This window comes from Pipistrellus hanaki (assembly GCF_964339955.1).
Source record: "Pipistrellus hanaki genome assembly, chromosome: 16".
In the NCBI taxonomy this organism is placed as follows: Eukaryota; Metazoa; Chordata; class Mammalia; order Chiroptera; family Vespertilionidae; genus Pipistrellus; species Pipistrellus hanaki.
In genome coordinates, this window is record NC_140518.1 from 32,540,266 (window position 1) to 32,600,209 (window position 59,944).

The 59,944-nt window shown below is 56.4% G+C and overlaps 1 protein-coding gene across 2 annotated transcripts; it reads left to right on the forward strand.

Moving 5' to 3' along the window:
• The first annotated feature begins 18,145 nt into the window (after nucleotides 1–18,145).
• On the forward strand, nucleotides 18,146–48,300 carry DOC2B (double C2 domain beta). 2 transcript variants are annotated; one of them, XM_084863015.1, is made up of 9 exons: nucleotides 18,491–18,892; nucleotides 27,022–27,101; nucleotides 29,526–29,600; nucleotides 32,058–32,167; nucleotides 32,302–32,428; nucleotides 34,613–34,770; nucleotides 43,657–43,738; nucleotides 44,421–44,517; nucleotides 45,038–48,300. In XM_084863015.1, the coding sequence occupies exons 1-9, from the start codon at nucleotides 18,553–18,555 to the stop codon at nucleotides 45,172–45,174; spliced, it is 1,206 nt and encodes a 401-aa protein (XP_084719141.1). In that variant the 5' UTR covers nucleotides 18,491–18,552; the 3' UTR covers nucleotides 45,175–48,300. The 2 variants fall into 2 exon arrangements, with proteins under 2 accessions (XP_084719140.1, XP_084719141.1); XM_084863014.1 differs by lacking the exon at nucleotides 45,038–48,300 and having other exon boundaries at nucleotides 18,146–18,892; nucleotides 44,421–45,025.
• Nucleotides 48,301–59,944: the final 11,644 nt, after the last annotated feature.

The window sequence follows — 59,944 nt, forward strand, 5'->3', positions numbered from 1 at the left end:
GGTGGATGGGTGGGTTGGTGGATGGATAGATAGATGGATGGATGGGTGGATGGATGGATGGGTGGATGGATGGATGGATGAATGGGTGACTGGGTGGATGGATGGGTGGGTGGATGGATGAATGGGTGGATGGTGGATGGGTGGATGAATGGGTGGGTGGATGGGTGGGTGGATGGGTGGGTGGGTGGGTGGGTGGGTGGATAGATAGATAGATGGATGGATGGGTAGGTGGATGGATGGATGGGTGGGTGGATGGATGGGTGGGTGAATGGGTGGATGGGTGGATGGGTGGATGGATGGGTGGGTGAATGGGTGGATGGGTGGATGGGTGGATGGGTGGATGGATGGGTGGGTGAATGGGTGAATGGGTGGGTGGATGGATGAATGGATGGATAGGTGGGTGGGTGAATGGGTGGATGGGTGAATGGGTGGGTGGGTGAATGGGTGAATAGGTGGATGGGTGGATGGGTGAATGGGTGGGTGGGTGAATTCGTGAATGGGTGGATGGGTGGGTGGATGGATGAATGGGTGGATGGGTGGGTAGGTGAATGGGTGGATGGGTGGATGGGTGGATGGATGAGTGGAAACAGTCCAGTTCTAGGGTCCATCTGCTCTCCACCCCTAGGGAGAGGCCAGCATATCTGGAGCCCACACTTCGCACAAATGCAGGGTCCCCTGCCCGGGGCTCACCCCGTTCAAGCCACCGATAGGCCCCCAGAGGGGAGTGGATTTGAAGTAGCCATGGCTCCTGAGGGTCCGGCTGAGGGCCTCAGTCAGCAGCCCTGACTGAGCACCAGGCCGGGCCGCACTGAGGGGCTGTGGAAGGTGAGGGCCCTTGTGGGGACCCTGGCTCCGAGCACCCCCCAGCCTGCCTCAGCAGCCCCCCCACACACACCAGAGCTTACACAGCATCTCCTGCCCCCACCTTAAAAACCGCTGCAGCATTCCTCGTATTCTCAGAGCAGCCGAGAGGCCTGCAGATGGGGATTAACTGGTTTATTTCACATGTTAATTAGCCAGCCCTAAATATGTATGCAGATCAGAATTTAAATTAATTCATGCAGAAGTATTTTTAAATACATCACGGACATGCGCTGTGGCACCTCTCTCCTCCCTGTCCTCAGCTCTGCTGCCCCCAGGGTGTGAGTGTGGACCGGTCGCCGGGCCAGCAGGAGCCTCAGTTTCCCTGTTCCATAAAGGGTGGGCCCGGAGGAGCCCGGACCTGCGGGCCCTGAAGGTCTGTGCCCTGTAGCATCTCTCCCTTAGGATGGAGCGAGACCAGGCCTTTGGAAGGCGGAGCCTGGGGGGTGGGGAGCCATCACTCAACCCCCCAGCTCCAGCCTCGGGGTCTGAGTGCTGAGCCCGGCTCGGGGGCTGGAAACCAGGAGAGAGATTACCAGAACCCAGGCCTCCCAGGCGGGGCCTGCCCAGCCCGGAGCACATCCCAAAGGCTCGAAGGCCTCCCACACCTGAACAGACGTTCACCACAGCCCCCTGCCTCCGGGGCTGTGAGGACTGAGGGGAAGTGAGCGGGGAGCCTAGTCCGGCATCCAGCCCTGGCCCACGGGACCCCGGTGCCGGCCGTTTAGGGTGACCAGCTCCTCCCAGGGGGCCTGGGAGCTTCCTGATGCTGGCACTGAAAGTCCTGCTTCCTGGGCAGCCCCTCAGCCGTGGGGAGCCTGGGATGGGGACCCCCCTGGCCACGCCCCTCAGATCCGGGGGAAACTCCAGCTGCTGCCCGGAGAGGTGGCCCCACAACCCCTCCGGGGAAGGGACCTGTCTTTGTCCAGAAAACACCGTTTCAGGCTGGTTCTGGGTGATGCTGAGCACACAGTGCAGCTGGGGCCAGGCCACAGGAGACATGCGGAATGCACAGGAGTGTGGAGGAAGGAAGAGGGGCCCGAGAATGCAGCCGGAGAGATGGGGGAGGCCAGGGGGCCCCAGGGAAGCGCCACAGCCCCCCGGATTGGTGGGGACGGGCGGGAGGGGGGGGCTGAAGGAGCGATCTCACATCCCACGTGATGCTATTCGCGCTGCGGTGATGTCGCCGCTCCTCGCCCTCCTCGCCATCCACAGCGCGGCCCGCACAACCCCAGGCCTGCGGAGGTGGGTTTGGGGAAGAAGGGGCGGAGTTACACATCTGGATCTCTGTGGTTTGGGATCTTGTGTCTAGAAATGTGGACGTGCCACCCAAGGCAGAGCTCACGCAGCCAGAGCCCGACTCCGGAGCAGAGGGGACTCGAACGCTCCCGGCTTTTGCAGAAAATCAGCCAAGGTTTTGGCGTCCAAGGACACTGCAGTGGACTTCGAGGGCTCCTCCCCGGATCTGAGGGGCATGGCCAGGGGGACCCCATCCCAGGCTCCCCACGGCTGAGGGGTTGCCCAGGAAGCAGGACTTTCAGTGCCAGCATCAGGAAGCTCCCAGGCCCCCTGGGAGGAGCTGGTCACCCTAAACAGCTGGCACCGGGGTCCCATGGGCCAGGGCTGGATGCCGGACTAAGCTCCCTGCACATTTCCCCTTCCCTCACAGCACCGGAGGCAGACATTCTTCTCCCCATTTGGCAGATGAGAAAACTGAGGCCGGGAGAGGTTCGGCAGCCTGCACGAGATAACACCACTAGCAAGCGGCAGAGCGGGGATTTGAACCCGAGGTCCCTTCCTTAAGCTGCTCCCTCCCCTGGTCTCCTGAGGAGGCTCCGCTGGTAGCAAATGGAAATCCAAGTGCCCAGGCCGCCGCCCTCTGAGCCCGGCAGGGCCAGGAGTCCTCTGCTGTCGTGGAATCTCGCTTATTCCTGCCAGTGGCTCCGCCTTCCTGGGGACCCCTGGCTGCAGGGCCCCGCAGGCCTCTGCCACCCCCGCCGTCAGCCCAGCAGAGCCCCGGGAACCCACCACACAACCGCCTCTGGATCAGAAGGAAAGGAAAAGGTCAACCCTTCTTGTCCTTGTTTTTTTGTTTGTTTGTTTTTTTGTGTGTGTTTGTTTTTTTGCAAGGTTTTTTTTAAAAAAAAATTTTTTTTCTTGATTTCAGAGAGGAAGGGAGAGGGGAGAGAGAGAGAGACATCAATGATGATAGAGAATCAGGAGAGAGAGAAGATAGAAATATCAAGGATGAGAGAGAATCATTGATTGTCTACCTCCTACAGGTCTGGGACTTGGCCTGCAGCCCAGGCAGGTGCCCTTGACCGGAATCGAACCCCAGGACCCTTCAGTCTGCAGGCCACTGAGCCAAACCTGCCGGCGTCCTGCCCTTGCTGGTAACCTCAGCCCCTCCCCACCGAGGAGCGCCAGGCCCTGCCCCATCTGCGGCGAGCACCTCCCTCCTCCGCTCCTGGGCACAAGCAGCGCTCCCGCCCGCCCAGCCCAGGGGTTTCCACGCTGGGAATTCAAGCAGCTCGACACGGAATAGACTCAAACGGCGTCAGCTAATGGAAATAACAAGATGATAAATTATTCCAGGGAAAGAGCAATTCTTATGCCTTGCTAGACTCGGAAAGCACTGTGATCGCAGTAGAAATTGGAGGTGTCAGAGCCGGTACCTGGGGAAAGAGAAAGGAACGCACTCTGCTGGCGCCGCTGTCAGTGCAGCCCCGAGGGGTGGGGCGCGGCGAGCCAGCGTGTGAGGTCAGCCCCAGGCCAGCGCACAGCAGGCCCCACGCGGGGTGTCCTCCCCGGAGGGCCAGGCGGCTGGACCGGCCACCAGCTGGCCACAGGGGCTGGGAATGGAGGGCAGGAAGCCCGGGCCTGGGTCAAACAACGCTGGCTCTCTCCCAGCTCTGGCACCAGCTGGCCGCGTGGCCGCCCGATCTCTCCGAGATTCCTGGAGATGGCAGCCACGAGGAGGACCTGCCATAACGGGCGGCACATGCTCCAGAGCGTGCCTCGTGGTGATCGAGGCGGTAAATCCTCTCTGGCTGTGCCCACGCCCCGTGATCAGAGGGCACAGGGTAGCTACCGCGCTCTGGGTGCAAGCTGCAACAGGGGAGGGTGGTACCTGCCACTGAACACATCACCCTCGGACCCTCTGGTCTGTCCCCAAGGGCAGCCCCCGGAGGTCAGCTCCTGCCTGTGCCCAGCATCTGAGCCCCGCCTCCCACCCAGCGTGGGCCTCGCTCTCCGAAGCTTCCAGATAAGTGAAGGGTATCCTTCCCCACCTTCCCCTTGCCTGCCTGGGTTTAGTTTTGGTTTTATGATAGCTTTCATGATAGGTTTTTTGTGTTGTTTTGTTTTGTTTTTTAATATATTTTATTGATTTTTTTTTACAGAGAAGAAGAGAGAGGGATAGAGAGTTAGAAACATCTATGAGAGAGAATCATCGATCAGCTGTCTCTTGCACACCCCCTACTGGGGATGTGTCTGCAACCAAGGTACATGCCCTTGACCGGAATCGAACCGGGGACCCTTCAGTCCGCAGGCCAATGTTCTATCCACTGAGCCAAACAGGTTTCGGCTCATGATAGGTTTTATGATAACCTTTATTGATTTCAGAGAGGAAGGGAGAGGGAGAGAGAGAAACATCAATGATGAGAATCATTGATCGGCTGCCTCCTGCACGCCCCCTGCTGGAAATTGAGCCTGCAACCCGGGCAGGTGCCCTGACTAGGAATCGAACCGTGACCTCCTGGTTCATAGGGCAACCGACACTCAACCACTGGGCCACGCCGGCCGGCAGTGCCCGTCTTTTCCAGATCACCCGTGAGCGCCTTGTAAACGCGGCTGGAGCCTCAGGATGCCTCGGGAGTGAGGAGCCACCTCTCTGGCTCACACTAGCCAGCTCCAGGTGCTGGGCCGCCGCCTCCCCCAGTCTCCTGCTACAGACCGGCCGACACCCTCCCGCCTCCGGGGAGGCGCACTGGCCGGGGAAGGAGACTCGCTTTTTGAATTTGCGGGACGAGCACCGCTTGGTGCTGAAGACGTCTGCTGTTCAGTGGCCTCTGAGTCCTCCGCTCCCAGACCTGCTGGATTCCGGGCTAAAGGAGAAGGTGCTCCCCTCTGTGCAGCCGGTAACGCCGGCGGAGCGAGCTGCCGCAGAGAGTCCGCACAGCCCGGGAGGGGCTCTCGGCGGCGCTGTTTGGGAACACACATGTGAGAGGGGAGAGGACAGGTGCACAGGATCCCAGGCTGAGCTGGGCCGAGCGGTGGGCACCCCAAAAGGCCCAAACGTTAGGAGATCCATAAACCAGAAAAAAACTCCCCCAAATATATATATTCATTTATTTACTTACTTATATTTAGTTTGATTTCAGAGAGGAAGGGGGAGGGAGAGAGAGAGAGAGAAACATCAGTGATGAGAGAGAATCATTGATCGGCTGCCTCCTGCACACCCCACACTGGGGACTGAGCCTGCTACCTGTGCATGTGCCCCGACCAGGAATTGAACCTTGACCTCCTGGTTCATAGGTCGACAGCCAGCCACTGAGCCGTGCCGGCCGGGCATGTTGCTATTGCTCTTGGTGAGGCTCCCGCAGCCCCTCCCAGGTCTGCAAGGGTTCAAACGGCTCCTGGCACAGGGACGCCCTTTGGGGACAGGAGGCATCCAGGCCGTGCGCAGGGACACGTGGATTCGGCTCCCGCACGCAGGGCCGGGCCGGCCCCGGCTTCTCGGAGAAGTCCCGGAGACTGCGCCCAGCTGTCTCGCTGGAGCTGAGACTGTACGTAGCACAGGCCTCCGCCGCTGGGCACAGGCAGGCTGTGGGCACTGAGGTCACACCCTCCAGCAGGGAGGCGCCTGCCATGACAGGGCATTTTCCAGGCCCGGACTGACGGCGGGAACCCCAGGGAACCCCACCAGGTGACCCCCACCTCCCTATACACCCCACACACAGTCTCTTCGCTCCGAGCACCAAAGGGCCTGTGAGCTCCAGCTCCGGAGGGCTGAGTGTGAATGAGTGTGTGTGAGTGTGTGTGTGTGTGTGGCTGTGCGGATGTTCACCATGCACATGCGTGTGGCCCTGTGCACCTGTGTGGGTGTGCACGTGTCCGAGCGTATACGATGAGCGTGAAAGGATTTCAAAGGCTGGTTCCTCCATCTCTCTCTCCCTTCGCACCCACCCTCTTCCTCCTGTCTCTCCCTTTTCCCCTTTCTCTGATGAAAAGAAAAGCAGCAGAGGGGACTAGAACAGGCCAGAGGGCCTGAGGTCAGATCGGGATTCAAACCCCAGCTCTGCTTCTCCCCGTCCCGGGGACACTGAGAAAGTCCCTCGGCCTCTCTGAGCCCGTTTCCCCTCTGGGGGATAAGGTGTTTGCCTGACACACCGCAGAGCAGAACCACGCGCAGACTCGGTCCAGGTGTGGGCGCTCGGGTCCGAGGGCTGGGTTCCCAGCCTGGTCTGCTGCCTCCAGCCCCGTGACCTTGGCAGGTGGCTCGCCCGCCCGGTGCTCCCCGCCCGCCCCCGCCATGGTCTCTGAGCACACTCAGCTCACCGCCGGGGGCTAACGGCGTGACTTTCAGAACACTCCGAGAGCAATGTTTGGCTCAGAGTGAGAGGTTTATACGGGGCAGTTATTAAAATGTGTATCAAAAAGCATTTAGAGAAAAGGAGAGAAAACGAAAAAGCATTTAGACGTCTTAGGAGGGATGGAAGCATTCCAGAATTGGATTGTGTTGATGGTGGCACAACTCTGCAAATTGACTAAAAATCATTAAATCATACACTTCCAATGGCTGGGTTTTATGGCGTATAAATTATACCTCAATAAAGCTGCTTTTATAAGGCAGTTAGAGTTAAGTGGGAAAGCAAGTGGCAGGGTACTTTGTGCAGTGTTGATGCCGTTTATTAAAAGTTTTATCCCCTATAAGACAGGTACAGTCAGAATGATATTCATCAGCCTATCACTACGCTTCCCCCTGGGACGGGGCTGGTGCTCAGGAAGGGAGACTTTTATCTGTGATGTGTGTGTTTTTCATTTATATTTTGTAAAATGCGTTTTTATTTATTTTATTTATTTTTTTAATACATTTTATTGATTTTGTACAGAGAGGAAGGGAGAGAGATAGAGAGTTAGAAACATCGATGAGAGAGAAACATCGATCAGCTGCCTCTTGTACACCCCCCTACTGGGGATGTGCCCGCAACCAAGGTACATGCCCTTGACCGGAATCGAACCCGGGACCTTTCAGTCCCCAAGCCGACGCTCTATCCAATGAGCCAAACCGGTTTCTGCGCCGTTTTTATTTATTTTAGAAAGGGGGGAGAGGGATAGAGAGAGAGAAACATCAGTGAGAGAGAAACATCACCGATGGGCTGCCTCCTCCATGCCTCCTGCTGGGGGTCGAGCCCACAACCCCGCAGGAACCCGACCTCCCGATTCCTAGGTCGATGCTCCGCCACCGCGTCACGCCAGCTGGGCTGTGTTTGTGTGATTAAAAGACCAGGAAACGTAGGCCATCGGTCGTAAAAGCTGGAATGTGCAGGGGCAGGGGCAGGGGAAGTGTGTGACAGACAGCGGCCCCGGGCGGCTCTGTGGGGCGGCAGCCTCCTGCTGCAGGGCTCCTGTGAGGACGAGGTGGCGAGGGTGCTGGTGACTGCTCTGTGGCTCTCCATGGCACCGCGCCTCTGTGTGTGATGCAGATTCCTACGTTATAACTCACATTTTTAAAGCTGAAACGCCTCTCCAAAAAAGATGGAGATGTTCCTTCTGGTGCGTATGGCTTTGGGTTTGTTATGTTCGCCTCTATCCTCTTGTAATATTGCAATTCGAAATAATTAAAACAAAATCCCTTGCAAGATGGGGTGAGGATTATATAAGGCAATTGCCACCTCTGGGATCACACGCCTGAAGGACAGGGAGGCGGTGGGCAGGAGCTCTGCCCGGTCGTGTGTCCCCCCCCCCCCCCCCCCCCCCCCCCCCCCCGCCAGCCAGGGTGTCCCCGGAGGCGCCGGGGCTGCCCCACCCCCACGCGGCCTGCCTCCCAGGCTCCCAGACGCTCCAGGCAGACACTTGGCCCCGGGGCCGCAGACAGCGCCCTGATTTACCAGGCTCTCCACGTCTCCGGCTGACGGATGACCCTCCGCCCTCCCCACCTCCTCCCTCTAAGTGCTGCCGTCTCCAAGGCTGCCCGCCGGCCTGGGGGTGGGGGGGCCTGAGGAGGCGGAGGAGTGGCTGGCGGGGCCTCTGCTGGCTTCCCTCCCCCCTCCTCCAGCTGCCCCACCTGTGATCCCGGCTCTCCCCACAGCCCGCTGCAGCTGCGGGGCTGCCAGGGGCTCAGACTCCTCCCTTCACCCCTGCTGAGGCCGCCAGGCATGGGCCAGGCCCAGTGCTACCGTTTCCTTCTGAGTGAAATATAAGGCATCCCCCGAAAATAAGGCCCCTCCATCCGTGGGCCTGGGAGGGGAGAGGATGACGGAGAGGAAGCAGGATCCTCTTCAGGGCTCAGTCTCCCCTGCTGCTGCCCTGGGGGCGGGGTCATGCTGCAGTCACCCAGGGCCACCAGAACCCAGGCAGGGCCCCGGGAGTGACCCCAGGGCCTGCTGGCTTCACCGGGGTGGACGCCCAGCCCTGAGCCAGAGGCTGTGCTCGTAGACTCCTGGACGGCAGGAGAGGGGAGACCTACCTTCCCGCCCTCCCACCCCCATGGGGGAGCACAGCCCGCGCCCTGCCCCACCTCGCCACCATGTGACCTTGGACAGTCAGGGCCCCGGTTTCCATGGTAACAGAGCGGTGCTGTGCTGTGCTGTGGAAGGCCTGCCTCCCCAGCTTCAGAACCTGGGACCATGGCGGACTCCCGGCCCCACGCTCCCCAGGGGTGGGTCCTGGGAACCTCATGGCGGACCCCACGGCTCCCGGGCCACAGAGAGGAAGCCGTCCCCTCCAGATCCTGCTGGGGAGACATTCGGGAGGAGTGTGATGAGCCCTGACCTGCAGGAGAGGTGCCCCGGTCACGAAGGGGGTGTTCCCGGGCGAGGCTCATCCCCGGCACCGGATGTGCTGACCCTGCGATCTCCCCACGTGGGAAACTCGCTGCGTCTCTGTGGTCCTGGGGCCTGTGTCCGCGCGCCCCCGGGGGAGGAGGTGTGACCGCCCTGGGGTGTGCAGGCAGGTCCGAGGGGCCGTTGTGGGAAGAGCACCTGCTCAGGCCCCGAGGGCAGCATAGGATGTGCCCCGTGGTCCGGGCCAGTGAGGACAGCAGCAGAGGCACCAGCAGGTGTAGGGTGTCTGAGCACCGGGCTGCCCTGGGGGGGCGGGGGGGCCTGCATGACCCTGAAGGCAGGGGAGCCCGTGGGTCTGCAGCACCCAGAGGGTGTGTGAAGCTCAGCCTGGGCGTCCATCAGACCCCACCCCCACCCCCCCAGGTCTCAGGGCTGCGGCTGAGGCCTTGGCTCTGGCCAGGCGCTGAGGACCTGGAGCTGGGGGCTCAGGGAGCCAGCAGTGGGGCAGAGGGGCAGGTGCAGCCCCTCAGACACCGGCAGAAGCTGTGCTCCATCATCTTCCGCTTAAGCACGTGTGGCAAACCCGTCCTGTCTGCCGGTGCATTGGGGGAGCAGTGGCCGTCACGCGGGTGACAGGGTGAGTACGTCAGACTGGTGATGGCCACGGGCACGGATTCTGGAGCCAGACTGCCTCTTCCTAGTTATGAAGCCTTGGGCAATGGACTCCACCTCATTCACTTCATAAACAATATGTTGTTGTAGCCCTGGCCGGTGGCTCAGCGGTTAGAGCGTCAGCCGGTGGACTGAAGGGTTGTGGGTTTGATTCTCAATCAACGGTTCAATTCCAGGTCAAGGGCATGCAGGTCGCAGGTTCCCCAGCCCCAGTGGGGGTGGGGGGGCATGCAGGAGGCAACCCACGTGTCTCACATCAATGTTTCTCTCTCTCTTTCTCGCCCCCCCTCCTCCCTCCCTTCCACGCTCTCTGGAAATCAGTGGGAAAAGAACCCTTGGGTGAGGATTAAATATGCGTGTGTTGTTGTTGTTGTAATAAGTATATGTTTGCTTCTATGTGCCGTAGAGAAATGTGACCAGCACCTCGATCCGCAGCATAGATGTTATTGTTAGAACAAAGCTAACCTGAATATAAAAGCGTTTTTTAAAATATATATTTTATTGATTTTTTACAGAGAAGAGGAGAGAGGGATAGAGAGCTAGAAACGTTGATGAGAGAGAAACATCAACCAGCTGCCTCTTGCATACCCCCTACCGGGGATGTGCCCGCAACCAATGTACATGCCCCTGACCGGAATCGAACCCGGGACCTTTCAGTCCGCAGACCGACGATCTGCCATTGAGCCAAACAGGTTTCGGCTATTAAAGCATTTATAGCGAGGCGATTTTGAAAGAGAAACACGAAGTAAATAGCAATGCAGGTCTCAGCCGAGAAGGTGGATCGTGAGTGACGGAAGGTCTGTGCTCAGTGAGGGAAGGCCACGTGAGGGGCTTGCTCGCCGTGCTGAGGGCTCTCGCTGGGGCCAGAGGGTTCAGGCTGATCCTCAGAGCGGGCGCCCAGGGGCCGGGCAGGACAGGCGCCCGCCTGGCGGTGAGGCGGTCAGTCACGGCGGGAGACTGTGCGTGGCGTTCGGTCCATGGTGCCCCTCTCCGGTGTCTGACCACACACACACACACACACACACACACACACACACCGCCTGAGCTGCAGGTGTGCGTTAGGAAGGATAATTGGCATACATTAGCTCAGGTGTGTAACAGAATGATTTGCCATTAGGATACATTGTGAGACGATCACTGTAATAAGCCTAGTTAACAGCTGTCACCGGTAATGAGAACTTCTAAGGTCTATTTGAATGACTATTTTTAACGGTGCAATTAAAAATTTATTTTCATTGTGGGCTTATCTTTTTCTACTTTTAATTTTTAAAGTTTTATTGATATTTTTAGAGAGAGAGGAAGGGAGACGGAGAGGGAGAGGGAGAGGGAAATGGAGAGGGAGAGGGAGAGGGAGAGAAAGAATTCAATGTGAGAGCATACATCGATCAGCTGTCTCCTGTTTGTCCCCCACCCGAGGACTGAACCCACAACCCGGGCAGAAATCGAAACAGTGACCTCTTGGTGCATGGATCAATGCTCAACCAACAGCCACACCAGCCAGGGCACAGTCACTATATGGAATTCCTCTCTCTTAAAATCAATAAAAACACATTCTTAAAGTTTACTTTATTGTTGACGGCATTATAGATATCCCCTATCCGCCCCCCCCCCCCCACTTCTCCTCTCCATCCAGCCCTCACCCACGGCCTTCACCCACCATTGTCTGTGTCCATGAGTGAAAACATTTTTTTTAAATATAGTGATTGCCTCTGGGGAGAGCAGTGGACGGAAGAGGAATGTTGGGGGATTTCAAATGCATTTGTGACATTGTGTTTTAGTTGTTGTAAAATATAACACAACATTTGCACAGCTGTAATCCTTTTTAAGTACACAATTCAATGGCATCATTTACATTCATAATATTGTGCAACTATCACCACTATTTCTTCCCAAAACTTTTTCTCCGTCACCCCTCACAGAAGCACTGTACTTGTTAAGCCATAACTCCCCGTTCTCCTCCCCTGACCCAGCCCCGTCAACCCCTGCTTTTTGTCTCTATGAATTTGTCTCTCCTGGGTGTTCCATGTCAGTAAAATAACACAATGTTTTGTGCTTTTGTGTCTGTCTCATTTCACTTAACATGTCTCCAAGGTTCACCAGACAGTAGCGTATATCAGAACGCCACTCCTTTGCAGGGCCGAGTGATAATCCCGGAATTGCCATGCCACGTCTGTTTCTCCCGGGGAGAGCGTGGTGTTTCCCTGTGGGCCGCTGTGAGCAGTGCTGCAGGGAGCGTGGGTGTACGTGTGCCGGAGTCCCTGCGTCCCGTACTTAGGAATGGAGTTGCTGGATAACATGGTAATTCCAGGCTTAGCTCTCAGGGGAACATGTAATTTACGTTTTTAATTGGTTGGTGGGTATGGGCAGACCACAACATACCCTAGGCCTGCCTTTCTTTCTTTCTTTCTTTCTTTCTTTCTTTCTTTCTTTCTTTCTTTTTTTAATGACTGAAATATTTCACAAATTTAAAAAGTAAAATGAGTTAAAATCAGAAGCCACCATTTGCATTGTTAATACCTTCTGAATTGCATCAGCAATTCAAAGCTATTTCAGGGAACGTCTGTGGCTGTTGGTCCTGGCTTTCAAAATTGCCAGTCAGAGCTCCGGCCCGTTCCAACCGGTTCCCAACACGGAGGTGTGCACCCCGAGTGAACAAGACCCTGGGCCCCAGCGGCCTCCGGGGCTCTTCCCGGGGGAGGGCGGGGCACTGCCTCATCCAAGGTCACCAGCTGCACCTGTCCTCCACCAGCTGATTTCCGGAGCTTCGGACCGGCATTTCCCTCCCCGGCCTCCGATTTCCAGGAAGAGGTAAACCCTCCTGGCAGGGGAGCCTCTCTCTGTGACTCCTTTTCCATCCGGCAGCTCCGCCACGGCCTGGGGGGGGAGCGGGCAGTCCTGCACTCAGCCTCTGAGTGTGATCCCAGGTCTGCCTCTGAGGCCTCGGGCCGGCCCTCCCGGTCACTGGCCTCAGTCTCCTCACTTGGGAAGCCAGAGGGTAAAGGAGGGAGGGGTCCCAGGCCTGTGGTCTGCAGACCATCGGACGGGTATGGGGGTGGGGAGAAAGTGAGCATCTCTCTTTTTCTTATTTTCTTTTAATAAAGGCAATTTTCTTCAATTTTTTTAAAATATATTTTATTGATTTTTTACAGAGAGCAAGGGATTGGGAGAGGGATAGAAAGGTAGAAACATTGATGAGAGAGAAACATCTATTCAGCTGCCTCCTGCACACTCCCTACTATGGATGTGCCCGCAACCAAGGTACATGCCCTTGACGGGAATCGAACCTGGGGCCATTCAGTCTGTAGGCCGACGCTCTATCCACTGAGCCAAACCGGTTTGGGCAATTTTCTTCAATTTTTTAAAAACTCTTTTTAAAATTGATTTCAGAAAGGGAGAGAGAGAGAGAGAGAGAGAGAGAGAGAGAGAGAGAGAGAGAGAGAGAGAGAGAGAGGAGAGAGAAACACCAATGATGACAATGATGAGAGAGAATAATTGATCGGCTGCTTCCTGCACACCCCACACTGGGGATCGAGCTCACAACCTGGGCATATGCCCCCTCCCCCACCCCCACCGGGAATCAAACCGTGCCCTCCGGGTTCATGGGTCTGTGCTCAGCCCCTGAGCCACACCGCTGGGAAGAGGATTGTCTCCTGGAGCCGCTGAGCTCACCAGAGCGCCCTCTGCAGAAGAGCCGTCTGGGTACGTGTGAACTCCCCCCACTGGCAGGACGACCGCTAGCAAATGTGCTGTGACGAGTGTAATGTCTTTATGCGAATGAGCGTAATAAATTATCAGAAAGAGCTGCATTTTTAATATCGCCTCATACATCACGTTCCCTCTCAGCTGCCACAGGCTGGATTGCAGACGCTCCCGCAGCCTCGCCGGCGTGGGCATGCCCCTCGCGTCCGGCCGGGGCAGAGGCGGCTCTCAGCGGAGCGGGTGGCTCCCGGGTCCCCTCCCATTGCCCTGAAGGGGCGGGAGGAAACCGGGGCCTCCTGCATCGCCGGGCCCTGCAGATGCAGCCCGGGGCCTCACACAGCAGGCGCTCAGTGAATATGTGTTTAAATTGGATCCATAAAGAAATGAGGGCTGAAACCGGTTTGGCCCAGTGGATAGAGCGTCGGCCTGCGCACTGAAAGGTCCCGGGTTCGATTCCGGTCAAGGGCATGTACCTTGGTTAAAGGCACATCCCCAGTGGGGGGGGGGGGGGTGCAGGAGGCAGCTGATCGATGTTTCTCTCTCATCGATGTTTCTAACTCTCTATTCCTCTCTCTTCCACTCTATAAAAATCAATAAAATATGTTTCTTTTTTAAAGAAAAGAAATGAGTGGACAGGCGCCCCCCTCCCTCAGCCCCGGGCCCCGCCTTTGGGCTAGAAGTTGCCATTACTCCAGAGAAGGGTCCATCCGCACAGCGTGCTGAGGCGGTGTGACGGGGAGGGTGGAGCGGGGTGCCCATTGGACAGGGCGGGGAGGGCCTCCCTCCCAGAGCAGGCGGACGCCCGCCGGACGGGCCAGCCGAGGACAGCGGCCGCGGGCAGGGTGAAGGTCATTTCCGCCCAGATCCCGCCCCTTCCTGGAAGGAAGGGCATTCCCTGGCGGTTCTCGGCCAGGAAGCAGGCCATAAAGCCAGGGCGGCGCGGATCCCACCCCCCTGGGGCTCTGCCAGGGCGCCCGGCCTCCTGGTGCGGGCACCCGGTGCTGCCGGGAGGGTGCGGGGCAGCAGAGCGGGTGAGCGTCGCCGTGCGACAGCACCGCGCCTTCTGGCCCCGCGGCTCTCCTCCAGGTGACTGTGCGTGGCAACAACCCCGGGCACCCGAGCCTGCCTTCCAGAGCCCGCTTCTTTTTTTAAAAAATATTTTATTGATTTTTCATAGAGAGGAAGAGAGAGGGATAGAGAGTTAGAAACATCGATGAGCCGAAACCGGTTTGGCTCAATGGATAGAGCGTCGGCTTGGGGACTGAAGGGACCTGGGTTCGATTCCGGTCAAGGGCATGTACCTTGGTTGCAGGCACATCCCCAGTAGGGGGTGTGCAAGAGGCAGCTGGTCGATGACTCTCTCTCATCGATGTTTCTAGTTCTCTATCTCTCCCTTCCTCTCTGTACAAAATCAATAAAATATGTTTAAAAAAAAAAAAAAAAGAAAAGAAAAGAAACCTCGATGAGAGAGAAACACCAATCGGCTGCCTCCTGCACACCCCCTATTGGGAATGTGCCTGCAACCAAGGTACATGCCCTTGACCGGAATCGAACCCAGGACCCTTCAGTCCGCAGGCGGACTCTCTATCCACTGAGCAAACCGGTTTTGGCCAGAACCCACTTCTACCTCATCGGAAAGAGCCTTGGTGTGTTGCTGGGAGCTTAGCAGCCGGTGAGAGAAGCAATTGGAGAGGGGAGAGGGGGGAGAGCGAGGGCACAGGGTTCCTGAGGGCTCTGACCAAGGGCAGACTCTACTCCCTTCACTTTGCCAAGGGCCGTTCCGAAATGCTGAGCCGCCCGCCCCGCAGGGCGCCAGAGGTGACATGACGGATGGGGTCTGGACACGTCCAGCTGCTTAAGGGGCCCACGCACGCCAGCTGGCACCCCGGCCTTGGCAAGTACCTCCGCTTCTCAATGCACATTCCCCCTTCGCCCTCACCTGGTCCTGGCAGCAGGCAGGGAGAGGGCAGCCCACCGCGCCTCCCTGGTGGGGAAACCGAGGCAGGCACAGGCCGGGAAGGCGGAGGCAGGAGAGCTACAGCTCCCTGACCGCCGGGCACTGCGCGACACACATGCCCTCCGTCCCCATCTCCAGGTCTGATGAGGTTCGTGGCCTCCTCGGTCCCACAGATGAGGCTGAGGCCTAGGGTAAGGGACTTGCCCAAGCCAGGCACAGCACTGGCCTTCGAATCGAGCCTGCCTGGCTCCGCAGCCCTCTCTTTCTAGAAACTGCACGCCTGCCCAGCTAAGGCCAATGCCACCCTCCAGGGCCCTCCCCCGTCTCCGCAGGGCTCAGAGCCAACAAGCTCAGGCCTCAGGGTGGCTCTCGACTCCGCCACCTGCCAGCCCGAGGGCTCCTAGGGTCCCTGGCTCCATGCTTTGGAGTCTCAGTCCTCTGCCCAACGTCTAGATCACATGTGTCAAACACAAGGCCCGCGGGCCAAATCCAGCCCGCCAGGCCTTGCAATGTGGCCCGCACCGTGCTGTCATCACTGCACTCCGCTGTCAGTTTATGACATTGTCAGTTTATGACTGTTCAGTAAACCATTCGGCCCGCGATTTAGGCTGGATTTTAGATTTTGGCCCCTTCTCTGATTGAGTTCAACACCCCTAGTCTAGATCCTCCCAAATGCCAGCGCCTTCAGAGCCAAGAGCCTGGTCTTCCCAAAAGCCAGACCCACAGGAGGCCAGGACGTAGCGGTCCGCCCTCTCCTGTCCCCCCACCCCCCATGCACACAGGTAGAGCTTTGATGTCACAAAGAGCACAGGGACTGGGGCCAGAATATCTGCGCTCCCATTCCCAGCCGCTTCAAGCTCCGAGGCCTCGGTTTCTCCATCTGCGAGAAGATGGCAACACTCTCTGACTCCCCCAGTGAAGGAATTACGGAATGACGGCTCCGCGTCTGGATCTTAATACCCTGAGCCCTTACATAACGGCTCAGGCTGCGGCCACCTCTGGCTCCGGAGGAGGCGTTCCGTGCCCATTACAGGGCTGATCCCCACAGCGTTCCTGGAAACGAGACGCCCATTGTGTTTGGCTTCCAGGCTGGCCGTCCTCCCCGTGGCCTTGGACTCCTGCAAGCCTGGACTTTGTTCTCCATCAGGATCTCAGATTGTCCTCAGGGAGCCCTCTGGCCGGCTCATTCCCGGCTCATTCCCTGAGCCCTCTCGGCCCTCCCTCTCTTCCCCTTTTCCTCCCCCTCATTTGGACGGTCCCCACCCAGGAAGCTAGAGGGGAAGGCTGAGGGAGCAGGGTTTTACCCGGTTCTCCAGCTGGCTCTGCTCCCCGGAGCTCTGCAGGGGGGAGGGAGAGACAGTGAGCAGGAGCGGGGCCTCAGACAGTCAGAGCAGCGGGGTTCTATGCCAGCTCTGCCACCAGCCAGTGACCTTCCTCACTGCGAAGAGGGAGCTGTGAGCCCCGCCTAGGCCATGGGCAGTATGAGGAATCTATGGGTGACAGCTTCAAACAGTTTTCTTTTTTAAAAATATATTTTTATTGATTTCAGAGAGGAAGGGAGAGGGAGAGAGAGAAACATCGATGATGAGAGAGAATCATTGATTGGCTGCCTCCTGCATGCCCCCACTGAGGATCGAGCCCACAACCAGGGCATGTGCCCTGACCAGGAATCGAACCCGGGACCTATTGACGCTCAACCGCTGAGCCACACCCGGCTGGGCCTCTTCAAACACTCTCAACACAGTATGTAGTAGTTTTCAGTGACGGAGAATGACCATCGCTATTCAATGCAGAATTTGCCCTGATACGACGTGTGGTTCTCCGTCCTTTCTCACCAGAGTCTCACCTCCCAAGGGCAGGGAGAAGAGAAAGCAGCCCTTATCTGTCACACTCGGTGGTAGATGGGCTATGAGATTTGAATTAGTCCCATTTCACAGATGAGGAGACTGAGGTTCAGAGGGATCGAATGATCTGCCAGAACCACGCAGCTGGAGGTGATGAAGACAAGGCCTCCTCTCCTTTCTGCTCCCCACCCTCCACGGGGGTGATGGCGGAGGGGGAGGGGGGACCACAGGCTTGCGGCCCCTCATTCAGACTCTAGGAAAGGACCCAGCCAGGAAGACAGTGTTTCTGATTGGTCGCCAGAACCCAGCGAGTGAACTCGGCCCACACCAGGGCCCTCCCGGGACACACCTGTCTGAGCAGCAGCCATTCCCCCACCGAGCTGTTCCCGGAAAGCAGGACAGCAGCCAGGGCTGGGCTGTCTGGGGTTTGTTTAGTTGTCTGACCACGTGAGGCCCAGAGATGAGCAGGCCACACCCTGCCTGGCCAGCTCGCCTCATCCATCACTCCTTGGGAAGGGCTCTGACCACAGCTGGAGACCAAGGTTCTCCCGGCCTGTTCCCATGGTCCCTTTAACGAGTCCCTGGTTAAGCGGGGAGCTAAGGAGTTTATGGATGTTCATATGCGACCCGAGAGGACGTGTGAACAGACTGTGCCAGCAGTGACCTTGGCGAGCGGAGCAGGCACATGCCGGGCTAGTGTGTGAGCAGCGTGTGCCCACATTCCTGGGAGTGCGGCTGTGTATCCCACTAGATGTGTGTGTGTGTGTTGTGGGGGGGGGGGGGAGATATCTGTGCAGAATCCTTCACCACGTCTATGGGGTGTTTGTGTGCCCTGGTGGGTGTGCTTGGAGGCATGGAGGACTGTGCCCAGCCCCCTGCCCACCTCTGTGCCATGTGTGCGTGTGTTATGCTAGATAGAGGTGTTCTCAACCCACTCTGTGTGGACACCTATGTTGGTGTGTGTGTGTGTGTGTGTGTCCTGCAGAGATATGAGCTCGGGGCTCGTGGACACTCCCGCCAAGTGTGCACACCCGCTGTGCGTTTGGAACGCCCTTGCACACTGCGTGTGTCCTGTGAGGAGGAACGGACCCCGCCGGCGCTGGCACGGGCGGGAGCGGGCGGTGTGCGTCCTGCGCGCCCCGCTCCCCGCTCGTCCTGGACCGCGGCGCGCGGGGCGGCTCCCGGCGGCCCTGCCTCCCTCCCGGGGGCGCGCGCGGGGTCCGGCCGGCGGCGCGCGGGGTGAGCGCCGGGGAGCGCGGCTCGGCTCGCTCGGCTCCGGCTGCTCCGGCTCCGGCTCCGGCTCCGCGCCGCCCGCGCCGCTCGGCTGCCGCCCGGTGACGCGCTGGGCCCGCCCCCGCCGCCGCCCCCGCGCTCACTCGCCGCCGCCGCCGAGCAGCCGCCGCGCCAGCGCCGTCCCGGGGCGCCGCCGCCCTCCGCGCTCCGCCGGTGCCGGGCCCCGGCCGGGCTGCGCCACACCGGGCCGGGCCGGGCCGGGCGGGGCCGCGCCGCCTGCATGACCCTCCGGCGGCGCGGCGAGAAGGCGACCATCAGCATCCAGGAGCACATGGCCATCGACGTGTGCCCCGGCCCCATCCGGCCCATCAAGCAGATCTCCGACTACTTCCCCCGCTTCCCGCGCGGCCTGCCCGCCGCCGCGCCCCGCGCCGCCGCGCCCCCGGCCGCCCCCGCCGCCGGCCGCCGCAGCCCCGCCGACGGCGCCCGCGACGACGAGGAGGACGTGGACCAGCTCTTCGGAGCCTACGGCGCCGGCCCCGGCCCCGGCCCCGCGCGGCCGCCCGCCAAGCCGCCCGAGGAGGAGCCGGACGCCGACGGCTACGACTCCGACGACTGCAGTGAGTGCCGCTGCGCCCTCCGCCGCCCCCGGCCCCGGCCCGCCGCCCGGTCCCCGCGCCCCTCCCGCCGCCCGCGCCGCTCGAGTGGGGGGGCTTGGGGGCGCCCCCTGGGGTGTCCCGTCCCCGAGGCCCGGCTCCCGCAGCCCGCCCGCACCCCGTGTGGCTGGAGCGCGGCGCGGCGGCGGCTTTGTTCCCGGGAAGGCGGAGCGCGCCCGGGAGACACCAGTTGCTGCCGCTGCCGGAGCTCCGTGCGGGGCGCGGCCGCGGGCGGCTCGGGGCCGGGGCGCGGGAGGAGGAGGAGGGGGCCGGGGCCGGGCCGGGCCGGGCGGCCTCCCGGTGGGCCCGGGGCTCCGGGCGCGGCAGTGTTGCGGGCTTGGCCGGCGCGCGGGGCGGGGGCCGCGGCGGCGGGGCCGTTGTCTTTGGGGAAACCTTGGCGGCTCCTGCGGGTGCGCGGACCCCGCCGCTGCGCTCGGGCCGCCGGCCTTCGCCACCTGTTACGCCCGCTCCCCGCTCCCCGCTCCCCGCCCCCCGCCCCGCCGGCCGGGAGGGGCCCCCCAGCCCGCGCCGCCTCCTCCCGGGACCGAGCCCCGAGCCCAGCGAGCAGGCGGGCACCCGGGTCCCGGGGCCGAGGCCGGCGGGCGCTCCGGGCGCCTTTCCCGCCTCTGAGGGTGCCCGCCCCGCCCGCCCGGACCGCGGGGGACACGGAGGGTGGGGAGGCCGCTGCCCGCGCTCAGTAGGTTCCAGCGCGATGGGAGCGGGAGCGCCGTTTGCGCGGCCCCCAGCCCCGCTGTGGCCCGGCCACGTCATCCTCCGCCCTGGAACCGGCGCCAGACCCCGCCTGGCCCGGGATGGGGACCTTTGGAGCGGGGGTCGCCCGCGGGCGTCGCCAAGGCCCCCCGCGCCCCATCCTCCCTCCCCACTTCCCGCGCAGCGCAGCGAGGGTGGCTGCGGGCCTCGGGCTGGGGGCCTGGGGGGCTGGCGTGGCCTGCAGCCTACACTGTGCCTCTGACGCCGATGGGGGGTGCTCAGCCCGGGGGGGGGGGGGGGGGGGGCGGTCACCCATCGCCCTACCCAGGAGGCCCAGAGGAGTGAGCCCAGAAGCCATCAGCTGAGGCGGTCAGAGCCGGGCCTGTGCGGGAAAACTGCCCTCTGTGCACTTTCTCTGGGCCTGGACCACAGCCCTGCAGCCGGAGGCTGGGTACTGAGGCCCTGCTTCCCCCCCACCCCCCCTACCGGCCTGGGAGGGGAGCAGTCCTCTCCCCCCTCTTCTCTGCCCGCCGGGGAAATGGAATTGGGGAGCTGATTGGCCTGGGGGCTGTGCCTGGCTCTTCCCCACCCCCAGTTCCTGGCGCCCTGGCACAGGCACCCGCACCCCCTCTCCTGCCGTGCCTCTGGGCGGCCCTAACTGGGCCCCAGGCCCCCCTCTGGATGTGCTGAGTCCGAAGTCGCCTCGGGAAGAAGGGATGGGGAACCCGTTCTGTTTGCAGCATTTTTCCTTCCCCCCCGGAGAGAGGCGGGGGGGGGGGGGCAGGCAGGGCTTCTGCCAGGCGTCAGGCAGCCCTCCAGGTGCCCGGGGTCCTCTGGGGGACATACAGCGGAGGTGAGAAACATGGCGTTTCTTTCGCCGTCCCCGAACCCGCGGGCAGGGGGGGGCCGGACAATTCCCAGGCCGGGCCAGCCGCCAGCTCTCCAGCCGTCAGCTCAGCGCTCCTCTGTCCTCACAGCAGACAGAGGGGCAGCGGGGCTGGGCCCGGGCCCACAGCGCCCATGTGTCCCCACAGGAGACAGACGCCCTCAGGGTCCGGGGCGCCCCTGGGCACCGCCCTGCCAGCCTGGACCGGGAGCCGGTCACGCCCGTCGCCAGGGCTCTCTGCCGGAAAGAGCTACGGAGGAGAGAGTGTGGCTGAGCTGGGGCCAGCGTGGGCTCCTCCATCCCCTTCAAGGGGCAGCCCACCCTCGGGGGCCGAGCACACACCACGGGCACGGGCACCCAGAAACCCTGGCTCCTGTCGCCGCCGGGGGACAAGGTCTGGGCTGAATTGCTCTCCACCCGGTACCCGGGCCCCGCCGCCGCCGCCGCTCGGCTCTGAGGGCCAGATCCCCGGGATAAGCCGGAATGATTCAGGCCAGATGGTTCCTTACAGCTTCAGCCAGGGTTATGCTATTCGCTGCCCTAATTATTGGATTAGCTCTCTCCTCACAAGAAGAAATGAGGGCGGTTGGTCTGCTGTCCGGGGCCCGGAGCGGAGCGCGGTGTGTCTGCTCGGCCTTGTCTTCCTCCCCTGGAAAGCTCATCCTCGTAAGGCACCTCGGGGCCCGAGCACCCCGTGGGCACGTCCCACGCTGACCGAGCAGAGGCGTGCTGCCGGGGAGGAGAGGCAGTGAGTGCCGGAGGGAGAGGTGCCCTCTCCCCGGGGCCCGCAGTGCGTCTCCCTGAGCTGGCCTCTGAGGCCTGCTGCCCTCCGCACGGGCCCCGGGGCCCACCCTCCCTGTGTGCCTCTCCCCCCCGCCCCACTCTCCTCCTGTGGGACCCCGGCCGTCCTTCGGAGCTGGAACAACGAGGAGGCTCTGGGTGGCAAGTAACAGGAAACTCCGATGTGTTCGGCACTGCGGACTGCTGAGGGTGGCCGCACCGGGCACCTGCGGAGGGTGGTGGCACTGGGCCCCTGCACACGGCAGCTCGGCAGCAACAGCAGGAGCGTGGTTCCGTCTGTCTGTCCGCGAGGCCACGCCCATGTCCTCACAGGCCGGCCTCCCTCATGGCCCACGGCGGCCGCTGCAGATCCAGCCGTCAGGTGCAGTAACAGGGCCCTCCCGCTTTAAAAATGGATGTGTTTTTATTGACTCCGGAGAGGAAGGGAGGTGGGAGAGGGAGAGAGAAGGAGAAACATCAGTGATGAGAGAGTACGTGGACCGGCTGCCTCCTGCACTGCACACCCAACACTGGACCCAGCACGAGCTCCGATTCGGAATTAACCCTCAACCTCCGGTCCATAGGTCGATGCTCACCCCTGAGGTCCGCCGGCCGGGCCGGATCCCAACGTGGATAAGGGTCCGTTTCCTCTCCCAGGGGCCAGTTGAAGAGTGAGAAATCTCTCCAGGGTCCTCGGAGACCCGTGTTTCTGCCTCCCCGGCCAGGATGGCATCCCGTGCCCGTGTTTACGTATGCCACGGCCGGCCGTGCGGACCCCGCCGGGCGGGGCAGGGCTGAGGCCAGGCAGGCCCGGAGCAAGGAAGGGGCGGGGGTCGCGGGTAGGCTGCCCCGAAGGCCCTCCGCCGCCGGCCGCTTCCCGGGCCCACAGCAGCCATTCCTTCCTCCGACCAGCCGCGGTCTGCCCGGCCCCTGTTCTTACGCGTCCACCTCCTCGGGGCCAGCTCCGTGCCAGGCACTGTGCTGGGCACAGAGGCCCCAGGATGACGGGGACACAGGCTCTGTCGCCAGGGAGTTGATGGAACTCAAACGGCACACACAGCCCCGCAGGGAGGGCAGGAGGGCAGGAGCCCAATGCCAGGCACAGGGAAGACTCCGCTCAGAGGCTGGAGGGAAGGCGGGAGGAGGCAGACGGGTGAAGTGGAGGGAGGAGGGGCGGTGCTCCTGGTGGAGGAACTGCCCAGCGCGGGGGCAGGTGTAGGTGAAGGGGCTGGAGTCAGGGAAAGATGAATGTCAAGGCCACAGCCGTCCCATCTCAGAGGAACTGAGGGCCTTGGATGCCACCTGAGGAGGGTGCGGTGAGTCCAGGAGGCGGCGGAGAGCGGGGGCACGTAACGCAGGGGCACGGCAGGTGGAAAGCAGCCCGCCCTCTGCTGCCGAGCGCCTGGAGGCGGGCGTACGGCTCATTCTGCTTTGGCCCCTTGCAGTGCTCAGCTCGGCGCCTCAGTTTCCCCAACTACAGAATGCTTTTGGTTCAGGCTCGATCGTGTGTGTGGCTCTTGCCATAGGTTTTTATTTTATTTTTTTTAGATATGAAAGTGAATATGTATTTAGTTAGATTGGAAAAAGAAATCACAACAAATTATAAATTTTTTGGAAGGTGACAAATACCACACACATAACAAAACCATGAAAAGTTGCATTCTATACCTCTTGAATACTCTTTTTCCTGTTTTTGGTTGCATACTCTCTGTATGATAACTTTTTTAAAAAAATATATTTTATTGATTTTTTTGCCCCCCCCCCATACAAACCCTCCCTCCCCAGAGTTTTGTGTCCATAGGTTGTACTTATATGCAGGTATACAAGTCCTTCGGTTGATCTCTTATCTCCCCCAGATCTCCCTCCCCTCCCCGCTGTAATGTGACAGTCTGCTTGTTGCTTTACTGTCTCTATTTGCCATAGGTTTTTAAAACTCTGAGAGGCTGATATTTTTCTTTAAAAAAAACAACAACAACAAAAAAAACACAGGGCCTATTTCCTATGCCCAAGGGTGTCCTGTGAGGAAAGCCCAAGTGCAAACCAAGGTCACATTGATGCCGTTGGTCTCCACCGGCCGAGCAGAGGGACCTTCGGCCTCAGAGGAGCGGACGGGGGCTCGGATTCGCCCCATTAGGCTCTGTCATCGCCAGCAAGCGGTGACAGCTCTCCTGGCCCATTAGTGACCCGCCCTCGTTATCTGTCCCCGGATGTAAACTCCGCCACGACCTGCGATCTGAGCGACTCACCCAGACCAGCACCTTCCCCTGCCCTGAGGGCCCTCCGCACCCGCACCCCCAGCCCGGGGGCATGTCTGACCCGGAGGCCCCGGTGCAGGGCACGGCCGAGCCCTTCCCGGCCCGAGAGCGGCTCTGCACTCCTCTGCTCTCCCCGGGCGTCCTCCTGAGAGGCCTGCTCAGCTGAGCGGCAGGCAAACGTTCCCGAGGCCCGGGGCTGCGGGCGGGAGCCGTCAGGGCTCCCGAGGCCCGGGGCTGCGGGCGGGAGCCGTCAGGGCTCCCGAGGCCCGGGGCTGCGGGGCGGGAGCCGTCAGGGCTCCCGAGGCCCGGGGCTGCGGGCGGGAGCCGTCAGGGCTCCCGAGGCCCGGGGCTGCGGGGCGGGAGCCGTCAGGGCTCCCGAGGCCCGGGGCTGCGGGGCGGGAGCCGTCAGGGCTCCCGAGGCCCGGGGCTGTGGGGCGGGAGCCGTCAGGGCGGCCGCGAAGGGGCTGGACTCTGCGTCCGGCTGTGCTGTGCCGCCCGGAGCGGGTCGCCTCCCCTCTCTGAGCCTCGCTTCTCCGAATGGGGATGGAGCCTTTGGGCCACACCCTCCCCGAGAGAGCTCCCGTCGCCGCGCGGCTCTCAGGGCGGTGGCTGAGCTTCTGTATACACCTCTGTTTCTTACAAAACTCACATCGGAGTTCAAAGGAGCTCGCAGCCTCGCCCGGGGCGACGCTAGCCTTGTCGTACCTCCCGGGAAAGCGGTAACAGGTGTCCGTCCGTCCGTCCGTCCCCCTGAGCGGCGCGGGCCTCCTCAGCCGGGGGTGTCCGGGGACCCGGCGGAAGGGGCTCCTCACCGGCTCGGCTTCTCTGGGGAGCCTCAGGGGGCCCGGGGGGCGTGTTACCGTGCGGGCATCACACCGAGAGCGGCTGCGGAGGGCGCTGGTCTGAGCGGACCGGCCATGAGGGTGGCACATCTGCTCTCTGCCGGTGCCCAGGCTCGGTCCCTGCGCTCGGGAGGCTGATGGGTTAGCACACTGCGGGAGGCCCGGACGGAACAGCTTCAGAGACGATCGTCACAGAAGCCTGGACGGTGGTGGGTGTCAGAGGCGTGGTGATGGTCCCTCCCGTGCCCCCTCGCGGGGAGCTGGGAGTGCAGCAGCCAGAGGCCAGACACTGGCAGCCTCAGAGCCGCAGTCCACTCAGGAGAAAGCCCCTTCGTTTGGACGCGGTTCTAACAAGCATCCTCACCTGGCTTCCTAGGCCAAGCCAGTGGTCGGCAAACTCATTCATTCGTCCACAGAGCCAAGCATCAACAGCACAACGATTGAAATTTCTGTGGGGAGCCACATTCTTTCAACTTAAACTTCTTCTAACGCCACTTCTTCAACACAGACTCGCCCAGGCCTGGTATTTTGTGGAAGAGCCACACTCAAGGGGCCAAAGAGCCGCGTGTGGCTCGCGAGCCGCAGTTTGCCGACCACGGAGCCAAGCCAGTAGCTATTGACTCGGAGGGAGCCGTGCTGGCAGGTGCGCGTCCTGGAACAGGAGTTTGAAGCCGGTGGCAATGCCGGGTGCAGAACAAGGAGGAGAACCTCGGAAAGAGTGGCCGCCGGGGTCACTGGTGGAGGGACCGTCTGCCCCCTCCCGTGTCTGTGCCGGTGACGGAGCAGCCACCGTCGCCATAGCGATGACTCAGGGCAGCGGGAGCGTGTGAGTGGCCGGTGGCGTCTTCCACGCCCCCAGCGCCGCCAGGGAGGGGAGTGATCCAGTTTGGAACGAGTTCATCCCAGAAGGAGTCTCAGCGGGGCAAGTACAGTTTTCTAGAAAAGTCACCGGAACGGCTCTGCTCGTCTATAATTATCTGCCGCGCTCGCTGTGTCCCGGCGTGTTCTAAAGCATGATGCCGGGAGGTGGGTCTTACGGAGGAAACTGAGGCAGAGAGCGGCCTGATACGCTGCCAGAGGCCACACAGCAGGGAAGTGCAGAGGCGGGATTTGAACCCGGGGCCACGTGCCCTCCAGGCGGGAACGGAGATGCTTAGCGGGTGCCTTGCTCTGGGTTAGGAACTACAGAGCAAGACACACCTGCCAGCGCCCAGTCAGCGTGGCTCAGTGGTTGAGCACCGACCTATGAACCAGGAGGTCGAGGTTCGATGGTTCGATTCCCGGTCAGGGCACATGCCCAGGTTGTGGGCTCCATCCTCAGGAGGGGGTGTGCAGGAGGCAGCCGATCAGTGATCCTCTCTCATCATTGATGTTTCTATCTCTCTCTTCCTCTCTGAAATCAATTTTTTTTTAAATAACTCTGCCGGGCCTGGGCCCCTGTGTGAGCCCAGGGATCGGCGGGCAGCATGGTCCCTGTGACACCCACTGCCCTCTGCCGTGTTCTGGTGAGCAGGTGCCGTGGCTCAGACTTCGGTGGCCGGACGTGGCCAGCAGGCCATCTTTGGATCTAGCCCCGTGTTGGGTGCCTGACCTCCCCCAGCCCCGCTCCAGCCTCCCAGCCCCATGGAAGCGCCCCCTCCTCCAGGAAGCATTCCCTGATTGCCGCAGTTCACATCAAGATCTGGCATCACCCCTCCCCCTGGGCCCCCGAATCTGCCATGGCAAATCCTTTCCATCCGTTCCTCCCATCAGGCCGTGCTTTCCTGGGGGAGGGAGCCATGCCTCAGTACCTCCATCCCGAGAGGGTGCATGTTGTAGACGCTCGGCAAGGAAGGAATGAATGAGTGAATGAATGAATGAGTGAATGAGATGCCAGTTGGCCAGCCCAGCAGGCTTCCAGCAGGATCTGGGCTTCTGGAGACACCCCATGAAGGTGTGCTCTGCGGTGCAGGGCTTGCCCCGAGGTCTGCCCCACCTCGGCTCTCCTCAGGCTGGGGGCCACGTGGACGCGGAGGCCGCAGCTGCCATGATCGCCCGGAGCGGGGCAGCTGCACCCGGTGACGCCGAGTTCTCTGCCGCCCTGGGCTCGCCCGCCCCCTGGGCTCGGAGGATACAGCTGGCGCCTCCGCAACTGCCAGCCCCCAGGGACCGGAGCCGGGGAGCTGCCCCGAGTGCGGGGAGGTGGTGAGGGGGTCAGACGGCCAGCCTGCCCGGCCGGCAGCCGCACAGCCTGGTCTCCCGCCCGCTCAGTCATCCCTCAGAGGGAAACCGAGGCTGGAGCCCAGACGGTCAGCTGCTCGAGGAGGGCAGGAACCCCTCCCCTGCGCGCCCAGGACGTGTGGGGGCCACGCTGGGCCAGCGGTGGGTTAGACCATGGGCGGAGGCTAGGGGCCTGGGCCGTGCAGCTGGCCTCCGGGGTCTGACTCCGGGGCCTCTGTTCATGACAGCGGGGTGGCTGGCCCAGCCTCTCGGAGCCGCGGCCCCTCACCTAGAAGGTGGGGGGCCGGTCCTCCCTGCCGGGCGGGCGGGCGTGGGGGACTGGGGAGCTGGCAGAGGGGGCAGCGTCCCCGGGTGCCGCCTCCCCGCGTGGCCGGTGCTGACCGGGCCCTCTGTCCGCAGCCGCCCTGGGCACGCTGGACTTCAGCCTCCTGTACGACCAGGAGAACAACGCGCTGCACTGCACCATCGGCAAGGCCAAGGTAGGCCGGCTCCGGGCGGGCGGGGGTGTCCTCCGCCCCCTGGGGGAGGGGGTCTGCCTAACCCTCTCAGCTGCCCTCAGAGCCCTGGAGGGAGGGAGGCGATGGGGAAGGAGCAGGGCCAGGAGGAGAGGAGGGTGCGAGGGGAGGCCTGGGCGGGCTTTCGGGGAGCAGAGGCCCCTCAGCTGGGAGGGGGCTGAGGGAGCGGGAAGGGGGCCGCTCTGGGCGCTGAGGCCACGCCAGGCGCCAGGCGGGTCAGTGTCGGCGTGGGCGCCTGACCCCGTTCTCGGTTGGGCCGTGGGTGGGCCTGCCCCGGCTTGGCTGGCTCAGCTGTGTTCTCAGCCCCACACATGGCGCCCGCCCTCGGGGAGGGAGGTAAGGCCGTGCACAGCCCGCTAGGGCCTCCGCCAGAGCCTCCGCCAGAGCCTCCGCCAGCCCCCGGTAGAGGCAGAGCCGTGGGAGGGCCTGGGCCCGGCTCAGAGCCAGATGCTGCCTGGGCCCAGGCCGCACCCCCAACCCCCACCTGCCGGCCTTTCTGCCCGCCTCCCGCTCTGCGTCCGCTCTGGCCCGGGCCCTCGTTGGGCCCTGCGGGCCTGCTCGCTCCATCCGGAGCCGTCCTCCGGGGGCTGCGGGCAGGGGAGCTGTGGGCAGGGATGCGGGGCCGGCCCAGCGCTCCCAACCTGCCCCTGGTACACAGTCTGGTGACCCCAGCTGTGTGCAGAGCGCGAAGTTCAAACAGACCCCTCCCTCTCCCTCCACCAGCTCTGTGCAGGTGCCCAGGCTAGAGGACAGACGTGTGTGCACACACGTGTGTGTGTGTGTGTGTGTGCGCGCGCATGTAGGAGTGTGTCACACAAGGCGTTTGAGGGCGGGTGGGAGGACCCTGAGCCGTGCAGCTCCCCGGTCCAGGTCTGCGGGCAGGGGTGTTGCAGGGCTGGGCGGAGCTGCGGCTCTGGGTGGTGGTTGGGGAGGAGGCTGAGGCAGGGCTGACAGGCAGAGCCCTCCGGGGACTCTGGGAGGAAAACAGAGGTCCTGGCCTGGACCCCATGTTGGCCGCCTTCCCCCCGAGTCAGCACGGCAGCCTCAGTTTGCTCATCTGTAAAATGGGCTGATCCTCCCCACCGGCGTGGTGGGCGAGCGGGACGTGATTAGGTCCCGAGGGCGGTGCCAGGGGGAGGCCCCACCCACACGCATGGACACGTGGGCCTCGGACCCACAGAGGAGCTGGGGAAACTGACCTCCAGCCTGGCCTAACGGGGGGCAGGCCGGAGCTGGGAGAGCCTGTGTTTGAAGGGCTGCTGGTTGCCACGGTGCACCAGGGCCTCGGAGCCAGCCTGCGGGGCAGAGCGCAGCTGCCCCGGCCCTCCACCCTCCTCCGGCTTCTCCCCGGGGTGGGGGAGCTAGCACGGCGGGAGAGGGGAGCAGCCCCCGATGTCCAGGCCCTTGGTCAGCATTAACCTCCTCAGCGCTCACTCCCACCTGGGCGGTGACTCACCCCTTTTACAGACGCCAAACTGAGGCCCAGGAGACCCCGAGACCCCGCCCCCCTTACCCAGGCCGCTCTACAGCCCGGGCCCCTCCCAGACGCAGGGCGGGCGGCGGCGCCCCAGGGTGGGAGCCGGGCGGAGAGCGCAGCCCCTGAGAGCGGCCGGGCATGAGCGGCCAGCCAGCGGCTCTGCTGGGGCTGCCGGCTCGGCCTGCACCTGCCACGCCCGCTCCCTCCTTCCCTGCACCCGCCCAGGAGGAGAAAACCCAATTTCAGACCCGGGAGCAGGCGTGAGGTGAGCTGAGCCCCTCCACTCAGGGCTCACGGCTCCCTGGGCACCGGCTGTCCAGTGTGGGTGAGCGCTGCCACCTGGTGGAGGGACCCTCCGTGGGCAGCCGGCGAGCTGCGTGGCCTCCACAGCATCCACAGCATGCACACAGGGAGCTGTGGCAGAGAGGGGGGGGAGGGAGGGAGGGAGAGAGAGAGAGGGAGGGAGGGAGGGAGGGAGGGAGAGGGAGGGAGGGAGGGAGAGAGAGAGAGAGAGAGAGAGAGAGAGAGAGAGAGAGGGAGAGAGAGAGAGGGGGAGAACACGGACACAGACAGAGGGGCCTGGTCTCCAGGAGCCCCGAGGGAAGGGTGTGGCTGAGGGGACAGGCAGCGAGGGTGCAGGGTCAGAGGGGAGTTTTGTTGGGGAGCGGGGCGGGGGAGGAAGGGTGCTGAGGTGCTGAGGGCCTCCTGCAGGGGAAGGTTAGGAGAAGGGCGCTGGGGGGAGGTGGCACCAGCACCCTCCCGCCCCATCCGGGGGGCGCCCCCGTGAGGACGGTCAGGGGTCAGGGACGGGCTCAGCCGGTGCCGCGGGAACGAGGGGAGCTGCTGACCAGGCGCCCGGAGCCCGGCTGCTCGCGTCCCCGCGCCCGTCACACCTTGTGTCCTCCGCTCAGGGCCTGAAGCCGATGGACCACAACGGGCTGGCCGACCCCTACGTCAAGCTGCACCTGCTGCCGGGGGCCAGTAAGGTAAGGGGGCCCTGCCGCCGGGGGCCAGTAAGGTAAGGGGGCCCTGCCGCCCGGGGCCAGTAAGGTAAGGGGGCCCTGCCGCCGGGGGCCAGTAAGGTAAGGGGGCCCTGCCGCCGGGGACCAGTAAGGTAAGGGGGCCCTGCCGCCGGGGGCCAGTAAGGTAAGGGGGCCCTGCCGCCCGGGGCCAGTAAGGTAAGGGGGTCCTGCCGCCGGGGGCCAGTAAGGTAAGGGGGCCCTGCCGCCGGGGGCCAGTAAGGTAAGGGGGTCCTGCCGCCCGGGGCCAGTAAGGTAAGGGGGTCCTGCCGCCGGGGGCCAGTAAGGTAAGGGGGTCCTGCTGCCGACAGCTCTGCCAGCCGCGGCTGGGGCACCAGGACCGCGCCCAGCTCCCACCCTGAGCCCTGCGGGCCGATGGGCCCGCCCTCACCTCCCAGGGACTCGGCTGGAGGCCCCGGCTCTGCTCCCACGGAGCGCAGTGGGAGCCGGGGACCGGGAGGGGAGCCGCACAGCCGGGGACACGTCCTGTCCGGCCTCTCGGGAGCCCTCAGGGCCTGAGGGGAGGAAGAGGCAGCGGGGAGCTGGCCCCGCTGAGCTGCCACAGGCTGCTGGGCCAGGCGGCTCCGTCCCCGCTGGGAGGGGCTGCCGGAGGGGAGGCGGGGTCCCCACCAGCCTGCGCCGCCTCTGCTGCGGGCGGCCGGCCTGGGCTGGGCGTGTGGCCGGGGAATGTGCCGAGTCCAGCTCAATGGCCGTAGCCTTAGGCTCCCGGGGCCCAGAGTGGCCGTGCCCGGGGGAGCTGTGGGGACCCCGCAGGGCTTTCCGAGCGGGCGGTGTTTACAAAGGGAAGTCTCCTGGTGAAGAAGTTTCCGGAACGCCAGCTGTCCCCGTGCGGCCCTTACAGCGGGAGCCTCACACGGGGACGGGGCTGAGCCCCAGCGCTCACGCACGTGTGGAGCTGGGACGTGACCCGGCCTGCCTGCCTGCCTCAGCCTGGGCCTGGCGTGGAGAGGGCCGGGGCGCAGGGTCTGAAGGGCCCGAGGTGCGGAGGGTGAGAACCAGGAGCAGGAGGACGTGTGACATGGCAGCTGGGCAGGTGCCGGCAGGCGTTCTCCGGGGAAGGGGCGTCCAGGCAGAGGGGCAGCCTGGGCAGAGGCCGGGGGGTAAGGGAGGAATCCCGCCAACCCCGCCACACACACACACACACACACACACACACACACACACGCGCACGCACATACATACATACGCACGTACACGCGCACATGTGCACACATATACATACATACACACGCACACACCGGGTGCAGGGCCTCCGTGGCAGCGCCCAGGATGCCGGGACGCGTCTGCCACCAGAGCAGCTTCTCACCGTCGCTCTGTGGCTCGGTCCCTCTGGGCTAACCCGGGTGCTACAGGGCTGTGGGGCCTCCGAAGGAGAAGCCATATCCCAGCCCTTCCCAGTTTAACAGGCCGCGCCACCAGCATCATCTCCCTCTGCCCTCTGACCTCTCCCCTGTTCTAAGGACCCTGTGATTTCATTGGACCCGCCCAGGTCACCTAGACCAGTGTTTCCCAACCTTCTCCCATGATGAGAATCACCTGGTGGAGTTGTTAAAACACAGATTCCTGAATCCCAACTAAGAAGTGCTAAACTAGAATTTTTGGGAACATATAGGTAAAATTGTATACTTAACTGGTGCTCTAACACAGATGTTATATACAGAGCACTAAGTTAGGTATGCAATTTTACCTATATGTTCTCAAAAATTCTAGTTTAGCACTTCTTAGTTGGGATTCAGGAATCTGTGTTTTAACAACTCCACCAGGTGATTCTCATCATGAGAGAAGGTTGGGAAACACTGACCTAGACAACCTCCCTTTTTTTTTGGTTTGTTTTTTTAAGGCAATTTTATTTAAGACATTTTTATTGATTTCAGAGAGGGAGAGGGAGAGGGAGATAGAAACATCGATGATGGGAATCATTGATCAGCGGCCACCTGCACACCCCTGACTGGGAAACGAACCGTGACCCCCGGTTCATAGGGTGATGCTCAACCACTGAGCCACACCAGCCGGGCTTCAGTGTCAGCTAAGACCTTTAATTCCCACCTCCGTGTAAGAGCCGACCCAGGCTCAGGGCCATCATCCTGCCCACCGCACTTCGTCCTGCTCACAGGATTTCTCTCTCCTTCCCTCCTCCCTTTCTCTCTCCCCTCTCTCTCTTTCTCTCCCTCTCCCCCTCTCCCTTTCTCCCTCTCTCTCCCTCTCTCCTCTTTCTTTCTCCCCCTCGCCCTCTCTCCCCCCCCTCTCTCCCTCTCCCCCTCTCCCCCTCTCCCCCTCTCCCTTTCCCCCTCTCTCCCTCTCCCCCTTTCCCTCTCTCCCTCTCCCCCTCTCCCCCTCTCTCTCTCTCCCTCTCCCCTTCCCCTCTCCCCCTCTCCCTCACTCTCTCCCTCTCCCCTTCTCCAGGCAAATAAGCTCAGAACAAAAACTCTCCGAAACACGCTGAACCCCACGTGGAACGAGACCCTCACTTACTACGGGATCACGGACGAAGACATGATCCGAAAGACCCTGCGGTGGGTGAGGCCCCGGCCGCAGGCCCCCCCCCGGCCCCGCCCCCACTCCGCCCCGCCCCCCACTCCGCCCCCGCCCCCGCCCGCACCCACAACCCCCCTCAGCGGAGTGTCTGAGCCGCCGTGCCTCCCCCCAGGATCTCCGTGTGCGACGAGGACAAGTTCCGCCACAACGAGTTCATCGGGGAGACGCGCGTGCCCCTCAAGAAGCTCAAGCCCAACCACACCAAGGCCTTCAGCATCTGCCTGGAGAAGCAGCTGCCGGTGAGCGCACGTGTGGGGCCCTGCTGCACGCCCGGCCTCCCTGCACGAGCTGGGGACAGACAGACCTCCCGGCCCGCGTGACCCTTGAGCAGGAGACAGACCATTGGGGTCATCTGTGCGACAGGGGTCCAGGCCAAGGGGAAAGCATGCGAGGGGCCGGCGGTCGGGATGTGGGCCTGGGAGGGCTGGCCAGGCACGCGGGGGTGTTCCAGGCGGAGGGAACAGCAGGTGCGAAGGCTGAAGGACAGTGCCAGCCGCCCGCTGAGGGGTCGAGGACCAGGGGGGTGTCCTGGGAGGTGAGAGCCGAGGCTGGGGTGGGCAGGGGCTCGGGCCCTCGCCGTGAGTGGGTGGGCCACGGGAGGGCGCTCCGCAGGGGCTGAGAGATCTGAGGGGCGCTCTGGGCTCAGAGCGGGGGGGCAGGGGGGGAGGAGGTGAGAGAGGGCCAGTGGGGAGCAGGAGGTGAGCGTGCCCCAGGCCAGGCGGGCGGGGGCCGGGACGGAGTGCGGGCAGCTCTGTGTTTTGGACGCGGGGCCGGAGCACCTGGCAGGATCAGGGGCCGTTAACTGGGATGCAGAGGACCTGGGGATTGCGAGGAGCAGCTGGGACGGGGGAACTCAGCTGGAACGCATCAGGCATGAGAGTCCCAGCGGAGACGGAAAGTAATTCTTTCCTAGAAATGGCGGTTGTTTGGAGATGATGACAAACCCATTTGACCCCTGGCCGCCTGCAGCAGCTGAGCCCTCCAGAGCCGCCCGTTTGTCCCTCGGCTCTCCCTCCCTCTGTGGGGGCGGGAGCGCTGGGCCAGGAGGCCCCGGGGCCCTGAGAGACCTGACCCTCCTCCAGCCCCGTGCTCAGGGGACATCCCCCCGGGGCCTGGGCAGGGTCTGGGCGTGGAGGACACAGCCCGGTGGTGCCCCCCGTGTGGGGCTGGGCCTGGGGCGCAGGCTCCTCAGAGCACCGCAGCTCCGCCTTCTTGCATAACTCGATCAGGTGTGCTCCCCTGTGAGTCCTCCCACTCAGGCATCTGTGTGATGGGTGACCTTTCTGTCGTATTATTAGTCACTAACCACAGGTAACCCAGTTTCCCAAACGGGCTCTGTCACTTCGGAAAGGCACGTCAGACGCCCACGATGGCCGTGTCCCGGGGTTTGTCCCGGCGTGAACAGCCGCCGTGGGGACGGGAGCCTGTGGCTGTGTGCGCGAGGGCCGGCGGGGCGCTGTGCGTGGAGGCGGGTGTGAGCGGCGCACGGGGTGGTGAGTGCACGCCTGTGCCGGGCGCCATCGGGGTTCGCCGAGTTCCCTGGATTCACCGGCAGCTGGTGGGTCTGGTTTCGGGGGCGGAGGGCCCACAGGAGCGCGGTTTAGGGTTCCCCGCTCCGGCCACACAGACACACGTGGATGCTGCCCTCTGGGTTTTCCATTGTCTGGGAGCCTCTTCGTTCTCAGTAAACATAATGGCCTTCCTGTGAAAGGGCCCAAAGTACTTATTCCCTCTTCCCCCCAAAAAAAACAGCAGCTGGAAACGTCGACGCTCACGTATAGCATTTAACTTCCACGCGTCACACAAACCAGCTCGGTGCCGGTGGAGCGAGGCCTCGGCCGGAGGCAGGCGCTGCTGGGCACCCTGGCCGCCCTCCCGCTGCATCGGGCCTGGGCGCTGGGGATGCTGTGATCGGAGCCCTGTCTGCTCTGGGCGCTGGGTGTGGGTGTGGGCGTGGGGGAGGTGGGTCTCCCTTCACTTCACGGGCGCCTGGGGCGGGGGCTCCGGCTGGAGTGCCGGGTGACAGGGAGCGAAGGAGAGGGCCCACGGGAGCAGCGGCCAGAATGTGGAAACGGCGAGCTCGGGGGTGCAGAGCGGAGGTCAGGCTGACCGGGGTGGGGAAGCCCGGCAGCGAGGCCGAGAGCCGAGTGTGACCGCAGAGGGGGCCCAGGCCTGGCAGCCCCACCTGCCTCCCAGCTCCCTGCACCACTCCCCCACCGGGCTAGGAATGTGTCAGAGCTCCGTCCTCCGTGTTCTCCCCAGGGGGCCCCCCTGCACCCCGAGAGCCTCCAGGAAGCGCCTTCCAGGGGCTGGGGCCGGGGTGACCCTCACCGCTCAGGGCTCCGTGTGCCGGGCGCGGGGCTGGCCGGGCCGTGGCCGAGGGGGACGCGGTGAGGACGGCTCGGTGGCCGCCCCTCCCCCAGGTGGACAAGACGGAGGACAAGTCCCTGGAGGAGCGCGGCCGCATACTCATCTCCCTCAAGTACAGCTCGCAGAAGCAGGGCCTGCTGGTGGGCATCGTGCGCTGCGCTCACCTGGCCGCCATGGACGCCAACGGCTACTCGGACCCCTACGTGAAGACGTGAGTGCACCCGGCCCCGCACCTCGGGAGGGAGGGCGGGCGGGCGGGCGGTGACAGGGCCAGGGGCGTGTGGCCAGGCAGCCTCCCACCACCAGTCATTGCGCATTACGGGGCATCCCAACCGTTAGCATGTTAGCTCTTTGTTATTATGACTAAAGTTCATGTGCTGGAGGGGGATCCCTCCGCCCGGCCGGGCTCCTCTCACAGTCCGGGAGCCCTCAGGGGCAGGAGGTGACGCCCCATCACACCTCTGCTGCTGCCACTGCCGGCAGCGCAAGCCTCTGCCGGCCCTGGGTGCCTGAGCCGCCGCCATCCGAGGCTTGCCTGTGCCTTGGGCGTCGGCCAGGCAGCCACCATCCGAGGCTTGCTTGCGCCACGGGCCAGCCGTGGGTGGCAGGGGTGCTGAAAGGACTGGGGGACTCCGGAGGCAGGCATACTGCGCGCCTGCCGCCCTGGCAGGGATGAGGGTACTGGGTGCCACTATCCTGTGCCTGTGGGTGCCACCATCTTTGAGGGCATGGAAGCAGTGACGTATTTCCTCCTCATTGGCTGTGGTCACTGCCGTTTTCGTGAGGGTGTGATGGTCCATTAGCATATTCCCTCTTTTTTTTTTTTTTCCTTTTTTTTTTTTTTTTTGTATTTTCCGGCATATAAGACTTTTTTTTTTTTTTTTTTTAATATAAGTTTTTATTGTTCATATTATTACAAATGTTCCTTTTTTTCCCCCCCACCATTGCTCTCCTCCACCAGGTTCCACCCCACCCTCTGCCCTTTCCCCACTCCCCATTGTCCTCATCCATAGGTGCACACTTTATGTTCAGTCTCTTCCCACATTCCCCTCTCCCCTCTCTCTCATATTCCCTTTCTTAGATAGGATAACATTCCATTGTGTGGATAGACCACATTTTGTTTATTCATCGGTTGATGGACACTTACGTTGTTTCTACCTTCTGTCTGTGGTGACTGACGGATGCTCCTGTGGACGTTCCTATATCTGAATTTGTGGGGATGTGCTCTTAGCTCTCCTGGGTATGGACCTAGGAGCGGAATCGCTGGGCCTTATGCTAACTCCATGCTCTACCTTTTGAGTAACTGCCAGGCTGTTTTTCAGAGGTCTGCACCAAGGTTGTCGTTTATGTAAAAAGTGGCAGGAATGCGGGGGTGGCCCCCGGGAAGCGTGGCCCGGGCTGTGCCGTGTGGCAGCACTGGCCCCCCGGTGAGTGTGTATTGCACAGCATCGGCCACAGCTCGGTAAAGCGCTGGTTTTAGCCCGGTGCAGCGGCTCCGGGGCAGCACCAGGGCTGACATCGGCCACAGCTCGGTAAAGCGCTGGTTTTAGCCGGTGCGGCGGCTCCGGGGCAGCACCAGGGCTGACATCGGCCACAGCTCGGTAAAGCTGAGGTTTTTAGCCCAGTGCGGCCGGCTCCGGGGCAGCACCAGGGCTGACATCGGCCACAGCTCGGTAAAGCTGAGGTTTTTAGCCCAGTGCGGCCGGCTCCGGGGCAGCACCAGGGCTGACATCGGCCACAGCTCGGTAAAGCTGAGGTTTTAGCCCAGTGCAGCCGGCTCCGGGGCAGCACCAGGGCTGACATCGGCCACAGCTCGGTAAAGCTGAGGTTTTTAGCCCAGTGCGGCCGGCTCCGGGGCAGCACCAGGGCTGAGGGGAGGCTGTCGGGGTCGCCGGGGGGAGTCAGGTCCCTGCACATGGGACTCGGCGACTCGTTTTCCACATAAAACGACGGCGAATTGGCCCCCGTGCCTGCCGCCAGTGATTTGCTGCAGATTCCAGGCCACTGTGAGGGGACGTGCGGCTCCCGCTCCAAAGACAGTCAGAGGCTCTTTCTGACCACTGCGGGGGGAGCTGGCGGTTCCAGTCAAGTAGCAGATTGTGGGCCTGGGGCTGCATGATTTCCCGTCTGTGTGTCCTAGAAACCCCACCTGGGTGGAAAGCTGTGTGTTGCAGTTCCCTTGTCACAGAGATAACCTGGAGATAGCCAAGCATTCGTCAGCAGAGGAATAGCTGCACAGAAGGCGGCACAGGCAGAGCATGGAGTTCTGTGCGCTCAGTGAGCGAGTGAGGACCGGAAGAGCGAGCGTGGGCAGCTGCCCTAGCACGCCAAGCCCCAGCAGACTGCGGGACGGTGCACACAGGGGTGCTGCTTCTGGCCGTTCCCGAACCCTGCAGAGCGCCTCACAGGAGGGGGCGGAGGGGACGGGGCTGGAACGGGGAGCAGAGTCCCCCGGGACGCCAGGTCTCTTACGGCAGGAAATAGTCTGAAGCCACATTTTAAAATCGGGCTCCGTGCTGAAACCGGTTTGGCTCAGTGGATAGAGCGTCGGTCTGCGGACTGAGAGGTCCCGGGTTCGATTCCGGTCAGGGGCATGTACGTTGGCTGCGGGCACATCCCCGGTGAGGGATGTGCAGGAGGCGGCTGGTCGATGTTTCTCTCTCATCGACGTTTCTGGCTCTCTGTCTCTCTCCCTTCCTCTCTGTAAAAATCAATAAAATATATATTTTTTTAAGTTTATAAAATCGGGCTCCGTGGCCACCTGCCAGGTTGGCAGGAATGCCGGGTGTGCCGGGTTCAGAAAGCAGGGTCTTTCCTGGTGCCCCAGGCAGTCCAGCCGACATGGCCAGGCAGAGGTGTCCGGGCACGGCCTGCCCACTGCGCCTGGGACCCCTCCCGGCCGGGGCCCACCTCCCAGCCACAGGCCCGGTCAGCGTGGCCCCTCTAAGACAGGCACATGGGTCCGACCACCAAGAGGTCCCCGGTTCGATCCCCGGTCAGGACACATGCCCGTGCTGCAGGCTCGATCCCTGGTGGGAGGCGTGCAGGAGGCGGAGGATGGATGTCTCTCTCTCATCCAGGATTCTATCTCCCTAACCTTCTCCCTTCCTCTTTCTCTAAAAAAAATCAAAGACTTTTTAAAAAAGACAGGCAGGTGTGTGGGTGGCTCCTGTGTCAGAGCCACATGGCACTTCCCCAGGTGGTCCCACCGCAACCTAGCAACCCCCCCACGTGACTAAAACTCCCCGCTGAGACGGGGCTGCTGCTGCAGGCCTCCTTCAGGCCCCTGCCTCCAAAGGCCCTCCTGGACCGTGGGTCTCCTTCTGGCTAAACGCAGGAGAGAGAAAGGCAGAGGTGGATTCGGAGCAAGGGCCCCCGAGGCTGTCCTGTGTCCCAAGGGGGCACCTGTGAACTGAGGGGCCAACCTGGGTGGGCTAAGGCCTTTGGTCAGCACCCTTGTTTGTGTAAACCTCACCCCGAGGACGTGTGCCTCAGTTTCCCCAGGCTGAAAATGGACTCTCTGGGGTATTATAGGAAGCCAGGGGGAACCATGATGGTGACTGTCACCATGGACATGTTCTTTTTCAAAAATACATATTTTATTGATTTTTTTATAGAGAAGAGGAAAGAGGGATAGAGAGCTAGAAACATCAGTGAGAGAGAGAAACATCATCCAGCTGCCTCCTGCACACCCCCTACCGGGGATGTGCCCACAAACAAGGTACGTGCCCTTGACTGGAATCGAACCCGGGACCTTTCAGTCCGCAGGCTGACGCTCTATCCACTGAGCCAGACCGGTTTTGGCTCTTTAGGGTTTTCTATAAATAGAATCATGTTGTCTGCAAATAGTGACAGTTCTTCTTCATTCCTAATTTAGGTGCCTTTTATTTATTTCTCTTGCCTCATTGCTCTAGGACTTCCAGTATTACCTTGAATAACAGAATGAGAATGGGCATCTTGTCTCATTTCTGGTATTAGTGGGAAGGTTTTCAGTGTGGCGTCACCTGAGAGCTTGTCATATATGGCCTATATCATGTTGAGGTACTTTTCTTCTCTATCCATTTTGTGAGTATTTTCATGACAAATGGATGTTGTATCTTGTTAAATGCTTTTTCTGCATCGATTATAAGCACATGATTTTTTAAAAATTATTGACACTTGATTCAACGGTTTTCGTCTTTTGTTAAGTAGTTGACAAACTGGTAGATTTGTGGATGTTAGACCACCTTTGCATCCCGAGAATAAACTCCACTTGATCATGATGTATGTGACCTTTTTAATGTATTGCATTTGACTTGCTAGATTTTGTTTAGAATTTTGCATCTATGTCCATCGGTGATATTGGCCTGTAATTTTCTTTGTGTGTGTGTGTGGCCTGGTTTGGGTATTACGGTAAAGATTGGCCTTATAAAATGAATTGGGAAATATTCCCTCTTTCTCAGTGTTTTGGAAGAGGTTGGGAAGGACTGGATGTAAATCTGGAGTGTTGGGTAGAATTCATCAGTGAGGAGATCTGGTCCAGGACTTCTGGTCTGGGGAGGTTTTTTATTACTGTTTCAGTATTCTTACTAGTGTCCAGTCTATTTAGGTTTCCCATTTTTTCATGACTTAGTCTAGGAAGTTTGCATACTTCTAAGAATTTGTCCATTTCTTCCAGGTAATCCAATTTGGAGGCATGTAGCCTTTCAGAATATTCTTGTAACATCCTTTGTATTTCTGTGGTGTCCATTGTAACTTCTCTTTCATTTCTGGTTTTACTTTTTTTTCCTTAGCGATATTTCTTTTCTCTATTTCATTTACTTCTGCTGTTTTATTTCCTTCCTTCTACTGAACGAATGGGCTTTGTTCGTTCTTCTTCTTGGTCTTTATGGTGTAATATTATATATTGTCAGTTGGGATTTTTCATTTCTTGAGCTAGGCCTGCAGAGTTATAAACTTCCCTCTCAGCTTCACTTTTGCTGCTTCCCAAAAAACGTTATTTTCGTTTTCATTTGTCTCTGTGAATCTTTTGGCCTCTTGTTTCCTCTTTGACCCAATAGTTGTTCAGTAGCACATTGTTTAATCTCTACCTTATCTGTGGCTTTTCCAGCTTTCTTCTTATAGTTTTCAATTTCACAGAATTGTGGTTGGAAAATATGCGTTACGGTTTCATTTTTAAATTTATTGAGACTAGTATTGTGCCCTCAACATGTGACCTGTCCTTGAGAATGTTCTGTCTGCGTTTTAGAAGAATGTGTATTCTGTTGTTTGGGATGGAACATTCTATAAATATCAATTAAGACAGTTGTTCTAATGTGTCATTTAATGCTGTTTCCTTATTGACTTTTTGTCTGGATTATTTATTGCCGTCAGGGGGTACTTGTGTGCCCTGTCTCAATTGTCTTTTTGTCAGTTTCTCCCCTTAGGTCTGTTAGTAATTGCTTTATATAAGTTGGTGCTCCCAGGTTGGGTGCATATATCGTAATGTGTTATGTCTTCTTGATGGATTGTCTCCTTTAGCATTATAAAATGTTCATCTGTCTCATTGCCTTTTTTATCTCGGAGCCTGTTATGTCTGATAGAAGGACTGCCATGCCCTTTTCTCTGGATGCTATGTACTTGGAGCATCATCTTTCACCCCTTCCCTGTCAGCCTGTTTGTCTCTGGAGCAGAGTCTCCTGGAGGCACCATGTAGCCGACCGAGTCTTGTTTTTAAACCTATCTCTCTACTCTGTATCTTTTGATTGGTAAGTTCAGTCCATTTACATTTAGGGTGATATTGATATATGAGGACTTGCTTTAGCCATTTAACTTTTATTTTCTTTTTTAAAATATATTTTTATTGATTTCAGAGACAAAGGGAGAGGAAGAGAGAGATAGAAACATCAATGATGAATCATTGCCTCCTGCATGCCCCCTTTTGGGGATCGAACTCACAACCCAAGCAGGTGCCCTTGACTGGAATTGAACCTGGAACCCTTCAGGCTGCAGGTCAACACTCTATCCACTGAGCCAAACCATCCAGGGCTATCTTTTATTTTTTGGTTGCTGTGTATTTCCATTGTGATTCCATCTGCTATTTTAGTTCGGCAGTTTTCTATGATTTGTTTCTGTTTTCTCATTTATGTTTCACGTCTCAGCTCTGGATTTTTGTTTTGTGGTTATCATTAGGTTAGTGTACAGTGTATCATACATACAATAGTCCTTCTAATGGGAATTCCATTTTTATAATTTTGTTATGTTGTACATTTGTTACAAAATTGCAGCCATTATAGTTATTTTTTTTTAATATATTTTTTATTGATTTCGTACAGAAAGGAAGGGAGAGAGATACAGAGTTAGAAACATCGATGAGAGAGTCATTGATCAGCTGCCTCTTGCACACCCCCTACTGGGGATATGCCCGCAACCAAGGTACGTGCCCTTGACTGGAATCGAACTCGGACCCTTCAGTCCCCAAGCCGACGCTCTATCCATTGAGCCAAACCGGTTTCGGCCGTTATAGTTATTTTTAATGCCTCTTTTCCCCCTTAACCTTTATTATTTAAAATCCTCTTCTGAAGTTGAACTATTTCCTGCTATTAGTCATTTTACTCAAAATTCTGTATACTGTTGATTAAAATGTTTTTATTGATTTTAGAGAGAGGAAGGAAGAGGGAGAGAGAGTGAAAAACATCAGTGTGAGATGAGAAACATCTATCAGTTGCCTTCTGCACACACCCTGATCGGGGATTGAACCCACAACCCAGGCATCGAACCAGTGACCTTTGGTGCATGGGAGGACACTCAACCAACTGAGCAGCACAAGCTGGGCTCATTCGATTTTTAAACTTAGTTTTCTCCTTCACCCTCTTGACGAATTTCTGGGTCTCTGTCTCCGGACTCACTCTCCCAAGTGATCCACCCTATTTCCGGTGCTCCCTATCGCATTCCTCGCTGCATTTACTGAGGTTCGTGGTTCCAAAAATTCACCTTGGTTCTTTTTTGTAATCCCAATCTCTTTAGTCAAGTACTCCTTCTGTTCGCAGATTTTATACCTGAGCCCACTGGGCTGGCTTTCCGAGCTCTCCTGTGTCTCATTGAGGTTCTTTACAACCACAGCCTAACATTCTCCGCCATTTCAGTCAGTCTGCCAGGGCTTTGAGGGGTTTTGGGGGACTTGATTGTCTTTCTGTGTTCCCACGGTACCTTGGCTGCTCATGGTATCTGATGGATTGTCTGCCCACCCATTTGGGGACGTGAACTCCTTATCTACTGTTTTGTTCCCAACAATTCAGCAGGTAGGGCACTTTCTTTGGTCCCCGCGGATGGTGTTACAAGCTTTGTTTTTTGCTACGGCGCGGTTTGGGCCTCTGGGATCACTGGAGCAGCAACGTCTGGTTAAGGACAATACTGCACCCACTGGGATGGGGGGGACGTGGTGGGCGGGGGACTGGTGGTGTGAGCTCCCAGCACCACCTCCCTTCACTCATGTTCGCTGGCCCCCTGTGTTTTAGAAGCATCTCCACTGCCTCTACCAGCCTCTGCCAGGACAGGCAGAGTGTGTGTGTGTGTGTGTGTAGGGTGGGGGTGGAGGGAGAGACACGAGGGGAAGTCTGGGGAAACAAGTTCACGTTCCACAGCCCCTGCAGCAATGGCTGCTGGCCCTGCTGTGTGTTAAGACTTCCAGCACCTCCCCAGGGTCTGCTCTGCTGGGAAGGAGCAGGAGAGGGGGCCTCCTCCTGGGAGAACACTGCTCTGCCCCCCTCTGGGGCTGCGGGAGGCGGCCACCTGCACTGTGGCTACCATCCCTGCCTTCCCCTGCCCACTCCGGTAAGCCCGCCTTCAGATGCACGGATCTCCCAAGCATGTTTGTGTTGAGCAGGGGATCCTTTATTGAGTTACAGTTGTCCAACTTGTTACAAATTTAAGGGAAGAAACAGAAGCGTTCTCACTCTGCCATGCTGCTGACTTTAAGGTGATGGAGCTCCACTTTGTCAAGGGCCCTGCATGTCAACAGCATGGCCTTCTGAGGTCAGTCTGGCAGGATGGCGGAAGAAGGTTGACACTTGTGGGTGATTTCACTTCTAGGAATTCAGTAATTCAACAGACGTTCGTTGGCCTACCCAGTGCCGGCCGAGGTGGGTGCCCAGAAGCTGGTGGTGGGGGAGGTATTATAGATGTGGTCCTCGCCCCCGGAGAACCTGCAGCACGGACAGCGCAGTGTCCCTCAGTGCCTACAGACACAGGCGCGGCTCTGTGAGGGCGGGCCTGTCCGGCTTCTGAACACCAGCCTGTGCCGAGGGCTCGGTGGCCCCCGTGTGGCTCAGACGGAGGCATCGGAGGCCAAGGAGCCAATGCCCACGGAGAAGCTGGTTCACAAGCCGCTGCCCCTCCCTTAGGAGGCATTGCTGCTGCCCAGAAGGCCGCCTGCCTCCGAGCTCCAGGGAGGTGGCACAGTGGCTGCACAGCTCTGGGGATGTGCCAGACTGGCATTTTGCACTTTAGAATGAAGTTTATAGTATGTGGATTATAACTCAGCAAATCTGCTATTTACAAAAAAAAGGAAAGAGCCGAAACCGTTTTGGCTCAATGGATAGAGCGTCGGCTTGGGGACTGAAAGGTCCCGGGTTCGATTCCGTCAAGGGCATGTACCTTGGTTGCGGGCACATCCCCAATAGGGGGTGTGCAAGAGGCAGCTGATCGATGACTCTCTTTCATCGATGTTTCTAACTCTCTATCTCTCTCCCTTCCTCTCTGTACAAAATCAATAAAATATATTAAAAAAATAAATAAAATAAATAAAAAAATAATTTTAAAAAAAGGAAAGAAAAAAGCTCTAACAAGGGGTTGACTCTGCTAAAAATGTTTTCCTGCTGAGGAAAGCGAGCTTTGTGAACGTTAGACTTGCAGACACAAGGAACATCGCTCTCCTAGAGGGAGAGGCTCAGGAAAGGGCCTGTGAGAGTCCAGGTGCGGAGGGAGCGGTGCTGCTGCTGCTGGGCTGACCGCCACCTCGGCCACAGCATGCCGGGGACTCTGAGGACTGAGTGAACAGAGAGGCCCTGGAGTCTCTCTCCACGCCCTGCTGGCTCCATCTGTGCCCACCCCCTCCTGCCTCCACCGGTTATAATTCCAGATACCTGAAGCCAGATGTGGACAAGAAATCCAAACATAAGACAGCCGTCAAGAAGAAGACCCTGAACCCAGAGTTCAACGAGGTACCAGGGCGGGTGAAGGCGCAGGAGGGACCGGGCTCTCAGAGGTCACAGCAGGGGGAGGGGAGCTAATGGGAGAGCCCCCAGCCCGGGGCGAGGGGAGAGGCTCCGGCCAGGCTGAGCCAAGCCCGGCTGATGGCCCACGAGGGGAGGGGCAGCCTAGGAAGTGTCAGAGGGTGGAATGACGGGGTCGCTGCTCACTGGATGTGAGGTTGGAAGCGGAGTGGGAGGTGAGGGAGGTGAGAAGCTCTGGGTGGGACATGACCACGGTGAGGAGTGAGAGAAGGGCGTGGGGCCCAGGGGCCCCGGGGAGAGCCTGAGCAAGGCAGGGGCAGGCAGAGGTGGCGCTTCGAGAGCGAGGGGGGCACCAGAGGGCAGAGCTCCATGGAAGCCAGTGGTCAGCAGAGCCAGACCCAAGAGAAGGCAGAGGACACCAAGGCTGCCAAACATGAGTTGCCGACAACAGGAGGCTCTGGGAATCTTGAGAGAGAGGCTTCAGTGACAGAGGGGCCCCTGAGGACCCCGGCCAGGCTCTCGGGCGTCCGTGGATGAGATGGATGAGGATCCACCATTGTCCACCACCAGGCACTGACCTCCCACCTCCTCCCTCGGTTCACGCCCTCCCCGTACCTGAGCACTCCCGGCCATGTGGCAGTGGCCCTGACTCTCCCCTTCTGGCCACCAGGAGTTCTGTTACGAGATTAAGCACGGGGACCTGGCCAAGAAGACCCTGGAGGTCACCGTCTGGGATTACGACATTGGGAAATCCAACGATTTCATTGGTAAGAAGAAATGGCCTCAGCCCAGGGCAGCCCTGAATCAGACCACAGCCCTTCCTGCCCGGCCTCTGGAGCAGTTCGGGTTCCCAGACCACCCGCCCCACACGAGGGCTTCAGACATTAGCCAGCCCGGCTCCATGTGACAGGAAGGCAGGCCGGAGGGTCACACAGGAGTGTGTGGAGCAGGTGTGGGAGGTGGTGATGGTCCACACCTCGGGCTGGACTCAGCCCTTGTGGCCCCGGCTTGGTGGCTGCACACAGTAGAGCTGCCCCGCCCTTTCGGTCTCCCTCCCTTGGGCCTGGGTAGAGGAAGGGCAGGGTCCTGGGCCCTGATCTTGAGGGCCAAGAGTGTGGCATGGCGGTAAGACCGATGTCCACCCTTAAGAGCCTCCTGGGCCATGTGGAGAGTCCAGCCTTGGGGCATGGAACCTGGGAGGGGCGGGGTTACACTGGCTCCAGAGAGAGGGGCTTGTGGAGCACCTGCCCCAGGCCCCTGGCTGCCCCCTGAACTTCCCTCCTGCAGGCGGTGTGGTTCTGGGCATCAATGCCAAGGGCGAGCGCCTGAAGCACTGGTTCGACTGCCTGAAGAATAAGGACAAGCGGATCGAACGCTGGCACACGCTCACCAACGAACTCCCTGGGGCCGTGCTCAGCGACTGACCGGCCCGCCTGCCACCGCACCCAACCTTGCCTCTCACTTGGCCCAACACAGGCCTGGCCCTCCTCAGCTGCCACCGAGGGCCTTGGCCCCACGATGGGGGAGACAGGACACCTGCTCGGACAGAACCACTGCAGCCCCTCTTGGAGGCCATGGAGGCCCCAGCCACCCTGAGGGACAGCAAGGGCAGAGGGCCCGACGGCCAGAAGCCTCAGCACCTGCCCCAGGGCCGGGCCGTCCGGGAGGCAGCACCCTCCTCGGGCTCAGCAGGAAGTCACAGGACCGGGCTGAGAGAACTGAATGCAGGGGCACCTTGGTGGGCCCAGTGAGAACTCCTGAGACGAACACTAGGAAGAGGATGTTGGGGAGGAGATTGGGGACAGGACTCTGACTAGATCCGTTCATCTCTGGCATTCCTGGGCAGGTGGGCAAAGGTTAACCTGAGAGCCAGGAGTCTAGTGAATTTCCCAGAAGCTTCTAGTGAATGTGGGCACTTGGCAAATACTTCCCTCAATTATTTCACAAGCCTCTGGGGATGGCTGAAACCCGGGGCCTGCCCTCAGGGAGCTCCCCATCTAGTCAGGAGCTGGAAACGAACCGTTACAGCGGGGAGTGAGGAATGCATGGCCAGCATGGCCCGCCTGTGGGTGCTATGGACTCTGCTGGGAGGGGTCCCTAGAGGGGTCATGCTGCAGCAAGGCCGTGAAGGGTAGGGGAGTGTCAGGCAGCCAAAAGGGAGGCAGTGGGCATGGTCTGCAAAGGCCGGGAGTGGGGAGAACAGTGGCTGAGCCAAGGGCATGTGAGGGACCAACTGTTTCTCAGGGGGAAGGGTGTGTGAGGACAGGAGTGGGGCCCAGCACGATGGGCCCAGCCCTGCGCCCTCTCCATCCCCGGCGCCGGGCCAGCCTGGGCTCCAGGCTTGGGGAATGACGTAAGCCCTGTGGTGAAACTGATGTGCAGGGTCAAGTTCAATCCGCAGGCCCAATTCACCCACCTTTGATCCCATCCTCCTCCTGAGGAGCCTGGAGGACCGACCCTGCCTCTCGTCAGATTAGCTGTAGTCAGAACAGGAAAAGGCCCCTTGTTTTGCATGAAAAGCAGCAAAAACTCCTCCTGTCCACATCCACTTCTCTTCCTCTGCCCCTCCCAGGCCTTGGGGCTTGTAGTGGGGGGACCCCAGACGGTTGCCCACATCCCCGGCCCTCCTGTGGCCACTGATGTCCCTCGGGAATACTGGGCCGCACTACAGGGCCTGGTTTCTGGGAAAGCTAAGAGGAAGATGGCCTGCCTGAGTAAGGGTCTCCAAAGAGGGGTTGAAGGATTGGGGCCCAAGTCTGACGCCCCAGATTTTTCCTGCTTACCAAGGGGCCTTCAGGAATTCTGGATGAAAAAAAATGCATAACCAAGGAATTTGTGTTCAATCGCTGCACTGATGGGAGAGGGAACCCACAGAGGGAAAGGCCTTGCAGCCTTACCACACCTAGGGCAGACCAGGCGCCATGGCCCCTGTCCCACCCCCAGCCCAGCGCTCTGGACACACACGAGTTCCTGCTAGCTGCCAGCCTGGGGCTGTGCCCTGCCTGCTGCCCACACACACCAACGGCAGCAACAGGGCTCACAGGGGTTGACCACCTGCTGCAAACAAAGCACACCACCACCCGAGGCCTGGGGCAATGATGTGAATCCCCACCAAGTGCCCGTCAGCCCTTCCCCATGTGCAGGGAACTCGGGACTGCAGCCCCCACAGTACCTGGAAGCTTGGCTGGTCATGGAACCTTGGTTTTCCCATCCTTAAGAAGGCTTTGTGCACTGTCTTAATGAACCTTCACAACCCCGTGTTTGGGTGAGCTCTGGGTATCTCCTTAACTTTGCTTTTCGGAGGGCCTTATTCAGAGGGCAGACTTGCAGCCTCTGTGAAAACAGAAATGCTGAGAGGCAAAGCTGGAAAGGGCTGTGAGTCCGCCTGGTACAACTTCCTTACGAGACACACAGGGAAACCGAGGCTCCGCTGGGCAAGAACCCAGGACTCCCAGCACCCAGTCCAGGGCCCTCTGCTGCCCAGGCTGTGCAGAGGCCCTCAGGATGTCCCCGCGGACCACAGGAGGCAAGGTTCCAGAGCACAGCCACGGAGAGTGAAGGGTGGGGCCCTGCAGCAGGAGGGCCCCCAGGGAGTGGCCCTTCACAGAACCCTGGCGCTGTTCTCAACCACTTGCAGATTGTATCTCTGTTAAAGAAAAAGCTCTTTGAGAAGCTGCAAAGCTCTGCCTTTGACCCCAAACTGGCATCTTTCCTCCGACCCATCAGATCTACAAAGATGGGAAATTGACACCAAAAAGGAAAAAACGTCATTTCAAAGTTAGGTGTCAGTAACCAAGGGGTCTCCCAATGCGCTGCATCCACCTCCACCACCTCCCTTCCTAACCTTCGCCCCACCCAACGCCAGCACTAGCCAGTCCCGACGGGCCAGTCTTCCAACCCTGAAGCGGTAACCTCCTGACCTCTAGGGGTGAGATGGAGGAACTGCACCCCCCGGCCCGTGCATGTCCAGTCTTTGTTCCTGCCCAACTGAGAACCTCTCGATGCATGGACTCTGGCTGTCGTTGACACAGACTCTCGTGCACTGCTTAACACTGTTTTGCTACCATGTGACGGCTGCAGACACCATCCTTAAACTGCAGCCCACACACACTTTTTGTACTTTCGTCTGACCTACCCAAAGGTGTCCTTTTTAAGTCTCATTTGTTAATATTTGTAAAGACATATAATCCAAAGTAAATGGAAACGTTCATTGCAATCTATTGGCTTGGGAGATCATTTAATAGATTTGGACGGGTGGGCAGGAAAGAGCGAGGAAATGGCAATGGAGCTTATTCAGCACATTCTCCCATTTACTCTTCACCAGGAATTCATTTGAGGTAGGTTCCCATGTTACATATGAGAGAACAGGTTCAAAGAGATTGGACCTCTGCTAAGTGACAACCAGAATTCAACTCCTGCTGCCCAAAACTCTATACCAGGAACAGCATGCCACACTGCCAGCCGCCCGTTCAGCAAACAGCTGTGGAGTGTTAGCTTTAATGCCAGGCACCAGACTGGTCTAGATTCTAGGTCTAGGCTCTTGGGGCGGATTCATCAAGAAGACAATAAACAGTAAGTATAACAACGATTATGGTAAAAGCCTTTTAAATGGGCACGTGGCTTACATAGGGAGATCAGCTGGGCCCCTGGAGAAATGACATAAGCTAAGACGTGGAGCGGGTGAGGCACTCGGAGGACCTGAGGAAGAGTACTCTGAGAGAAGGGAATAGCCCCCGTGGCTGGAGCAGGTGGGGCAAGAGAAGAGCAATAGAGGGTACGGGAGACCAAACCAAGGAGGACTTTATAAAGACTGGCTTTCACTACACGGGAGGGAAGCTGACTTCATTTCTCACAGGCCCCTCCAGAGAACAGACCTGTCAGGCAGGTGATCAGTCCCTGTTGGGAGGTCTCCTGTGGAGGCATGCTGGTGAGTCCAGGGTTCCTGGTCTAACTGGTGTCCAGTCTCCAGAGCAGTGGCAGCCGGGTCCTGACCGAGCCTGCTGAGACATGACTCTGGTCAAGGTTCTGGCCACCAGCCTCCCTTAGCAACCGCCTCTGTGCTGTCCTCATTTTCCAGTTCTCCCACCCATCCTCTGAACTACCTGATACCCTTCCAGTGCGTTCCTCCTCTGCTTACGTCAACCAGAGTCAGAACCTGTTGTCTTTGACAAAGAACACTGGTCCACTGATGCAATCTCATCATCTAGGTCTCACTCAGTGTTACCTCTTTGTGAGGCCCTGACAACCTCCGTCATGTCACCATGGCCCTTATCAAAAAAACCATCCTGTGCACTGCTCATCCCTTTCCCCTCTCACGAACCTTCATGAGAACTGGGGCCGCATCTTTCTTATTCACGAGTTACTCCATACCAGGACTGAGCATGGAGCGGCCCTCTTTGCTGGATGAATGGATGAAACTGCCACCATAAACGCTGTTTGAAGGGAACCAGGTCCGTGTGTCTGGAGCATGTGATGACATGTTGGGAAGAGTGTAAGTGAAGGGAACAGCCAGCGCCCCTCCAGGTGGGCAGGCTTGGAGTGACTGAGGTACAGCCCATGTGGCTGGAGCAGGGTGCGGCAAGGGAAGAGCTATAGATGAGGCATTTGGTCAGGAGACCGAACCAAGAAGGACTTCATAAAGACTGGCTTTCACTCTACACGAGAGGGAAGCTGACTTCATTAAGCCCAGCAGTAAGTGTGCAAAACTCCTGTTAACCCCAGAGAGTCCTGTTGTTCAGATGAGAAAGGAACCCAGGGACCACAGGCTCATCCTGAGAAGAGAGGGAGGAAGGAACTCTGGGAGGAGGAAGAAACAGAAGGAAGCCTAGCGGAGGCTGAGGATGAACGAAAAGGAATGGCAGGAGTGGGCCTAGGAAAAGCTGCAGAGGCAGGTGGGGGTCAGGAAAGCCAGCTACTACACTCGGCCCCAGGAAAAGGGAGAGCTCAGGATGACCAGACCCAGGAGGAGAACTCCAGGCAAGGGCTGAAGAGAGGTCTAGAAACCAGTTACACCAGGAGGGGCATGACCCTGCCACCCAGGGCCGGCTGCCATGGGGAGGGGACGCAGACTCCCTGTCCGGTGGAGCCAGTGTTGCAGTATGAATCCTGACGGCTAAGATTCCTTGGTGCATAAACAAGCACTGTGCTGGCCTCTACGACAGTTAAACAGATCATCTCCCAGCCAAGAAACTACAGAACAAGTCTTAGATGGGTGCAAAATGAGGTGGTGCATTAGGGCAAGGCTGACAGAAGGCCGAGCTCAGCCTGGGCTGTGAGGCAGGAACAGGTGAGGAGCAGCACCGCCTCTATAGACACAGACCCGGCCCGGGCACTGCTGGTCCCTGGCTCCCCAGGGTGCTCCAGCACAGCTATGGCGGACAGCCTCCTCCGGAGACTCTGCTCTCCCCCTAATACTCCAACCCCACGTGTCTATCCCTGAGCACAAGTCCTGAGCACAGAGAGAACAGGCCATTAGGGGGCAGGCAATCTGTTCCTGTGCTATTTCAGTAGGGAGTCCTTAAAGACTCGAGGACCTGAGAGAAGGTGCCAGAGTTACTTTAGTGGCAATAACATACATAAAGACCTTCAGTAAGACATTTCGCACTTACTTAATCCTTATCATTATGAAACTGTTTTAATCCCCACTTTACAGGTGGGAAAACTGAGGAATCGTGCTCAAGGATAAATAAGGGCTGATCTGGGAGTTGGAGCCAAGCCTTATGGCTTCAGGATCCATACTGAACCTCCACACTATGACGCTGGGTGAAGCAGGTGGTGTGGCCAGGCCTAGTAGGTCCTTTAGATTCTCCCTCACTTGCCTCCACTCCCAGAACTAGCAACAGCCTGCTCTGCCAGAAAGGTTTCCCAGGCTCACCCTCAGGTCCTTATTGTCAGTCTTGACCCAATGCAGCGCTCACCTCTGCCCAACAGGCTCCGTCCGTCACAGCCCCCATATCCTGTGTGTGTGTCCCCTGGCCCCAGCAAGGCAAGCTCTGGAGATATGGAACTGGGGAGCACTTGTGTGGCTTCCCAGGGCCAGGTGTGAGCCAGTGTAAAGATACTGCATTAAAGGAATCAGAAAACTGAGAAACCAAGCTCTCGGAGCTTCCTGGGTTCTCCCCTCCACTGCCCTGCACCCTTCTCCGTCCTCTTGCCTCTCGGCACTCACTTTCCATCCAAAATGGCATGGCCTCAAGCCTAAGACTGGGTGTCTTTTTTTTTAAAATATATTTTATTGAATTTTTACAGAGAGGAAAGGAGAGGGATAGAGAGCTAGAAACATTGATGAGTGAGAAACATCGACCAGCTGCCTCCTGCACACCTCCTACTGGGGATGTGCCTGTAACCAAGGTACATGCCCTTGACCGGAATCGAACCTGGGACCTTTCAGTCCGCAGATCGATGCTCTACCGCTGAGCCAAACCGGTTTCGGCTCTGCGTGTCTTTCAGTTTGGCTCCCCACACCTACCTGAGAATGTCTTCTGACTGGACTCTTAATTTAGCTTCTCCAGAGAAATGGCTTGCTCCAGGTTACTACTCATCGCCTCATGTAGAAGGGCCAGGGGGAGGTCATCTGGTAAAACCATGGCTGTGGGCAAAGCACACAGGGTCAAATACGTCTTTCACAGTAAGTCCCTGACCCAGTGGGAGGGGGAGGTGCCAGCCAAGAGAAAGAGGGGCATAAGCCAAAGACTAGTGCTGCAGAATGCTAGGGCAGAAACGATTCAAAAAGCAAAGGCCAGCCCAGCCCACGTGGCTCAGTGGTTGAGTGTTGACCTATAAACTAGGGGGTCACAGTTTGATTCTCATTCTGGGCACACACCTGGGTTTTGAACAGGAAACAGTTGATCAATAATTCTCTCATCACTGATGTTTCTTCCTCTCCCTTCCTCTCTGAAATCATTAAAAACATATTTTAAAAAGAACTTTCTTCAGCCTTCCCTATTGTGAAATTTGCACACATTTAGTTGTATCTAAAAACCAGGTCCCTCAGCCTGGCCTGCACCCTCTTACAACCCAGATCCCCTCGGGGGATGTCAAACTGCTGGTTTCAGCTTGGTCCCCACAGATCAGGCCAAGGAACCCCACTGGTGCATGAATCTGCTAGTATGCACGTAAGATCCTTTGTTAATCTCTTCCAGCTCTCCCTCTCTACCCTCCCCCAAGATTCACCAGTCTGTTCCATGTTTCCATGCCTGTGTGTTGAGTGTCTGCCCCCTGATGATCAGTGCATGTCATAGCTACCGGTCCAACAGTCGCTTAGGCATATGCATATATCACTTTCATTCTTGATGTTTTCACTAGATATACAATTCTGGATTAGCTTTCCTCTCTTTGAGCACTTTAATGTTGCTGTTCTATTATTGTCTTCTGCCTGTTATTCTAATGAAGTCAGTGATTTGAATTATTCCCTTGTATATAATTGGTCTATTTGTCACTATGTATGCATGCTGTTTTCAATGTGTTTTTCCTTTAATGTACAACAGTTTGATTATAAGGTGCTAAAATGTTCATTTTCATTATTTATTTTACTTAATTTTCTCTGGGCTTCTTGAATTGTAAATTTGCCTTACACAAAAAGTGATAAAATTTTAGTTATTCTTAAGTTTTCCATCCCATTTTTTTTCTTCATTCCTTCTGGAACTACATAGTTCCAATATGCTAGAACTTTTTTTTATCTCATAAGTCCCATGAGGCTCTGCTCATTTATTAAAAATATATACCTTTCTCTTTCTCCTACAGATTGGATATCTATTGAGCTAACTTCAAGTTCACTGACCCTCTAAAACTTTTCTTATTCAGCATTTGCCCATCCAATGAATTTTTACTTAAGATAATTGTATTTTTAAGATCCAAAATGCCTGCTTTGTTTTTTAGTTTCAATATCTCTTCTAAAATTTCCTCTTTTCATTTGTCAGACATATTTTGCCTTCATCCTTGGACAGTTATAATAGCCGCTTTATTTATTTATTGATTGATTGATTTTCCACAGAGAGGAAGTGAGAGGAGAGGGATAGAGAGCTAGAAATGTCGATGAGAGAGAAACATCGACCGGCTGCCTCCTGCACACCCCCTACTGGGGATGTGCCCACAACCAATGTACACACCCTTGACCTGAATTGAACCTGGGACCTTTCAGTCCACAGACCGACGCTCTGTCCACTGAGCCAAACCGGTTTCGGCTATAATAGCCACTTTAAAATCCTTGACTACTATTGTGGGAAAACAAGAATAAAACTTTTTATCTGCTAATTTACATGCCTGGGTCCATTTTAGGGACATCCTTCATTGATAGTCTCTTGACTATGGATCATGTTTTCACATTTCTTCTGATGTGTTATTGTAAATAAAATCTAAAATTTGCTATGTTCCTCTGAAGACAATTTATATCAGACAATTACTTGGCTGAAAAGAAACTGAAAATTCTATCTCACTGGCAATGGATGGCAGCTAAAATATATCAGTTCACCCAGCAAAAGATTTTTGAGGAAGTTTTTTGACATTTTTTTAAATGTTGACTTTAATGTTTCAAAGCACAATGGCATAATCTGAACAAATCTATGAATTCAGAGGATTCTTTTCTAAATGGCAGCCATAAAAAAATAAAAGTCCCCAACTGTAAAAATTAGGTCTTATTGAGCTTTCAATCTCCTTGAAAGATTTGGCAGCACAAATGATCTTGTCCTCTTTTTCCTTCTTTTGGATTAAATATTTCTTAGATACAGGTTTTTAGCTATACCTCTTAGCATCATTTTTATATAGTGCTTGCCCTAAGTATTAATTACCATATATCCTTAGTCTTTCAAAGTCTTCTTAGAGTTAATATTACATCAAGTAATATTTAAGAAACTTGCAATCAGCCGGGAACGGTTTGGCTCAGTGGATAGAGCGTCGGCCTGGGGACTGAAAGGTCCCGGGTTCGATTTCGGTCAAGGGCATGTACCTTGGTTGAGGGCACATCCCCAGTAGGGGGTGTGCAAGAGGCGGCTGATCGATGATTCTCTCTCATCGATGTTTCTAACTCTCTATCCCTCTCTTTTCCTCTCTGTGAAAAATCAATGAAAAATCAATAAAATATATTTTTAAGAAACTTGCAATCAAATGGATCTACTTACCACCCATTGGCTGCCTCTTATGCTAGTTAGTATATAAATGATGTGCCTACATATTAACAATACAGATCTAATATTTCCTTTAAACACGAGATTTTTAAAGGGGGAAATAAATCTTTTATATTTACCTTCATATTTACCATTCAAGTGTTCTTCCATTCCTTCTTGAAAATCTATCATGAATGTCCATTGTTGTATCTTGATCTTAGTGCCACAGAAGAACATTTGGTATTAACCAACATTTCAGGACCCAGAAACGTCAGCAATGGGCTCATGAACATAAATGTTTTAAAAAAAAATTGTAATTTTAGTACATCAAATCCAAACATAATTTAAAGAATACATAACTGGGGTTTATCCCAGGAATGTAGGATTGGTTTTAATCTTCAAAAGGCAATCAATGTAATTCATTATACTAACAAACTAAAAACCAAAACCCAAAACTCATAGATACAAAATAGGCATTGATAAATCCAACTTCCATTCCCGAGAAAAACTCTTAGCAAACTAAAAATCCTCCACCTGGTAATAGGCACCAATGAAAAGCTTTCAGCTAACATCATTATAAAGAGTGAAAGAAAATGCTTTCTTCCATAGATCAGGAACAATACAAGGATGTCTGCTCTTAGCACTCCTGTCCAACTGACCACAGCAAGTACTGGAGGTTCCAGGTAGTGCGATCAGGCAAGATAAAACAAAAATACTCCGCTCTGCAGAAAAAGTTAAATCTCTATATTCACAATGATTCTCTATGAAAAAAATCTGATGAAATCTACAAAACACTACTATTAGAATTAAGAAGTGAGTTTAGCAAGGTTGCAGGATATAAGATTAATATACAAATATCAATTTTATTTCTTTTTTTTTAATATATTTTATTGATTTTACACAGAGAGGAATTGAGAGGGATAGAGAGTTAGAAACGTCGACGAGAGAGAAACATCGACCAGCTGCCTCTGCACAGCCCCCACTGGGGATGTGCCCGCAACCAATGTACATGCCCCTGATCGGAATCGAACCCGGGACCCTTCTGTCCACAGGCCGACGCTCTATCCACTGAGCCAAACCGGTTTTGGCTCAATTTTATTTCTATATGCTATCAATAAGCAATCAAAAATTGAATTTTAAAAAGCAGTAATTTTACCCAAACATCAAAAATTATTAAATATTTCCAAAACGGTTTGGCTCAGTGGATAGTGTGTCAGTCTGTGGACTGAGGGGTCCCGGGTTCGATTCCGGTCAAGGGCATGTACCTTGGTTGCGGGCCACCCCCAATTGGGGGGTGCAAGAGGCAGCTGATCAATGTTTCTCTCTCATCAATGTTTCTCTCTATCCCTCTCTCTTCCTCTCTGTGAAAAATCAATAAAATATATATTTGGAAAAAAAAAATACAAATTAAGCCCTAACTGGTTTGGCTCAGTGGATAAGTGGATAAGAGCATGAGCCTGCAAACTAAAAGGTCTCGGATTTGATTCCAGTCAAGGGCACATGCCCAGGGCTGCGGGCTTAATACCCTGTAGGTAGGGGGAATGCAGGAAGAAGGCAATCAATGATCCTCTTTCATCCTTGCTGTTTCTCTCTCCCCCTTCCTGAAATCAATAAAAAATGTACTTTAAAAAGAAATACAAATTAAAACCACAATGAGATGCCACTATACATCTATTAGAATGGAAAATTTTAAAGGACTGACCATAGCGAGTGCTGGAGAGCATATGGAGTAACGGAGCTTCAGACACTACTGATGGAATGTTAAATGGTACAACCACTTTGTCAAGCAATTTGACAGTTTCTTAAAAAACTAAATATACACCTACATTACCCAACCATTCCACTCCTACTTATCCACACAAAAAAGGAAATATATGCCCACATAAAGACTTGTACACAAACATTCAGAGCAGCTTTATTTATAACAAAAACTGGAAACCCAAATGTTCATTATTGGTGAATAAACAAATTGTGGTATATCATAACAATGGAATACTTCTCAACAATAAAGAAAATGAACTATTGATACATACATGATGAATGAACTTCAAGACAATTATGTTGAGTGAAAGGAGCCAGACATCACACCTAAAAAGAATATGCTGTGCGCTATATATAAAACTCCAGAAAACGTAAACTAAGGTAAAGTAACAGAAAACTAACTAGTGGGTTTCTTGAGGGCTAAGGGGAGAAATTACAAAGTACAACAAGGAAACTTTTGATGGTGAATGCTGTCGTGATTATAATGGTTTTAAAGGTGTATATACATTCCAAAATTTAAACTATAGTTTGTATATGTGCACTTTATGTCAACTATGCCTCAATAAAGCTGTTTTTAATGAAAAAAACTTGTATCTTGCAGCAATTTTCTAAAGATAGTCAAGTATGCATACAGAATATTTTTCCTGTTTTACACATAATACATGTTATGTATCTTTTCTCATTTAACATATGCAGACATCTTTCTGTATTAGCAGAAATGATTTACCCCATTTTTTGTAACAGCAACATAGTATATATATAAAAGTAAGGATGTACCGTGATTGATGGGCATTTAGGTTATTTCTAATTTGCTATTGTAATACTGAAATGAAAATATTTTGCATATATTTCTATGCATACACACATAAGCAAGAGGTGAATGCATTTAAAAGTTCATTTATATTGTCAAATAATCATCTTAAAAAGCCTCTCTCAAAACCTACATGAAACTCAGAATAAAGTAATTTAGCAAGGTCATGAAATATAAGTAGCAACAATTTCAAATTAAAAAAAAAAAAAAAAAAAAGCTAAAATAACACCAAAGCCCAGCTAGCATGGCTCCGCGGTTGAGCATCAACCTATGAAGTAGGTTAGAGTTTGCATCCAGGTCTAAGTGCAATATACCCAAGTTGTGAGCTCAGGAGGCAGTCGATCAATGACTCATTATTGGTTTTCTCTCTTTCTCTCCCCCTTCCTCTCTGAAAGTCATAAAAATATATTTAAATAAACTTTTTAAAATAAAGTAACTAGAAATAATCCCCCAAAAAGATACCAGACCTCTACAGAGAAAACTACAAAACATTATTGAAAAAAAATTACATCTAAATAAGTGGAGGGTACAAATGTCGATGAATTAAAGGACATAATTATATAGATGTTAATTCTCAAATTTATTATAGTCAAAATCCTAATCAAAATACTTTTGTTACTGTCCTATTGTTGAAACTGACAAGATGATTGATTCTAAAATGTATATTAAAAAAGCAAAGTGCCAAGAATAACCAATACAATCTTGAACAACGACAAAAAACTGGAGGACTCACACTACCATATATTGAATTATTTCAAACCTACAGTACTGCAACGACACTATGACAAATAGACCAATAGAACAATAAATGGTGCTGGATCAACTGAAAACCTAGAGAGAATACTATTATTTTTAACAACTCCCTATTATCATGAGCAAAACTAGATGATTCTAGATCAAGATATGAGATCAAGCAATACTTAAAAAAAAAAACATAAAAGATTAATGATCTTAGATAGGCAAGTATTTCTTAAATAGGACATATAAAACACTTACCTTAAAGGAAAATATGGGTAAACTGGACTATTTCAAAATTAAGTAATTCATCAAAAGACATTGAAAGAGCAGGGCAAAGAATGGGAGATTGCAACAATTCCAAAGATATACTTTATAAATTATAAATACTTCCTAAAAACCATTAAGAAAATGACAAACCAACAGAAAAACAGGCAAAATTGGGTATTTAACAAAATCTCCATATACCCAATAAACTTATTAAAAAGTGGTTTCATTAATCACCAGGAAAATGCAAAAACCAGACTATTATACCAACCCATCAGAATGCTACAGCTAAAGAGCGACCATATCAAGGCCAGTGAGGAAGTGAAGAAACGGGATTCTCATACACCAGGTAAGACTGTAAAAACAGTAGCACTTTGGAAGTCTTCTAGATGCTGGTCCTATTCTATTTTTTGATGTGAGTGGTAGGTAAACGTTACGTTCCCTTTGTTAAAATGTGTTAATTGTACACTTTCAATGTATTTTTTATACCTTAAAAAAATCCCAACAGTGCATGTTTCTCTACATTCTCACAATATAACCTAAGTTTGCCAAGGTGAAACTAGCATCTCATTTTAGCTTATACCTCTTTAATGCAAATGAAGTTTTTTGTTTTATTTTTAAAGGTTTGTTCCTGTAATTCTCTTGAAAGCAAATTCTGAGTGTTCAACAGGTATTATGGCCTGTTTAGCATAGCCACAAATGTGCAAATTGATGGGAAAGAAGTCTAAGGTGCTAAAATAAGCCCTATTCGCTATAGCACCAGAATTTTAAGTGGCAAAAGATCTTTGTAGAAGACCCAAAACCAAACAAAATGGGATGGAAACGTGAGTGACAAGTGAGTGCCAGAAGTTCAGGTCTAACTGGAAAATGAGACAGGAGAAGCCCCTGACATAATCCATACTGTTCAGATTGTACCACTTCGAGTGAGATACAAATGTCTCAAATGAAGGAACTCTGCCCTGACAGGTTTAGCTCAGTAGATGGAGCATCGGCCTGCGGACTGAAGGGTCCCCGGTTCGGTTCCAGTCAAGGGCATGTGTCTTGGTTACGGGCACATCCCCAGTGAGGGGATGCAGGAGGCAGCTGATTGATGTTTCTCTCATCAATGTTTCTCGCTCCCCCTCTCTGTAAAAAATCAATAATATATATAAAATGCAAGCAACTTTAAGAAAAACAATATGCAGCCCTCCTTAAACATAGCAAGTCTTACCTACAACCCCACTGTGAGCTGATGGTGCAAGAGTACCAATCTAAGATCCTCCCCAGAGCAGTAACTATGACCGTAAAAAGCTAGAAAATAATGTATTTTAGAAATATTTCCACCAAAAGTGGCTAAAAATGAGGTTAACCTGAAGGTATTAAGACTTTGGTTCTCTAGAAAACTGTCACAGCACTGAGGCAACTTGACAATCTATAATCACTGATTATTCACTTGTCCAAGCTAACCTTTTTTTTTTTTTTAAATATTTTATTTTTTACAGGGAGGGAGAGAAAGAGAGCCCGAAACATCAATGAGAGAGAAACACCGACCAGCCGCCTCCCGCACATCCCCCACCGGGGATGTGCCCGCAACCAATGTACATGCCCCTGACCGGAACCGAACCCGGGACCCCCCAGTCCGCAGACCGACGCTCCACCACTGAGCCAAACCGGTTTCGGCAAGCTAACCTATTTTAAATTAGAACTGCTCCAAACTGTAAAAAATACTAATCTTAAAACTTATAAAGCTACAGATAAAAAACAAGTTGCCAAAAAATTTATCCTAGGTAGTAAAACTTCCTCTCTTCCTTTTTTAGACAGTAACCACCTCAGAGCCCTTTATAGTTTACATTCTATTTTAATTCTATTGATTAAAAGATGACAGCTTTTGAAGGAGTATCTCAAATTGTAAAACTTTTCAAGGGATATCTCAATTGTAAAACATATGCTTACCTCAGAAATGTTAAAATACACATATCTTAAGTGATCACTTTAGGATAGAGAAAATCGTTTCAATAAACACTGAGTTTTAATACAGAAAAAGGTAGAATGGCTTAAGGATTAAGAGCATGGGCTCTTTAGTCTTAAGAACCTACCTGTGAATCCTACTTGATTACTACCAGCTCTGTGGGTTTGGGAAAGTTCAACTTTTCCCTATTTCAGTTTTCCTACTTGCAAAATGTAAGTGGCAGCTCACCTAAGTATTACCACCTATGTGCTACATTGCAAATACATCTTAATGTAGCACAGTACCCACTCTATAGTTAATAATCAATATAAGCCCAGATATAAAACAAGATAGGGTTGAATTTGTCGCATTCAGAATCACCACCTCTAAAAAATCACAATTCCTTTAATCGTCAATCTCAGAATTTTACCAGGAATCCCTGTGAACTTTAACTTGTAACAACCTTCAAAACAAAGATCTTTATGCCAGTTTTTCAGCATGTTCTCCCTTCTCTAGTGTCCTAGGATCAACAGCATATTAGCGGACTCATAAACTCTTACACGGCGTTTTTCAGGGGCAGGCGCAACGTTAGA

Excerpts from the sequence above, each read along its gene's own strand:
- DOC2B (XM_084863014.1), top strand. The coding sequence starts at position 18,553 with ATGACCCTCCGGCGGCGCGGCGAGAAGGCGACCATCAGCATCCAGGAG. Across the intron at positions 29,601-32,057 it reads TGCTGCCGGGGGCCAGTAAG|GCAAATAAGCTCAGAACAAA; the intron begins GTAAGGGGGCCC and ends CCCCTTCTCCAG. Across the intron at positions 32,168-32,301 it reads ATGATCCGAAAGACCCTGCG|GATCTCCGTGTGCGACGAGG; the intron begins GTGGGTGAGGCC and ends GCCTCCCCCCAG.